Here is a 62619-nt window from a genome sequence, read left to right on the forward strand (position 1 = left end):
TGTGACCCCCAGCAGCTGGGACAGGGGGGAACCCCGAACACCAGAGGGACCAGGGACAGGGAACTCTTTGGAGGCTTTTTCAGGGCTAAATTTTGGTGTTTGGGAGGTTTTTATGGAGCCCAGGTGGCCTGTGACTTATAGAGATGGACTTGGGCAGAGGGACCTTCAAAATCCACGTGGTCATCCATTGTTTTACCCAAACCAGGATTTCCCATTGCCAGCCCCTGGGAGGCAGTGAGGAAGAGGAAGGTGCCCCAGGACACTGAGGCAGGTGAGGAGGAAGTCAGTGCCCCTTTCCCCCTCTGTCCTGCTCCATCTCCCAGCCCAGCACGGCCCCCGGCTGCAGGACAGCCCTGGGGGGATCTCCTTCCCCTTGCCTGTGCCACGGAGGCAAATCCCATCCTGTTTTTATCCCTCTTCCTCCAGAGCAGGAGCTGAGCATGGAGAGCAGGGAGGACAAATCCCAGGGGCAGAACCAGGCAGCAGAGGCCGTTTTGAGCGGCTCCACGGCGCAGGAACCCAACGGGGAGGAAAAGCCCCGGAGATCCTGCACGAGGAGGGGCTGCAAACGCAGATGGCGGGGATCTGAGGGGGAAAGAGCCAGCCTGGGCCGGGAAGGCGGCCGGAGATGGAGCCAGAGCTCGGAGCTGGTGCTGCATGAGCAGCTCCATGATGGGGAGAAGCCCCACACGTGTGGGGAGTGTGGGAAGAGCTTCAGGTGGAGCTCCCACCTGATCATGCACCAGAGGACCCACACTGGGGAACGGCCCTACGAGTGTGATCAGTGCAGGAAGAGGTTTCAGACCAGCTCCTATCTCCACCAGCACCAGCACACTCACACAGAGGAGAGGCCCTTCCGCTGCCCCGACTGCGGGCAGGGCTTCAGGCGAAATGCCCATCTTGTCACGCACCGACGCATCCACACTGGGGAGAGGCCCCACGAGTGTGGGGAATGTGGGAAGAGCTTCAGCCGGAGCTCCAACCTGATCAGTCACCGGAGAACCCACACTGGGGAGAGGCCCCACGAGTGTGGGGAGTGTGGGAAGAGCTTCAGCCAGCATTCCAACCTGCTTGTCCACCAAAAGATCCACACTGGGGAGAGGCCCTACGAGTGTTCTAAGTGTGGGAAGAGGTTTCAGAGCAACTCCCATCTCCTCCAGCACTATCAGATTCACAGAGAGGAGAGGCCCTTCCAGTGCCCTGACTGCGGGAAGGGATTCAAGCGCAACTCCACCCTCATCACCCACCGGCGCATCCACACTGGGGAGAGGCCCTACGAGTGTCCCCAGTGTGGGAAGAGCTTCTCACACAGCTCTAACCTGACCCGACACCAACGGAGGCACCGGTAAGGGAAGCCCTGCGAGTGCCCCGAGTGCAGGAAGAGCTTCATGTGCTGCTCCAGCTCCATCCCCCACTGGAGGAGCCACATTGGGCAGAGCCCTGGTCACCCACATTCCTGTGATCCATGTTGGGAACACACCTGGCTGCTTCTCCTTTTGGTCTGGCAATGATTTTCTTGTGCCTCATCTTCATCCCTTAAAAACACCATAAACATGGTTAAATAAATGAAATTGATCAAAGATATCTAAAGTCCCACCATTTCTCAGATGTTTGAGGAGGAATTTAGGATTTGGGGACACATTCTGTGTGGAGTGCACCTGTTGCTAAAAGGCAGGAATTTGATCTAACCCTTCTTGTGTTGCTAACAACTCCTCCCCTGGCCCAAACCCAAACTCCACCCCTGGCGTACCCTATAAAAACCCCAGGCCCTGCCTTTGCCCTGTTTTTTGGGGTCAGAAATGGATTCTGGAGATCTCTGAAACCAAGACCTGTCTCGTTTGTTCCCGGCACCGGCAGCTGCAGCCTCCCTGGGCACCATGAACTCTGGAGAATGGGGGCAGCCAGTGAGGACATGTCCTGGATTGCAAGATAAGTGTGTGTTGTGTTTGCCATCTGTCAGAGGTGGGGCAGTTATCTTCTGTGCATTGGGCAGTTTATCTCTTCCACAAGCATTCCTCCCTCCAGGAGAGATCTGCTGTTAATGGGCCATTAATTTACAGGAGAGTGAACGTGTTTTTCACAGGCAGCTTCACAGAAACTGGAAAACGTGGGGGTTCCCAGGAGGGGGCACCGCTGATCCAGAGCATCGAGGTGCTGCCTGCAATCGTCCATAACCACCCCTAAGGAGCCTTCAGGGCTTCACCCTCCATGAGCTGCAGCAGTCCTGTTGGGAAAGGTGACAAGAGCCCGTGGAATGGTCCTTGTTGCAGGCAGATTAGCCACTTGCAGCTCTTCAAAACTCCCTCCTTTAAAAAAACAAAAAAACTGAAATCGTTCCTAAATGTGAAAACCACATTCACTCTCCTGTGAAAATGTAAAAAGTTTAATAAAGGACAGTGGGAGACCAGGACCATGGAGCAAAGGTTATTATGGCTGGGTGCATCTTGGCACTCAGCCAGGAGCACCCTGTTCCCTTTGGGGATCCCCCTGAAATACCTTTTCCCTTACACCAGCCTGTTGAATATTCATAGACCCTCATGCATATCCATAAACTACTTCACATATTCCAGGAACTGTTCTACCTGGCCCCTCCTTGGGTCTGCCTTTTCAGAGCATGTGTGTTTCTTGGCTGTGGTTTTGGCTCCTTCTCTTTATCACCTCCAGGTTTTTGGGCCTTGGTCCACTCTGCCTTCAGACAGGGAGTGCTGATAGTTGGCAGATCTGTGCAGGTGTCCTCATCCTGTGTGCACTGGATGTTATCCCATCCCAGCAGGAATTTTAACACAAGCAGCTATTTCATGAAGCTTAATTAACAACAGGAATAAAACCTATATATTTATATCAAAGTTGCTTTAACATCACACATATAAAATCCATTTTAATATCTGTGAAAAACCAATATTATAATATGTTTTTATAACATTGCCCATATCTTTCCTTACCCTTTTGTTCCCAAGTGTGCAGCAAGGAGTGAAAACTGCCAGCATGGCACAGGGTTGCTGCCATCTCTCCGTCACCCCGTGTCCCTCTCCCTTAAGAGCCTGAATGAGAGATGAGGGACTCCAGGCAGCTCTCCAAAATGCAGTTTATTGTATCCAGGATGTTACAGCAGTCCAGGGTCTGGTGACAGAGTCTGTGCCTCCAGCTGCAGGCAGGCCTGGAGATCCTTTAGCTTTGGTTACAGTGCATTATATACTCTGCTTTGCTGAGCATCTTAACACAGAAGAAACAATCTATACCTTTACTTTTACCTATAGCCTATCATAACTCCTGTAATTACCATATTCATATCACTATTCTCCAATCACTAAAAGTTAGTACGTTAGTTTAAGCTAGAAGTTGTTTTTCAGTTTTCTTGCAGTGAAAAATTCTGAGACCTTTTTTCTACTTGCAACTTTGCTGACTTGTTTACCTGTGGAATCTTTTTGGTTGGTGAAAACATCTTGTTTGAGGTGGGTTTATCCTTTGCTCTAAGCCATAAAAACCTCATGTAAGTAGCACAGCCTTTGCCTTAGTTACCCAGTAAGACTGGCTCAACAATTCTTCTATGTCAAAACTTGGTTCCATCTCTATTCCTTTTTCAGATTCTACATTCAAAAATCTTTCTGTCATGCACACATATCTGTTAAAGTTTCTTGTCAAACTTTCATCCTTCCCAACACTCTGTTCCACCCTGTCCCTCTTTTCCTGAGGGCAGAACAAGGGACAGAATCCATCCAGAGGTGACACGGGAGCGCTGCTGCCCTCTCTCCGTCCTGTGTCCTCCTTTCCCCCCCATCTTTCCATGTCCCCCCTTCCCTGCCTGTCACTGCTGAGTCAGAAATGACACGGATAAATGAGTGACACACTCCATGCATCTTCAGAAGGCCAATAATCATCTTTATTAGGAGACGCATTTTTTTGTACTTGGTCCTGATACAGGTGGACCTGATTGGTTATTTTACATTTCACATGATTGGCTAGTTAAGAAAACTCCTTGGGGTAAACAATCCATGAGGAAAACAATTGTCACAAACACCACCTGCGAGGTTGTTCAGGATTCTTCATCTCCAGCTCCCTAATGCTTCCCAGACGGATCCATGGGAAATCTGACCTGGATTGTGTATCCACACCTACCCGGGAAGGTGACGGCCGCGCCGTCCCGGGCCCTCCCTCTAGAAATGGCGCTTACCACGCTGTTTAAGGTTCCCCTTTTTCCTGCCCAAGTCTTTCTTTTCCCATCCCCAACCTCCCCTTCCCCCCTGCTGTTGGAACCCAGGGCACAGGGAATGTCTCCCTGCCTGTCCTGAGAAGTCCTGATCCCCAGGAGAACACTGCTTTTAACTTTTGTCCATGGAGAAAGCTTCCAGGACTTTGGGAAGAATTGGGATCAGTGAGTGTGTGAAAGAGAGAGTAGTGTAGTTTATCACAGGGTGAAAAACTGAGAGCTTTGGGTGTTTAGTCTGAGGGTGGATAGAAGACAAGATGGAGGATTTTGGGCGTTGCCTGATCTCCTTCTTGTTCTTCATCTCCTCCATTTTCTGCTGTGTTGGAAGCACAGGGTGATTGGTTGGAAAGAGCTGCAATGCAGATGCTGAGTGGCAGACAAAGAATTAGTTACTGGTAGAAAGGTAGAAATAAAATGTGTTCTAAGAGTTAATTGGACAAAATTATTTTAAAAGACCTTGAACCTGTGTGTCCTGTGGCTTTTGGTGCCTTCTCTTTGTACACTAAGTCTGGTGTGCAGACAGCGTGCTGAAATTTTGGTAAGAGAAAAATAAACAACAGCCTGAAGACTGAAAAAAGCAAAGGTCCCGTTTGTTTCTCAATCCTGGCACAGAACTTTTTAGGGGTGTCCCCATCAGGGGATCCTCGGGGATGGTTCACACCTCCATCCCTCCCTTCCTCCCTCCCTCCCTCCCTCCCTCCCTTCCTGCCCCGCTGCTCAGCCCTGCTCAAAGCCCTGCACCCTCGCTACTTCACAAAAGGACCCAAAATTAACCAAAATCCACCCAAAATTACCTCAGACCCCATCCTGAGGGGCTCTGGGGGAAATTTGAGGGGCGTTTTGAGGGATTTGAGCAAACTTTGGCTGGGTTTGAATCCTTCACCCGCTTGGGCATCCACAAGGTACTAAAACCACCCAAAATTTCCTCCAAATTAACCCAAAATCCACCAAAAATCGATCCAACAACCAGGCAGCTGGGGGGAAATTTTTGGGATTTTGAGATTTGGGGGGGATTTTGGCTGGGTTTGGATCCTACGCAAAATTTTGTGTCCAGGAGGTACCAAAACCACCCCAAATCAACCTAGAATCGACCCAAAATTACCTGAAATTAACCCCAAATTACCTCCAAATCCGTCCTGAGAAGGTTTGGGGGTATTTGGAGGGATTTTAAGGGAGCATTTTGAGTGGGTTTGAATCCTATGCCTACTTCTGTATCCATAAGGTACCAAAACCCTCCACAATCCACCCAAAATTACCTGAAATGAATGAAAAATTCATCCTGAGGGGGTTGGGGGGAGGTTTGGGTGGGGTTTGAGGGGATTTGGGGGTTTTGGGGGGGATTTAAGGGGGCTTTTGGGCAGTCATCATCATCCAAAAAACAACACCCCCTGCCAAGCTGAGACCAAACCCTAAGGACTGTGCCCCTCGTGAAGAGGAGATCAAAGAACTGCTCCCTTTCTGGGGAGGTGATCAAAAGCCAGAGGAGACTGAGCTATTAACTCATTAAGTTAAAATGTATTCATTTAATCAAGTATCATCATTTCTGTAACTTGATCCTTTGTGATTAAGTCTCAAATGCTTTTCTATTCCTTGTTAATGTAGCTGAATAATAAATTTGGTTTTATAAACTATTAAGTCATATTTCTGATGTTATATATGAGGTCCCATACATCTAATTTATAAAACCAGAAACTGAAAATTTAGCAGCAGTTTTAACTGCGATAAAATAATACAATCAAATAGAATTCACTAATTACAAAAGGAAATTTGGCAGTGGTTCAGATAAAGCTGAAGCAAAACCGATCGATCGGGGTATGGGGAGGGCTTCCCACCCTGCCTGACGTTCAAAAGGCAAAAGGATCCAAACACAACTTATGTACTGTGGGCTAATACATATTCATCAATATTTTCCTGTAAATCTCCTCCTGTTTCTGATTCTTGAAATCAACATCACCACACTCACAGCGCATGCTCCCACTGTGGCTAAGGGGGCTTCTGGCTCTCTGGGGCTCTCCTTTGAGGAAGGCTGACAGTCTTCCTCACTGTCCTCTGAATAACCTGGCAGGCTGTGCCTGTGCCTCAAGTCCTGTGTTATGTAAGTAGGCACTATGCTCCAGTTAAGCCTTTTTATTTTATAGAAAAGAACACTCTTTTATGCTCCCTGTCTGGAATTATCCCAATGTTATTCATGTCATGGCCGATCCTGTCCTGGGAGTTGTCTTAACTTTGTCTTGATGCCAATTCTGACTTGGGAGTCTTCCTAACTTTTGTTCATCAAGGCCAATTCCAATCTCCTGTATCCTGTTTCCCACATGTATCATCTAGAAAGAAACCCATCTGCTTCATACTATGAATCACATATACCTTTCCAATTTTCTTCCCAAAATATTGATATAATTACAATTTTGTTAGCACAAACCACATCCATTTATCACAATTTCCCCCATCTTCTCTTTGAATAATATTAATTCATGCTTTTTATTAAAGACTGAATTTTGGTATCTTCTACATCCCACATATCCAGGTTTTCACACTCCCTCATTTCTCTTTTTGATCAAATTTGATACATGGTATTTTACCTATGCAGGAAATAAAACATGGTATAGAACACAATAGAGTCCAGCTGGTATAAACCACCAGATTTTGTTAGCACAAATCATATCTATTTATCACAACAGGCCAAAAGCTTGGAAAAGGATGAAAGAAATGCTCCGATGACGACGATAACAAACAAAAACCAAAATAATTTATCTTTGACAGCAAATGAACATGGGCTGCCCTCCAGCCCCCTGAGCCTGGCAGGCCGAGCGGTGCCGTTCCCATGGCATGAGGTGCTGGCAGCCTGAGGAGAGAAACCAGAGAGCCACGGTCAGTGGCAGCAGGCTCCTGTCCCCCTGTCCTGCCATGGCCTGTGCCCGGGCCAGGCTGCTGGCTGTGCTCAGAGCCCAAACCTCCAGTCCTAGTCTCTGTTTTTAGAGAAGGGCAGCATGGCAGGCCACGTTCCACCTCCTCCGCTTAATCACGGCACAGCAACTCCTCAGCAGCTGCAAGAGCGGGATGCCCGTGTGCCCGCTGCCGCCTGCCCAGAGCCCTTCTGCCAGCTGAGCTATGGAGCTGGGTGCCCACCTCTGGAGAGCTGCTGCCAGGAGAGGAGCCGATCACGCACCAGGTCCTCGTCCTTCTGGAAGGGGCTGTCCCTGCAGACCGTGACCCCTGGGGTAGTGCTGGCACTGGACGTGCTCCACAGACGCTGCAGGCACTTCCCCATCCGGTCTGGGCACCAGTTGAAATCCTCTTGGGAAAAACAAAGAACAATTGCATGAAAGTCAATTCAAAACAAGACCTGGAAACAAGAAAAAGCACAAAGCCTGTCACCGTTTCACAGGCCTGAGGAGGGTCTGACCACTCCATGCGAGAATTAAACCTGCCCAAGGGTGGAGAAAATCCCCACCTTTCCCACGCGTAAACGCACCCCCCATCCACACAGATGGATGCTTTTGTCAGGCTGGCTGCCCCTGCCTCAGCCCGTGCCAGTCTGGCTGGCAGAAGCTGTCAGCAAGGCCAGCAGCCGGCTCCCCTTCCACAACTCTGCAAGCAAGGGATGTTGTTTTATGCATAAGTTTGTGTAGGTGATTGTAACCTAATCATTGCAGTACACATCACTAGTCTCCCTAAAAAAGTATATAAGTGCTTGTATCCCACAATAAAATCGGATTCTGATCCCCGAGTCAGTCTCCCCGTCTCTCTCCATCGCTGACACTTCCCTGATAAAGAACTGTTATTCCTGCTCCCATATTTTTACCTGAGAGCCCCCCTTAATTTCAAATTTATAACAATTCAGAAGGAAGGGGTTTCCATTTTTCCATTTCAAGAAAGGCTGCTGCCTTCCTTAGCAAACACCTGTCTTTCCAAACCAAGACACAGGAGCCACCTGTATTATACATGGAAATACTTCACACGAAAAAAACAAGAGCCTCAAAAAGGCAAAACAGCTTGGTAATTTGTAGAAAGTAACTCTGATCAAAAATAAAATGTGTGAATAGATCGGTCTAAAGATGACATTCACAATTTTCCTGGTGACATTGTGCACTGTACTGTAGCAGTGGATAGGCACTGGACATAGCCAGCAGGATAACTGGATATGCTTTTCAAACTTATTCTTAGTATTCATTGAATTATTCATTGAATTCTCATCCTTCTGTACACTTCAGCTCTGCTGTAAACTTCAGAGACATTTTTTCACAAGCTTCTAACAAGTTACTCTGGATCCATAATTCCTGAGCTCCAATGGAGTCCAAATGCCAAGTGGGATTACTCTTTTCAAAGCCTGCAGTCACACAGAATGGAGCAGTACTTAAATCATCGTGTGTATCCCATACACATAACAGTCCAGTCACTGACCATCTGCAATGATTTTTTGACTTTTGCTGCAAATTACCTTCAAGAATAAGCTACAAATAATATCTTGAACCGGTTTAAATTCAGGGATTGCACTGCAATTGCCCAAAAAACTTCTAAGGGTACCTAGTGCTGTTGCAGTAATACAAGAGAACTGTAAGTGTGTATTACTAGTTGTTATTCATATTAGGTAAAAATGGCTCAGCTCAGCTTTGCAAAGTAAGAAACAAAACATGGAGAGTTGAAATGATGGAGTTGGGACAGTGTAGCCAGTCTGCTTTTTGTGAGAGATGCTCTTAAGCAGTGGCAGTAGTAATGTACTCATCTCCTGTAACTTTGCTCCTTGTGATCTACTGTCCACCTCAGCAACTTTTTCTGCTCTTTTTTTTCCTTTATTTCTTCAGCTGAGTACCAAAAGGAAAAGACAGAACTGCAATGTTACTACCAAAATAATACATTTTTTTTTCAACCTAAAAAATACTCACAGCTTTTAGAAAACACAACAGAAGTGTTGGAAAGTATAAACATCACAAGGTATTGAACAGTATTTTTACATTATACTAAATCAGCCAAACAAATGGATAGTAGGGCTTGAGGAACAAGGATGTAATTGAAGTTTTGTTAAAAGGGCTTCTTTTGTTCTGTGTGTGGTAACTGTCATCACCCTGATGTAAATACTTCACAATCTATTCAAATTTTCCTAAATTGTATTATCTTGAGATCAGCTATGATTTTTTAGATTTCTCTTGTACCCATCACTGAATTATCTGAGCACAATCTCCAAACAAGACAAATGGTAAAGTAGCAAAGGGCTGCAATAACTGAGCAGCCAACAGGATAAGCCACATTGGCACCTATTGGCTTTGCCAAATCCTCTGTGAGTGCTTTCGTTTCTTTTCCTCTTTGGTTTAAAATGCAACACATGTTCATTACTTCTCATGACTCGCCTCTGAAAGAAAAAGGCAGTAGCTGTTTTTGGCAGGGTAAGTTACATTTGCAAATTGGCTCACCTCGTTGGCAGCAGAACTGCATTTTTTCTTATCAAAGCTGCTCCTCAGTTTGAGTGGGGAGAAGGTGCAAAAGGATGAGAGAGGCTGGTGGAGCTCTGATGGTCTGAGGATCCAATGGTGCAAAGAGCTGGAAGGTGAAATACCTTCTCTTGAGTTCAGGGTCATTAGGGAAAGGGAGTGTGTGCCCGAAAGCTCAGCTCTGTCAGCCATATTCACCGAGTAAAAGGGTTTTTTTCCTGCACCTGTGTGTGTGGCCAATGCCAAGGGATGGCAGCTCTTTCTGTTGTGGGGGCATTGCAGCCTCCAACTGCAGAGTATGCAAACTGAGCTGCACTGAAATGTGTTCTCCAGGGTTCAGTTTTGGGGCTGGTCCTTGTAAACTTCTTTATTGATGATCTGGAGATGGAGATTGAGAGCACCCTCAGTAAATTTGCAGATGCCCAGTTGGGTGGGAGTGTGGATCTGCTGGAGGACGGGAAGGCTCTGCAGTGAGACTTGGACAGACTGGATCAATGGGCCAAGGACAAGGGTGTGAAATTCCGCAAGGCCAAGTGCCACATCCTGCAGGTCACCAGCCGCCTCAGTGTGAGCCAGAGTGTGCCCAAGGGGGCAAGAGGCCCATGGCACCTGGCCTGGATCAGCAGCAGTGTCGGCAGCGGGACCAGGGCAGTGCCTGCCCCTCTGTGCTGGGCACTGCTGAGGCCACAGCTCGAGGGCTGTGTCAGCTCTGGGCCCCTTGGGAAAAAGGACATTGAGGGGCTGAGTGTGTCCAGAGAAGGGCAGCAAGGCTCACAAAGGCTCTAGAAAACATGTCCCATGAGGAGTAGCTGAGGGAGCTGGGTTTGTTCAGTCTGGAGAAGAGGCTCAGGAGGGACCTCACCGCTCTCTCCAACTCCCTGACAGGAGCGTGCACTGAGGGGGGGCTGCTCTCTTCTGCTGGGACTGCACTGAGAGCCAGAAGAAGTGGCCTCACGTTGAGAGGAAATTCAGGTTAGACTTTAGAAAAAAAATTTCACTGCTCAGGTGTTCAGACCTGGGAATAGGTTGGCCAGAGGGGTGGTGCAGTTGCCATCCCTGGAGGTGTTAAAGAGACCTCTGGATCTGACACTGGCAAATGGTTTAGTGGTCTGTGTTTGAAGTGTCAGAGCTGGGCTGACGTTGAACTGATGCTCTTCAAGATCTCTTTCACCTCTGACGGTTCTACAATTCCAAGCGCTTCCCGCCTGGCTGAGGGGAAGGCTCAGGGCTGTCCCGAGTCCGAGGGCGGCCGTGCCCTGACGCGCTGGGGCGGCGTCTCCTGAGGGGCCGGGCCGGGCTCTGCCCTCAGCTCCGCGAGATCCCAGATCAGCCCGGCGGGGCCTCCGCTGTCCTTCAGCCCGCAGATCCCACCCCTCAGCCCGCAGATCCCACCCCTCAGCCCGCAGATCCCACCCCTCAGCCCGCAGATCCCACCCCTCAGCCCGGCGATCCCACCCCTCAGCCCGGCGATCCCACCCCTCAGCCCGGCAATCCCACCCCTCAGCCCGCAGATCCCACCCCTCAGCCCGCAGTTCCCACCCCTCAGCCGGACAGCGCTCGGCAGCGGGCACCCGCCTCGCCTCGGGGTCTGCCCGGAGCCACCCGCGCCACTGGATCACAGGTACCCGAGCCGTGCCCCATTTCCCCCCTCGGGACTCCCCAGCCTTCCCACAGAAGGCTGCTGTTTCATCTTTAGACTGTTGCCTTCCAACCCCCACCCCCCCACCCCGCTCTTATTTTAAATATGTATATGTTCTTTCCCTTTTATATTTGGGCTGATCTGGAGTGCTTGCTAAGGCTTCAGAGTGGAGCTCTGATAACGAGCTGTAAATCACACACGGCCCATCTGAGGGAGGAGGGTGTGAGGGAGCTGAAATAGGCCAGGACAGCCCCAAGTCCTGTTCCACAGCGCAGCGTCCTCACAGCCTCAGCTGCTGCTGTGGGGTTTGGTTTCCACAGGACGCCAACAACCCGCACTTCTCCCCTCTGGCCTTTGCTCCCTGGGTTTTGAAGGATAAATCCTGCCCAGGCTGGCTGGTCTACTGACCGTGCCAGCCATGTGCTCTGGTGCTGCTGAGCGCACACATTGACAGATCTGCAGTTCTCCAGGAGTGGTTTCTGAGATTTAAAGCAATGTTACTGGATTGTTTTCCATAACTGATGGAGAAGAATTTTAGATGCAACATTTGCCAGCTGTTTGTTGAAGCAAATCTAGTTGTTTGTCTTTCCACCTTGCTCTGTGATGCAACAACCGAGGTGAGCTATTTGAATCTAATTAATGTAGGCTGGTTTATAAATACTATTTTGCGTACCTCCTGTAGGTTGCAAAAGTCAAAAAGATGCAGGTAAAGGTCAAGATGTGTCCTTGTATACATCCAGTTTTAAACCCCTTGTGCTTCTTATATTGCAGAATTGTATAAACATGTATTAAATGAAACTCTTCTGAAAAGCAATTAGCTCCAGAGCGAACTCATTTTTACAGGCTTCCTTTTGTTTGGGTGGGTTGTGTTTTTTCTTAGGCTGGCAGGGTGATGGCAGTAGGACAAAAAGAGGTGAGGAAGGCTGGCAAGCTTTTCCTTGTTGTGGCAGGGTTGGATTTGCAGGAAAATGAAATGCATGTCTGTTATCACTTCTGAAAGGCTGCAGGGAGATGACCTCTCTCAATTCTCCTCTCTAAGAGAAGCAGCAAAGGAATGGGGCAATCAGTAACTCCCAAGAGAAAGCAGGGCTGGCTGCTTTCAATGGATGGATGCACAGTGATGACAAGGATTCTGCTTTGAGCCTTTGCTCCACTTGGAGAAGGAAAATGAATCCATTCTTAAGCTGCATTTGCCACTGATTTAAAGTTTCTGCCTGGAGCGAAGTAATTTTTGGAGAAATTGTAAGAGGTTACTGTGATGCTTGCATCAACCTTCTCTGTTTGGGACTTGGGGCGTGTTTGAGGGAGCATCTTTGTGCCTCCAAAGCTGAATGTCACTCTGCTGCTCTGCTCTCAGAAGCTGCCCTGTGGGGTTTGTGAAGAAGCAATGCTGTGGGGTTTGGTGGGTTGCATGGTTCATGAAATGTGGCAATGTCTTTGGAGAATTTCAGTGGGTTCTCACTGTAAGGAACATGTCTCTGTGCTCACTGCCCTTGGTTTGATCAGTGCTGCCAGAACAATGCTGATGGTTTAGTGGCTCCTTGAGCAGCAGGAGGCCGAATGTTTTAGAGTGTTCACCCCCTAAGTAACATGACTTGGTCTTAGTGCCAGTTGTTGGCTGATGGCAAAGGTGGCCACTCTTGTAAGGAAAGTTGGATCAGCTTTGTTGTGATCAGTGACACAGAGCAGGGGATGTTCTTTACTGACAGTGCCCCTCAGGGGTAACATGGAATGACCTGATTTCTGCAGAATGTCCACTCTCAAAAGATGATCACCTGTTAGTTACAAATGCAGGGCTGTCATAAAAGACTGTATTTCCAAAGGAAAACTCTGCCATACAACAATACATTCAACTGTGTGTGTGTGAGATGACAAAGTAAAAGCAGAAAACTAGGAAAAGTGCATTTTAGAAAAATGATGTTGTTTCTACTGCATATATTATAAACACTGCTAATCTGAACAGAACTGAAAAAACTTTTTCCTTGCTGTTGTAGAACAAGAACAGAGATTTAAAAAAAAGGAACACTCAAAAGGTGCAGATAAGTCAGTGTGGTAAGATATCTAATATAATTTGTCATTATAATCTGCATCAATTTTACAAAGTTTTAGTAGACTCTGATAGGCCTGTTGTGGGGTGGTGAGCAGTTGGGAGAACATGTTTTTTCCTAATTTCCACATTTTGGATACTGTATTGGCTATGCAAAGGGTAAATCCAATGTCAAACCTGCACACATAGTAAAACACACCATTACGAAGTCACATTTTTTGGTTTTAATTTGCTAATATTTATCCACATTTTTATTGTATTTTAACTTCTTTAAGAACCCTCAGACCTTGTAATGGTTTACTGTTAACAATACCTTCTGTCACTGTTAGAAATAATTATCATCTAAGTCTTTTAATGATACCCCAAAGACTAAGAAGCAGATTTTCCAAGTCTGTTTGCCCACCCAGGGTTGTGTGTAGGTGCCCAGAGAATATTTTGTGTTCTGTTTCCAACCACGTGACTGAGGGCTCTGCTGCTGTGCTGCATGGTTTATGTCTCCTGTACCTCAGTACCACGGAGCAGCCTTGTGCTCTTGGACTCTTTCCTTACTACTCCACAGATTTTCAACTGCACCCTGAATTTTATTTGCACTCTGAATACTTTAATGGCTCTGTATTATTTACACTTATTGCACCTTGCAATTGTGAATGTAATATTTAGTAGTTTACATCAGACTTACTAAGAGTTACTAGTAATGAAAGGCCAGAAATATTAAAAGGAAGCTGTTACTCTGCAAAGGAACTCATGCTCAAATAACAAAGGATGGACAGAAATATTTCTAGGTTTGTTATTGGTGGCTGAATAGAAGTGATGTAGCTCCATTTTGGCTCACTTCCCCCCCTTTTTTAAAATACACCTACATACTGCATTTTGACAGGTTTATTCTAATACTGACTAGATTAATAGAGAGAAAAGATAACAATTTAATGAAGCTTTTTGTGTTTGCTCCTAGATATGAAAACAGATCTGACCTTACTGCTGGAATGCCTTAAATCTCAGTTGGACTGCCCTCTGTCTCAGCAGGAGGCTGTGGTCACTGTCTATTCCATTTGCCAACAAAACAGTAAGAAAGGCTTTTCCTTAGAAACAATGCAGGCATTTATGTTCATCATATATGCCAAGGAACTGGTGGGCACTGTAAAAATGTCTAAAGGACATAAGGCTTGAGATGTTGGAAAATCATAGAAGCCTTTCATTTTGCAGAGAAACAGAAGCAAAAGTTTTTCCTCTTGTAGGTGAAGCGAGCGAATACTTTGGAGAAATTGGTGGTTTGATGTTTAGAAATGACCTTGCCAAGTCGAGTGCTCATTGCATCGTAAAGGAAGCAGCTTTATTTACATTGGGGATTATTCTAGAGAGTAATGGCAATAAAAATAACACTGTTTGTATTTCTGAGTGTGCTCTGGCCCCCTGTCATTACTTGTGCTCCTGCTTTGTCTCCATTTTCTTTTGGTCTCACAAAATGAGACTACAAGATTGTCAGTTGGAGCAAGGGCAGGGAAGGTGCCCCAGTTGCCCTGTCCATCCCCAGATTTGATCTGTGCCTTGCTGACTTGTGCACACAGGGTGTCTTTAAGTTACCAGACAGCTGCACTCCCCCTCTCCCTCAGCAGCAAGTGTTCAGTGACTCCTGGATTGTTCCAAAGCTTGCCAGGGTCCTGCTTGGTGTAGAACTCACTGCAGGGGGAAGCCCTCAGGCACTTCATAGTCCTGCCCTGTCTCTGCTCCCCACATACTGGCCACAACTGAAACTTAATAATTTAGGATGATGAGTAGCTTACTTGAGGTTTTCACTTTTTGTTTTCAGTGTCTTGTCAACAGACTTTGTGTACTTCTGCATTGCTTGAAGAACTCATTTTATTTTGAATTTAAAAGGATTCTGATGTGAACTTGAAAAGAATGTCTGTTTCTGTCATCTTAGTACTGGTGTCAAATAATGGTAAGTTGGGTTTTTTTCTGTGTTACAAGAACACTCCTTTTCTATTTGCCAATCTGCAGTCCAAACTTTGGAACATGCAATAAGCAATGTTTTGGTGAAGTGCATTTATATAGATGAATGTTTGCATGTAACCGAACCTGAATTGTCGAAGTAGGTCATTGCTCACTGGGATTTCCTTAAACAGCAGAACGTGGTTTAGTTCTAAGAAGAGAGTTTGCAAATGCAAACCCATAGTTTCTGAGAGTGTCTAGGAAGAGAGAGACATGGAAAGGTTATTTACCAATATGTTGATATGATTTTACATTTCCTTGTGGGGAGGATATGTGCTCAGGAAAGGGAATGTATGTATCTTGCTGTTAAGATTTTGTCTGCAGTTGCATTTGTCTCTGGAGTCTTGTGTGTGTTCTCTTTTAGAAAATGGGCAAACCCATGTCAGAGACACAGGCTGCATCAGCCTGCTGCTGCAGTTGTTCAGGTGAACAGGGTTGCAATTCAAACAGGCAAATAGTAGGCTGTTTAGCAGCTATGTTTCCTTGACTGTCTGGGACTTGTTTGCATTTCCTTAACAGAACATCTCTCTCCACATCTGAGAAGAATCTGTCAGCTGAAAACACTGATCCCTGCTATCAGCTCTGGTCCTCAGTGTGCAGCACTCTCTGTGCCTGTGTCAACAACCCCCAGCACGGGACAGGTTGCTCTGAAAATTGTGGAAGAAGTTCAGAGATATTCTCCAAATTGGTAACACTTTGGTTTCATTTTTACTGTTCAGCTGAAGTTGATTTCATTGCGTTTTGATTTGGGGTAATTTGTTTTTACTTTTCTAGAAGATAATCAGAACATTTGCTGTGGGGTTTTTCCCTATGCCAAAGGGTGGCTAGAGAGTTGCACAGAGCCTGAGATAGTTCGTCCCATCTGTTCATTTCTTGGTCTCACAGTTGCAAACAACTGGAAGTGCAGCTCAAGCTTTACACAGCTTTGCATTTGATAAAAGGAAGTTTAATTCAAGAGGTAAATGGGTTTTTCTTTCTTGTCAATCTCTACAAAGTCATTTGCTGCTCTTCCCACTTTGACCACTGTATTCCACCATCTTTACTTACACTGTGCTGTGCTCAAGTCCACAAATAGCCAAAGTCTGCTTACATTTGATAGGGTCAGTAAAACTGCTGGGAGCTGTTCTGATTAAAAGTGTGTCTAAATTAAAGTCCTTGTGACATGGCTGAAAACAATGACTTAGGTAGAACTCAGGCATGATGTTTGCCATTTGTGTGCACATATCAAGGTCATGTTTTCCTGGAACTATTTTATCTGCGGTTACTGCATTTCTTGAGATTAATGTATCTCCAGCTTCTGTTATATAAGAAATGTAATGACTGACACATGCACAGAAAAACTCTGATGGACTTACTTGGTGAAATGGTAAAAGAATTTGCAGACTCTGTTGCTTAAATCACATTTTTTCTTTTTTCCACTGAGCAGATGTGCAGAAATCTTTTGTTTCTATTGGAGGATTGGATACATTAGCCAAAGCTCTCCTTGAGCTTATGCCTGATTCCTGTTTGTGTCACTCCAGCATGAAACTTGCAGTGGTAGTAACAAAGATTCTGGATGCCTGTATTGCTACTAACTGTGAGTGGAAAGACATTTTTGATCTATGGCAACTTTAAAATGCTATTTTTAAAGTTTTGTGCTGCTGGAAAAGTTGCAGAAATGAATGCTTAAAGGCAGTTAAGTTCTACACATCCCAGTGGATGTTGCAATGCTTTTTAAAACTCAGAGGTGTAAGTGGGGAGTGATTCAGCTCATCTGAGGTGGATTACTGTCCCATCGTTGCTCAAATAAATGCAGTGAAATTTAAACCCAACTGAAAATTAAAACTGAGATGCTCCTGCCCATGCTTGGTAAGTAAAGCTGAGCTCTGGGCCTGGATTTGACCAGTCAGTTTGGATCCTGGAGTTATGCCTATGGCTGAATAATAAATTGTGTAGCTTTAGGAAGCTTTAGTCATTTAGAGGTGGAGCTGAACAGACATGGTGTTTGTGCACAGCACACTCTGCTCTGGTTTGCTGGCCGGGTACTGCTCTCCTGATGAGGTTTTGTGTTTTCCACAGAAGGTTTGCAGAAACCTGTGATCCTGACGAGCCTGTGCTGTGGCCATGGTTGCTGTATCTCACACTTCTGCCATAAGAGCTTCAAATGGAAATTCCCAGAAGTTGAAAAGCATCAGCCTGCACTAGTTGTGAGGGTAGTTTCAGCTCAGTTGGGTGTGACAGGACTGGGCCTCAGCGTGGATGCTCTAGCAGTGGTGTTGCCAGTGCCAGGAAGGGCTTGCCCCCTGCTCTTTTTATGGCAGATACTCTGCTTGTCAAAGCTTATTCAACTCTCTCTGGCTCCATGCTGGAGCTGATCAAGGACATGGAGAAACTCAGCAGGGATCTGCAGAAGTTGCACAGTGCAAAGCCCTCCTCATTCATCAGATCTTCTGCCTCCTCTCCGTGGAGCACAGGCTGGGAGGATGGGCAGGACTGGATTTGGGAGCAGCACAGGAGGGGTGGGGTAATCTGAGCTGTTCAAGGTGGAGCAGGGCAGGGCTGAGCAGGCCCAAGGCTTTGAGGGCTCTGTACAGTTCCCTCCAAACCCAGCATTTGATCCTTGGATAATTCCTGTACACTCACAATCGACTTTCTTTTCCTTTCAATCATTTTAACCAACAGCTGCCATGAGTGTTGTCTTGGCAAAGTATCCCACTGTGTCAGAGCTGCTGAAGCTGCTGTCCAATGAGACACTGAGCACAGGAGAAAAAAATCAGTATTATTCTAACAATTGGACACTGTACTGAAGTTTGTGGTAAGATTTGCTTTTTCTTTTTCCTGTCTGTCAGCTTCTCCTAAATTCTCATCCACTGACTCCTCCTGTGGTGTCACTTCATCAAGACTGGAACACGAGAGAGTGTTCAGTTAAATAATACAATGTCAGTATTTGGACAAAAAGTTTTCTAGAATGTTCCATCTTTAAATTTTAAAGCTTGTTAGCAGGAAGTGTCTTTAGTAGCTTTGAAAAGTAGACTAAATATGCAAGAATGCAGAGCTGGGCTTAGGTGTCACAGGGAATAATTAATCCAGACCTGAAAGCTACTACCATCCAGACCTAGCAAATGGGTTGTCTTGAGCACCCTTTTCATGGTCCTTGGCACATAGAGCTTCTCTCCACTGCTTACAAGGCCAGGAATATTTGTAAGAGCCATGTAAGAGCATTGGTTTCAAGACACAGAAGCAGTTGGTGGCTCTGAAATGGTTTTGTCATGTTCCTCAGGGCTTGCCTAAGCATATCTGGTACAAATACAGCACCTCAGTTGGTATTTTGTGGTAGTGCAAGCAAAGAAAAAGGGAAATTCATTTGTACTTCTGGTTTTTCTCATGTATGTTTAGAGAAACAAGAAAAAGGCCTTTTGTTCAAAAAGGTCGATTTTTATCCTCTGAGTGCCAATAACATGTTCAATAATTAGCTCAAGAGGTCATAAATTTATTTGAACAGACATTTTTTCATGAAGGATTAGTGAAACAAGACTTAATGGAAAATGTCTTTTGAATAGAAAAATTGTTAAAGCTGCTGGGCTGTGCTGGAGTGTAGCTGCCATTGCTAACAGGGGGAAGGCTGGGGACACAAAGGCACAACATTGCCATTTGCCATTCTCCTGCTGAGAGAGCCTCCTCTAGCTTTGGTGTGGTCACCATCAAATGCTTGGGGTCACAGGATTCCCTCCAGAGTGGCAGTGTTGGCCTTTGAAGGCCAAGGATGTGCAGGAATTACTTCAGATTTAGCAAAACAAATTGCATTCCTGCTTCGGGCTGGAAGAATGTGTTGGACCCTGACAGGGTGTTAGATTTTGCAGGCTGCCAGATGTGCAGGGGACTGGCCCTGGGCAGAGGGGAATGGATGTGCTTTATCTGGATCAGTGCCTACTTAGAGGTGTGTTTAAAGCTGCTTTTCTGGCAGGACTGTCTCAGTAGAAAGCACAGTCCAAAGGGGCAGGTGACCGAGGTGGGCTGTTGAGCAGGAAATTGGCAGCAGGAGACATGGAACAAAGTGTTTAAGGATTGTCCTGGAGAGGGGCATTGGGAACACCTCAGGGAAGGGCCCACCTAAGGGCCAGTGTGCTGCAGCCACTCCCTTGAGCAGAATGTTTCTGCTGTGAAGTCCCACAGGTGACCTGCTGGTGTCCCTGCAGTGACAGCAGTGTGGCTGGAGCAGGCAGACAAAGCAGGGGAGAGTTTTCTCAAAGCAATGTCTCTGCTCCTGAAGCATTTGCTGTTGTTGTGTCATTCCAGACGTGCCTCTACAGTGGCATTAAATAAGATAGCAGTAATGACAAGAAAGCACCCATTTAAAACTCCTGGGAAAAGGAGATACCAACTCTACTTTTACCCAAGTTGCTGAGAAAATAACTGAACCTTATCCTCATTCATCATTCACCTCCCTTGTGTTTTGATTTTCACCTCATCTGTCTTTTTATTTTTGCCTTTCCCTCTGTTTGAAACACACTGACTTTTAATTACAATGAAAGGGGACAAAATCATCAAAGCAAAAGAAAACTGTTTATTAGTAAGGATTCAGCTGAGCCGGGTGTGTCTCCCTCCCCGAGAGCCACGCACACTCACACCCTCCGAGAAAATGGCAATCTTTCTGTGCCCTTTACACCCGGCTGGGACGGTCCCTATCCCCTTTCCCATTGGATGGGTACTCAGGAGCTTCCATTCCCTACTGACCACCAACTTTTCTCTCCCCTCCCCTCTTGTCCTACTTTCTTTTGGTCAGGTCTTCAACCCCGTCCCTCTCACTGCAACACTCAACACCCAACCTGAACAAATCCAAACCACAAACAACACATAGAACCAACAAATTCCATTCTTTTCTTTAATAACCTTTTGGCTTCAGCCAAATATCACCTCATCTCTCACACCTCCTCTGGTCCTGTGCTCTTCTTACTGATAGGTCTAAGTTCTAGAGCAAAAAAGATATTTGCAGTTGTGTGGGCCTGCGTTTCCCTGTCTCAGAGTAAAGGACATCCCAGAATTGTTTCCCATTGAGTCTCCTGTAAATCCATGGGTTTGACTTACTCCATGAATGCTCAGTCAATGCCCCAGAGCTCTGTGACCACATGGGCACAGGGCTGTGCTTAAGGGAAGTGCTGCCTGGCATTGTGGAGAAAGAAACCTGGAGAAATAGATGCCAAAAGAGCAGCTTGGCCTGAGCCTGCTCTGTGTGGCCCAGCAGCTCTGGATCACTCAGAGCAGAGGTGGGTGAGCCACTGTTTGCCCAGTGTGGGCTGGGCAGACGTGCTCGCCCAGAGTCTGTACTTCCCTGGGGATCAGTGGAAGATTCTCCTTCATGAACCTTCCTCCCAGCAGCTGAAGCTCTCCCTGCTCTCTCTCTCCCCTCCAGCTGCCGTCAGCTGCCCCGAAGCAGAGCTGGTTTGGGGTTTCCCCACCAGAGTTGGTATTTCAGAACTTCGTCGCGTGGGAGGTCTCTGAGATGGAGCTGTCTCTCATTAATAAGGACAAGGTAAGTGCTGGCAGCTGGAGCTTTAACACTGTGCTGGAAGAGGAGAGTGCTGTCATTCCCTGAGTGTACAGCAAAGCAAGTTCTCTGCTGCAGCACATGCAGAAGAAAATGTCTCAGCACCTTGTTCTGCAAGATGGTGGAAATCTTCCAGTATTGGGAATTGCCCCCTGATTTTGGCCCTGCATTGATGGTATCTACCCCAAATAGTTTCCTTCTCTTGCAAGCTCTGGATTGATAGGAATGTTGAGGGCTCTAGAGTTTTTACCTGCTCTCATGCTGTGCCTTGAGTCTATCCCACACCCTGTGTCTCCTTGGTTAATCTTGGCTCCTGGTAGGAATCTCTGCCTCTCTCAGCCAGTTTGGCTCCCTTTGTGCAGTTCACAGTCACAGCTCAGGGGCTGAGTCTTCTCTACTTTGTGCTGGAATCACTTCTCATCAATGGCATTGGCACTGCAGGAAACATGTTCTGAAAGAGCCCTGCAATCAGGCTGATGGAGCAGAAGCAGTGAGAGGCCTTTAGGTGCCACTTCAGGCTCCTGCTCAGCTTCATCCAGCTCTGCTCAGCTTTTCCAAAAGCAACACGGTGCTCTGCTTTCCCTTTGGAGAACCAGAGCGCATCCAAAGCCATGTGCTCCTGGAGGTTTCCACCCTCACTTGATTCAGAGCTGCCTATGTGACCTAATGTCATGTGATGGCCCAGACTGAGCTTGCTTTGTCACGGTGGTTTGGGACCTGGGTTTTCTGCCCGCCCCATAGACCTGTAGGTCTGACTTTAATCTCACAGCTGGCTTGGGGCCAGACTGGAGTAGTACTGCCCATGAGGTTGTACCACCCCCATCTCTGCTTGTCTGGGCAGTTGCTGAGCATGAGGAACTCTGATGGAGGCTTTGCCACTTACAAAACCAAGCAAGGAGGCCACTTACTGGAGCTGCTGAACCCCTCGCAGGTGTTTGGTAAGGGCAGCTCTGGGGGTTGGTTGTCCTGCCCACTGAGAAGGGACAAAGTGGCCTGGGCTCACCATGCCCAGTGGGTGCCTGACAGGGGATCAATGTGCCCTGGGTCTGGGGCAGGCTTGCAGCAGCTGGCCTGGAGGCTTGCCCACACAGGGGCTGTGGCACTGATACCCATTGCCTGCTGGCAGGTGACATCATGATTGACTACACATACGTGGAATGCACATCAGCTGTCATGCAGGCACTGAGACACTTCCAGAGCTAGTTCCCTGAGCACCGAGCCATGGAGATCAGGTGAGGCACTGAGATGAGAGCTGGCCTGGGGAGAAGGCAGGCTCAGTGTCCCAAGCTGCCTGCCATGGCCTCCTGAACAATGTAGCTGCCTGTCGGCATGCTCTTGTCTCTTGTGCCCTCCAATAATGGGACCCATCCAAGCGTCAGAGGGGCTGATGGAGCCCCCAGTGAAGCAAACACTGAGGTTGAGTTGTTTCTGAAATGGATGACTTCTTTCCTGTCCAGGGAGACTCTGCAGAAGGGCCTGGATTTCTGTCGCAAGAAGCAGCGAGCGGATGGGTCCTGGGAAGGGTAGGTGGTGTTCCCAGCACCCCGTTTTCTTCTGGCTGCCCCAGTGGGAGAGGGATCATCATGGCAAGCATTCCTGGCTGGCAGGATCCGTGGGAGGGAAAAGAAGGGCTGATCCTCCTCTAGCTGCTGTGCTTTGCTCTCAGTTAACCTCCCTCCAGCCCAGGCAGAACAGGTACAAGACGCAGAGAAGTTTGGGGTGGCTCCAGCTCCTGTGGTCCCAGTTCTGCTGACACCTGAGTTAGCTGGGAGCAGGTGCTGGTGGGACTGGGCATGGTTGGGTCATAGGGGAAGGCAGGCTGTAGCTCTGTGCCTGGCTCTGCTCTGCTGTGAACACAGCTGTGTTGCAGCCTGCCTCTCCCTGTGGCCTTCACCCCTGACAGTGCTGCTCTCCCCTTCTTCTAGGAGCTGGGGGGTTTGTTTCACCTACGGCACCTGGTTTGGTCTGGAGGTGTTTGCCAGCATGCAGCACACATACCACAGCGGGTGAGAAGGGAATGTCTGGGTGCCCTAGCCCTGCCTACCTCCTGGGCCAGGGCAGGACTCCGTGGTGGAGCTGGATGGATCCCTGGCTGTGCATGGGCTCTCCTGCCTCAGGGACTGCTCCTCCCAAATCCAGTGCCTGCAGTATGGCCAGGGCATACTTGCTGCCTCACTTTCAAACTCAGGGCAGTCCCAGCCATGGGCACTTCTTCTCTTTGCAGCTGAGAACTGTGAGCATCCAAATACTCTCTGTCCCCAGTCCTGTCTTGATTCTGGCTCCCATCCCTGCAGGACTGTCTGCCAAGAAGTGGCCCAGGCCTGCCAGTTCCTGATCTCCAAGCAGATGGCAGATGGCGGGTGGGGAGAGGATTTCGAGTCCTGTGAGCTGCACACATACGTGCAGAGTGCCGAGTCACAGATCCACAACACCTGTTGGGCCCTGCTGGGGCTCATGGCTGTCAGGTAAGAGTAGCCCCAGTGCTCAGGGAAAAGAGATCAAGCTGGGTTGGGTGGCCCTGGGCCTGGCTGGTGTGACCCAGTGCAAAGCAAAGCTTTTGATCATGACTGCAGGCCTCCAGCCTGGGAAAATGGTGCCGTATTCATATTATTTAGTGTCTTGGGGTTGTGGGGAAAGTCCCAAAGCACTCAGCATGCCTGGGGCAAGCTTGGGGCAGCCTGGAGGTGGTTGAGCTCCCCAGACATGTGGATGAGGGTTTGCAGATGTTTGGATAAAGATGCTTACATTTCCCTTGTGCTTTGTAGGTACCCTGACATCAGTGTGCTGGAAAGGGGCATTAAAGTGTTGATGGATAAGCAGCTTCCCAACGGGGACTGGCCTCAGGTACATCTTTAGTCTTTCCAAGAAGTTCCTGAACACGCAGCAGTCCCCTGTCACTCATACCATTCTGCTCTCTGCTTGTCTCCCAGGAGAACATTGCTGGGGTGTTCAACAAGTCGTGTGCCATCAGTTACACCGTGTACCGCAACATCTTCCCCATCTGGATGCTGGGGCGGTTCTGCCGGCTGCATCCCAACAGCCCCCTGGCTGGGCAGCTGCCAGCCAGAGCCAGAGCCAGCCCCTCGGCTGGGGCAGGGCAGGAGGAGCAGGGAGCCCTGTCTACTTGAACCTGCAGCCCTGGACTTGTCTTGGATCCCGGTGTCTGTGTGGGGCCGTGGCGGTGTGTGTTGCATGGGATATCTCCATGCTGACCTTAGCATGTGGACTGCTGCCTCTGCCAGGGAAGGGTGCTGTGCTGGTGCTGCAGAGCCTCTGCTTGCTGTTGAACCTCTTCTAAACATTCCCTTTCTAAGGTTTTTTCCAGGTATGTTCCCCATCCCCAGATGGGGAGTGAAGTGCCTTTTCAGACCATTTTGAAGATCAGATGAAGCTGCCGAGCTGTGTTGTATTTCACATTTGGACAGACTCTCATCCTGGGTCGCAAGGCTGCCTTTATTGTCACAGTCTGTCTGTCTATACCAAGAGTGTGGGATTTGAGGTCTCCCCTGTGCCCACCACTGGGGCTTGGGGGGCACCGCACAATCCCTGCTGAGCTGACCTCTGTACTGTGGGTGCCAGTGATGGCCTTTGAGTTACTCGCTCTACTCTGGAGCCCATGCTGGGAGGGGAAGGACACCTGTCCTCCCCCAGGTGTGTAAGAAAAGGAGTGCTTTGCTTAATTTTCTTATTGTTCTGTCCCCCAGCTGGTGGCACCTACCTTCCGCAGGTGAAGTCACCACCAGCCCTTGGAGAAGGGGCAGCTGAAGCAGAAAGCTGTGAGGTGGTTGGCATCATGGCACAGCCTGAGCCCAGGGCTCCAGGCTTCCCCCAACTCAGACCGTGGTGCCCTGGGGCATTCACAGGTCATTGTCAGAGCTGGAAGTCAGATGGGATAATAAATTGCTAAGGGTGATGCAAGAGGAACTTCACTGTATTCTCCTTTCTGTCTGCTAGTGTGTGTCCCAGGCAGAGGGGAGCTGGCACAGCAGCCTCATGTCATGTGGCTTGGCTTGCCTGTCCCCAGACGTGTGAGCACCATATCCACCAAACCATGCTGGGAGCCTGTGCCTCCTCTAAAGCATTTAGCCACAGAATAATGTAATCAAGGAAGCAGCTCACTAAAGGGGAATGATCACTTCCCTCATCCTGCTGCTTACGCTCATGCAGATAAGCAAGACAGAAAAACTTATTTATTTAAGAAGATTCAACTCAGGCTGTCTCAACTCAGCCCTGTTTGCCTTTTCCAAATTATGGACCTCTTTATACCTGTCTGTGATATTACTCTGCATTTGAATTTCTTCTTGCTGAAACTGAATTATTCAAGTGTCATGTGGTGATGTGTCTTGAGAGGACATGGCTGTGTGGATTTCACCTATTGTTAAAATCTGCTCCAAGCTGCAATTTTGGATTGAGCACATGCAGAAGAGATCAAGTAGATACAGGATATATTCAGTACAATTCTTGTTTGATAGAAACTGCTTCTTCCAGGAGTCCTCTGGCACTCTTCCTAGGGATCTTCTAGAGTATTTTGATCTCTGATTTCAGAGATGCCAGGTGTCAGTCCTAGACTACTCCCAGGATGTTAGCTGAGGTGATTTTTTTTCCTTTGGAGAAACTCTCAGGTTTGGAATCTATTCAAGATTCATCCCAGGCATCTGGAGTCTTTTGATGTATGGTTTTGGGACCTGACATCTTGGGTGGCAGCCCCAGACTCTTCCAAGAAAACTTTCTGAGATTATTTTTCTGTTTTGGAGGAAATCTGTTTCTGTTTTTCAGGAGTTGGAGCACATGAAAAGAGAGATACAAATGCAGACTGGTTTATTACATGCAATAAAAAGAGATCCAAGATTTAGCCACAACCATGGTGATCCTAAGCACTGTCTCTTGACATGATGCCACCCACTTTGTCCCACAAGGTCTTCCAGTGTCCTGGTACACTTAGGAGAAAGCAAGTGATCCTCAGGGTCTGTACAGGGATCAGTACTGTGTAATATTTTTATGAATGACGTGGATGAAGGGATTGAGTGCACCTCAGCAAGTTTGCAGATAGCACCAAGCTGAGGGTGCAGTGCCTCACCTGAAGGACTGAATGATGCAGAGGGACCTGGACAAACTGAGGAAGTGGCCCATGGAAGCCTCATGAGGTTCAACAAGGCCAAGTGCTGATGCTGCACCTGGGTGAGGGCAACCCCCAGCATCAGTCCAGCTTGGGGGATGAAGGGATTGAGAGCAGCCCTGCCAAGGAGGAGCTGTGGATACCGGTGGGTGGGAGCTGGACATGCCTTGGCCATGTGCACTCACCCCCAGAAACCAACCATGTGCTGGGCTGATCACACAGCGTGGGCAGAAGGACAGGGAGTTCAGGGTGAGACCTGAACATCTGCAAAGCTGTAGGCACACAGTTTGTGGTGACTGGGAGTGGGGCTGGGCCCAGCCTCATCCCACTGGGAACAGCTGTGAGCAGCACTGACAGCAATGAGCTCTGGAGTGCCCAGGGGCACTGACCAACCACCAAAGGGAGCAGAGGGCACACAGGTGCAGTGCATCAACAGGAGGACTATGAAAGGTTGGGCTGAAGGAGAAGAAGGGCAGATGCTTGCAGCCTTCTAAAGAGGTGAGGTGTTACAGTGTGTGGGTTGGAGCTTTCTGATATTGTGTGGTGATTCTCTGTGTATGGTGGCCATCTCAACTGCGACATGTGCTGTGACACAGAGCTGCCTCCAGCCCTGGGGTCTCAGCACAGGAAGGACATGGAGCTGTTTGACCAAATCCAGAGGAGACCATGAAGATATTCCCAGGGCTGGAGCCCTCTCCTGTGAGGAAAGGGTGAGAGCTGAGGGTGGTCAGCTTGGAGAAGGAAAGGCTCCAGGGAGACCTTAGAGCCTCTTCTAGTGCCTAAAGGGCTTCCAAGAGAGACTGAGAGGGGCTTTGGACAAGTGTCTGGAGGGCCAGGACAAACAGGAGAATGGCTTCACACTGCCAGAGGGCCGCAGGTCTTTGCCATTCAGAGGGGATTCCATGATCCAGCACAGAGCCTGGATCCATCCCTGCTGACCTGGCTGTGTGATGGGCTCCAAATGGAAGGATAAGGGGTCCTAGGCCATGGGTTTGTGTCAGGGTCTCCATGAGGAGGTGAGCAAGATGAACACAGAACAGTCCAGCATGGAGCAGGACATAAAGATGATGTGGCAAGCACTTGGCAAGCTGAGCTGCCACCAATTCCTCCGAGAGGGAGTTGAATGCCCACCCCCTCCTCAGGGACTCCTGATGGCAGCATGCCCCAGGGGACTGAGCAGCATGCCTGCCCGTGTCTGTGTCACGCCCCTGTGAGTGGGCCGGGCCCCCCAGCACCGGGACTGGTCCCAAAGGGGCCGTGGCATGGCCAGTGGAAGGCCCCGGTGCCCTTCCTGCCCTGCTCCGTTGGCAGCCATGGGGGCTCATTCTGCTGCCCTGAGCAGGCAGAGCAGAGGAGCAGCTGCTTCTTGTTTGGCTGTTCCTAAAGTTCCTGCTAGCTGCGTATTCAACACTTGGGGCAAGGTCTTCCATGCAAGCTGGGGCAGTTTGGGTGGGGTGGGGGTGTGTCCTGGGGCTCTCTGTGACACAGTGCACCGTGGTCACCATGGGATGGTAAGGGAGAGAGTGTTCCATGGTGACCCTTTGTGACACGTCGTGATATATGTGCTGACAGTGACACAGCCGTGCCACAGTGCTCGGTGCACGCAACGGGACAGGTCGGGAAAGAGCAGTGCAGTGAGGAGCCCCCACACAGCCAACTCATTCCTTGCTGACCCGGAGCTTTTCCGAGGGGTTCTCTGTGCAGGTGACCTCGAGGCCAGGCTGCGGGACTCGGTGACGTGGAGCATTTCCGAAGCATCTGCCATCCCTGCGGCCAGTGCCCTCGAGGATAGACTGCGGGACTCTCAGTCCTATTTCTTTCTAGAGACTTCTCTCTTGCTGGTGCCCTTGAGGACAGACTGCAGGACTTACTGTCCTGTAGCATTCCCAAGGCCCCTCTGTTGCAGGTGCCTTCTAGGTACGACTGCAGCACTTGCTCATCTTCAGCTCTTCCGAGGCCTCTCTGCTTCAGCAGGCACTCATAACTGCAAAGAGTGACATGGAGCAGAGACCACCCAGCATGACCAAGCTGGCCTGGGTGGAGGAGGAAGAGGCTGGAGCTCCCTCAGCACAGCAGCCTGAAGAACTGGAGCAGTTCCAGCTGCTGCAGGAGGGTGAGTGTCAGAGCTGGGCTGCAGGGCTGGAGCCTGCAGCCAGCTTGGCCCCATCCCATCCCTGTGGACATGCCCATGGATAAGACAGAAGCTGGGCTGGATCATCTGGCAGCTGTGCTCCATCCCCCGGGGCATGCCGAGGCTCTCCCTGCCTGGGGAGCGCAGGGCTGGGCTCTGTTCTCCGGCCTCTCCCGCAGCCCCTCAGCCCTGTCTGTGCTCGCTCTCTGCCAGATGCAGCTGAGGAGTGGACACAAGAGCAGGAAGCCGCCCCTGGCCGCTTTTGCGGAACAGCACAGGTACCTGCGGCCATCCCTGCCTGGGCTGGGCCTGCTGTCACTGCTCAGCCAAGCACCAGGCTTGGAGTGCTCCATGGATGCTCCCTCCCTTCCTGCCCTTCTCCTGCAGACCCTCTGTGACTCCATCATGTGCCTTTGGCAGGAAGAGACCGCTGGTGTGGGCACCGGCCTCTTGGCGGACCTTCTGTTCCTCAATGCTGAGACCGGTGCTGCCATGCTGGATTTGCTTGTGGAGGAGGGTGTCTCCGATCCAACGCAAGTAAGCAGCCTGGGGCAAGGGCTCGATCGCCCCAGCACTGCTGTGGCACCTCGAGCCAGCTCTGCCGGGCTCCCTCGGCTCTTGAGGCCCAGCCCAATGTGGTTGGAAGGGAAGCACTTCTTAGGGGAAGCTGGGCAAGTTGCTGCTCTGGCAGGTCTCCGAGTCTTCCCGTGCCTTCTGCAGGTGCCCGCCATGGTGAGGTACATCCACCAGTGGCTCACGGCCAATGAGTCTGCTGGGCACAGGCTGGACGAGGCCCTTCTGGAGCTGACCGAGGAATACCCCTCGGACGTGATGATCACCCTATTGCGCTGGGCCCCATCGTGTGACAGGTAGGGCAGCCCCACGTGCCTTGAGGGCTTAGGGTTCACCAGCCCGTCACCCAGTAGAGCCTGTCCCTGCTGACTGCCAGATGGGGCGGGGAGTTCCAGGATCCTCTGGCTCCTCTGTTTTACAGTGCTGGGACATCAGCTCCTGAGCCTGGGGCCATGCTCCTTCCCTGCCCCTCAGGGCCTGTACCCACGTGGGCTGGCTGGCCGCTGCCAGCCCAGGGCAGTGGGCAGAGCCAGGGCTGAGGACCGGCGTGGGCCCTTGCAGCTGCCCAGGCCACGGGGCTGTGGCCTAGACTGCCCTGACACAGAGTTCTGACCCCACAGAGCTGCCGCGACCATGTGGGGAACCATCATGTCCTCGAGCAGGACTGCGGAGCTGGCGCTGCAGTTACTCCTCGACGCGCTCAGCGCCTGGCCAGTGTACAGCGTGTACACCTCTGATGGGGACAATGCAGGAGTCTTTGCCCTGGCTGTGAGTTTCTGGAACCGGCCTTTGCCAGCCCCCAGGCCGCCTCTCAAGCAGCCAGCTCTCTGTCCTCCCCCAGCTGCATCTCCCTGCCTCGGGCACTGGGCTGAAACCTGGCTTAGGGGCAGGGTTCAGGGGCACCAGGCCGGCTGCTCGGCCCGTGTCTCCCCTGGCCTCTCCCTCGCACGCTGGAGCCCTGCCACATGGATGTCTCAGCACTGAGCGTTGTCTCTGGGTGTTTTATTTCTTGCAGGCAACCGTGGCACTGTGGAGAGTCTTCAATCTGACCTGGCGCTCCCCTGTCGTGCTGGAGTATTTCCCCAATCTCTTTCTGCGTCTGCTCTTCCAAGCTTACATCAGCACGCAGGAGATGCCAGAAGAGGTTGAGACTTTCTGGAAGGGATGCCAGGAGGAACACGGCCTCGCCACCAACCCCAACAGGTGCTCCATGCCAGTCCTCGCAGTCTCCCCATCCCTCCCATGCCCCCAGGGCAGGAGCCAGGGCTCCTGACCGTGACCTGGGCTTTGCTGTGCACACAGCTTTGCACTGCAGACCCTGAAGGCCCTGCTCTGCCAAATGCGCTATGAGCACGTGGTGGTGTCAATGGAACGCAAGCGTGCCTGGGACACGCTGCTCTGTGCTGACACCCACCACTATGCATTGGGTCTTCTGGCCAGGTGAGACCTCGTTCTCCCCCCCAGCCCTCTCCTTTGTGCCCAGAACTCCCCACAAAGTCCCTGTGGTCATGGGCGGCAGGGCCTTGTCACCAAGGGAGGGATGAGCAGACTGGAAAAGGCTGGCAGAGGAGGGTGCCCGGGAATAGCCGCCTCCCAAAGCACCCCCTGGGTGCTTGGGAGAAGACCAGGCCTCTGTGAGTCAGCCCTGGGAGAGGTTTGCCCACCTGGCTCAGGGGCAATGGTGCCTTTCTCTCCCCGCCAGGGAGATGCGCCGCGTCTCCATCATCTGGTGTTGCGGCATGGCATCCTGCCTCTTTGACCTGCTCAGCGAAGGCATTTCAGACTGGGAACTGCCCGCCCTGGCGTTCCTGGTGGAGGTGAGTCCCATGGCCATCGCTGCCTCGCTGAGCTGCCTCCCACCCCTCTGCCCTCTGGTAGCCGCAGCTGCCCGGGACAGTGCCCGTGCCCTGTGCTGCTGTCTTGGCTCGGCCCTGTGTGCTTCTGAGCTCCTGGGCACCTCTGCACCTGCTCTCTGTGCCTTTCAGGTCCTGGACTGCCTGGACTTGAGCGAATGTGGCGAAAAAGTCCTGGAGATCTTCACAAGTCAGCTGCAGAGCGAGTCCACGGAGATGCGTCGCGTGGTGCTCCGCGGCCTCGTGGTGCTCACCTCGATGGTGAGAAGGAGGCAGCAGCTGAAGCTGTGCTGGCAGCATGGGGCTGGGGCAAGCAGCCCCTAGGGCTCAGCTGGGCTTTGGCAGCTGTGCTCTCCCAGCTCTCCAAGGTCACTGTTCAGCTGCCCGAGTGCTTTGGGACAGGCCTTCGGCCTCTGAGCCCTGCAGCAGCAGCGTGGGGTGGCCCAGCCTTGTTTTGCACACAGGATCCAAGCATGTTCAACCTCACTGAAAGCCTTGGGAAACTACTGTGGGATGCGGATGAAGACATCGTGGAGATGACCCTCATTGTGCTCAGCTTACTGCTGCTGCACAAAGACCTCACAATAGCCAGCCCCATCGCCCTGCAGCTGGCTGAGGCGCTCTGGCACCTCTTTGACAATGTGAGGCTCTGTGCCCCCAGCCATGGGCACTTGGATGCTGCCTTGGGCCAGGGTATAGCGGGACCTGGAGCAGCTGATGCGGAGGGCTTTTACTTCCTTTCCCACAGGAAAACAGCCATGTGCAGCTGCTCTCCATTCGCCTCTTCCAAGACGTGATCACGCTGGTAGTGGCAAAGGACAAAAAGGCCCTGAAGAAGCATGTGAGCGAGAGCCTGCTCCCGCTCTTCTTCCACTGCCACGATGAGAACGGGCGTGTGGCACAGGTGAGGCCTCCTGGCCTCTGGTGTCTCCGTGGGAGGGGGCTCAGCTGTCTGCCCACCCCCTGGCACCTGATGGGCTCCAGCCTCTTGCTGGCCTCGGCACAGAGATGCGGGTCCTGTGCCCTGGGCTGCGGTACCATCTCTGGGTCTCTGCTGCTCTGCAGGCCTCTCGGGAAACGCTGCTTTCTGCAGTAAGGTTCCTGAAGAGGAAGGATCTCAAGCAGCTGCTGAAGACGGATCAGATGTGGAGGTTGGCCGAGTGCTTGGTAAGGACGGCCTGGAATCCCCAGCCAAATCCCTGGAGAAGCCGCCTGCCCATGGCACCCAGTCTGTGGGGCTGGCAGCTGTGGCCCCTGCCCAGTGCCCCATGCAGGGGCAGCGGCCTGCACCCCACACACCACTCCCTTTCCTGGGCCGTGCGGGCTTTTCTCCAGGCTCCTCTGACCGAGCCTCATGCCAATGGAGCCCCAAGCCAGCTGGGCTCTGCTGCGGGGCGGCACCATGGCTCACTGGGTCCTCTGCCCCATCCCGAGCCTGGCGCCTGCGGCTGTTGGCCAGGCCTCAGGGCTGTGTGGGCAGGGGGAGCAGTGCAGGGTGTAGGGAGCGCCCGGCCCTGGGGCAGGGCTCTCATCAACCCTTTCTCTCCATGCCCTGCCACTCTCTGCAGCTGGGAGAGGATAGGAGCCGTGCGGCCGAGCGCCTGCGCCAGGCCCTGCCATACCTGCGGAGCCCACAGGAGCCCCTGCGAGAGGCGGCCGTCAGGTTCATTGGTGAGCCCCAAGCTCTGCTCCCTCCCCTCCCCGCCCCAGCCCGCCGCAGCTCGGCCCCAGCACCGCCTTCTGCACCGGCAACAGGAGCCTGGGCGCAGGCATCTGCAGCCCTGGCTGGCCTCGGCACCGCTGCCACCCTCTGGCAGCCATGACCTGGGGCGGCAGCCTGTGCCAGGGGCCCGGGCTGAGCCCTGCCGGGCCAGCAGGCCCTGTGGCCTCAGGGCTGGCAGCACCCGTGTGCGGCAGCTGTGGCTCTGAAGGCAGGACTCACTCTGTGTTCCCAAGGGATCGCCGGGCGCTACCTGACAGGGCAGCAGCCAGAGTTCCGGATCATCTGCATGGGTGAGTGAGGCCTGCAGGCTCTCAGCGGGGGCTGCCATCGGCAGCTGCATTCCCTGGCCTGCCCGTGGGCGGCTCCGCTACCTGCGCGCACCAAGGGCAGCATGTCCACAACACAGACACTCTTCAGGGGCCTGGGGGACATTCCTGGCCAGCAGCTGCCAGCTCGTCCTTCTTCTGTCCTGCTTCTTCCAGGCCCTGGCAGGAGCTGTGTGGGATGGACGTGGCAGGAGGCTCTGCCCAGGTCCCCGCAGATCCACCCTCTGACTGTGGCTCTGTTTCTCTCTCTTGCAGCCCTTCAGGACATGACGGATGACACCAGCCCTACCGTCTCATGCCTGGCACTTCAAACTCTGTACATCAATTTAGCTGTACAGAGCATTCCCTCCTCCCGACTCCAGAAGATGCGAGACCAACTCCGCCAGCTCTGGAAGTCGCGGCCTTTCCTGTTTCACCGTGGCTGAGTGTCCTGCTGCGGCGCCGTGGAGAAGTGATCCGGGAGGCTGCGTCTGCTGGGGCCACCTGAACCTGCGGGGAACACCTCTCCTCTGCAAGCACTTCCTTTCCCACCCTCTATAGGAACATTAAATTGCTGTTGTCATACGCCAATGTCCGGGAGCTTTCTCTTGGTGCAGAGTGTCTTCAGGCCAATAGGGAAGAGGGGAAGAAAGAGTTCTTCCTCTGAGCAAGTTGCCCAGAAGTGGTGTGGAAGGGAAAGTGGCCAAAAGCCCCTTGGCCTTTGGTGGTCCTGCAGGAACGTTTTTGTTTCTGCATCAAGTCTTCTGGAGCTGGGGGAACAAGTGAGTTCCGTGTCCGTCGAAGAGCAGAAAGCGGCAGGATGTGTCTGCTCCCAGCGCTTGCCTTGGCTGTTCCTTCTCAGTGCTGGCAGCATCATCAGGGACACACCTCAAGTTCTCTCATGCCGGAGTTATCCCAATCTTCTGCACTTGCCCAGCTTCCTCCCAGGTTCACCAGGGAAAATCGCTGCCCATGCCAGTCCATTCCCTTGCCCAGAAGGCACCTGCTTGTGTTTGGACCCGAGCTGCTGGCCACAGCCAGACGGGCAGCGCTTGCAGCATTGGCCATCAGACGCTGGGCTGACTGGTGATTTCTGGTTTCTCTCCCCAGAGTGCCAGGACATCATTAAGGGGTGTTTGTCCATGCAACCCTTGGACAGGCCATCCTTAGAAGAGCTTTTCTGTCATCCTTGGGTGCAGGGTGTTCCTCTGCCCTAGAAGATGGGAGAGATCCATGTGCACAGTTGGATCCAGGGGCCTGGCAGGTAACAGCTCCACACATCTCTTGGCAATCAGTGGCAAAGCATACCAGACTGGTTTTGTCCTGCCTGTAGCTCTGAGCAGGGGTCAGCAGAAGGGAATACGCAGCTCTTGGGCTGGAGCTGAGCTGGAGACCTGGTGTGGCAAGCACTGGTGGCCACCATCCCCGCTGGTTGTGTTTGTCTGGTTCATGGATGGCTGGGGCCCTGGGCAGAGCCCTGACAGCCTGGTCTGGCCCCAGGGAAAGAGAAGGAGCCCCTGGAGAAGCTGTACCTGGTGGGGCTGCTGCTGGAGACACCAAGGAAAACCTCAAGGATGACAATCTCTTCCTCAGCCTGGCCAGCTGAAGATGATGGACTTTGATTCTGGCACCTTCTTCAAAGCCAGGCTCCATGCCCAAATTGCAGGTGAGTCCACAGCCATGGGGATGCTCCCAGATCTGAGCATGGCATGGCCTGGCCAGGCACAAAGGGTTCCCCCTTTGCTGGGGCAGATGCAATGAATTCTTCAGTTGGCTGCCCAGCTGCTTTTTGGCTCTGGGCAGCTGCTGAAGGCTGGATGTGCCGTGGCTGGCTGCAGGCTGGGCACATGTCCTGTCCTCCTGCTCTGCTCCCAAAGGCAGCAGGGATGGGCAGCTCTGGGCACAGCCAGCATGGCCTGGGCACCGCAGGCCTTGGCACAAGGGGACAGGAGCCCTCAGGTGACAGGCAGTTTCTGGTGTCTCTCCTTGCAGCTGGGCTCTGTGGGTGCTGAGGCTGCTCTGGGCTCTGCCAGGGCTCTGCTGGAGCTCAGCACTGGGCTGGAATCAGCCAAAGAAGAAATGGTGTGACCTGTAGCACAGACTTGCTTGAGCATTTCGGCAACACAGCTCAAGTTTGCAGAGTGTACACCTCCAAGGGAAAACATGACACCCCCCCAAAAAAAAAAAACTTGTTCAATAACTTCTGAAATGAAATCAATCTGGGGTGACCCCAAATTACATTTCGCAGCCTGCTCTAGCTGAAGCTCAGTCCTTCTCTGAACAGTTCTCTCCACTGCCTGCCTTTTACTTCCCAACTGCTCTCTTCCCGCAGTGAGCTCCCAGCCCATCGCAGTCTCTATCACACTGTTGCCTTCCTTGGTGCCCCCTCACCACAAGGAAGAGGGAGCCCCAGACTTAGGAATTCATCCTGGGACTGGCTGAGGAGCAGCAATGTCTCAGAGGTCCAGTGGGATTTTAGTGTCATTCAGAGCCACTCTCCAGCCCTCAGCTCTGCTCACTGCTGAGTTCCTATTCCCTTTTCCTCATCCTTTCAGCAGGATGAGCTCTGTGAATCCCCTTGAGCCTCCCCAGCCCACTCTTCCCAGCCCACGCACCCCCCTCAGTTTGGCTGAAGCTGAAGCTTCTCTGTCTCCTCTGGCACACCAGTCCAGTGCCCTGTGCGGGGAGCCCCAGCCCAGAGCACAGCACCAACAGTGCAGTCCAGGCTGGAGCAGCTGCCCTGCAGGCCTGGCTTGGCTCTTTGTGGCAAGGGAATGCTCCCTGTTTCCAGCTGTCCCTGCAGGATGGCCCCAGGGCAGAGCCCAGCCTGGCTCCCATTGCAGCCCCTGGAGCTTGGGGCAGACAGTGCTCCCAGAGCTGAGGTTCCTGGGGAGCACCCGGAGCGGTGCCTTGCACTCTGTTGCCGTGTGTCACAGTGCAGGCTGGCTGGTACTGTGTGAATGCACCAGCCCCTGGTTTGACTGAGAGGGGCCTCACCCAGTCACATCTCTGCCAAGGCTGCAGCATTTCACTGGTCAGAATCTGACAGGGCATAGAGATCAGAGTAATGAAATTATCCAGACTGGGTTTTTCAAAGGCCCTTTAGAAGGAAGGGCTTGAGAATAAACATTCTCTGTTTGCCACATGGACATTGGGGTGAGTGGTCTCTTTGTCTCCAACCCATTCCCTCCCCCTGCCAATGTTACAGCCACCCACTCCCTCACACATCCCCCCTCGTGCCTTCCCACTGCCGTGTCCTGTCAGGGCTTCTCCAGCCCCTCATCCCTTCGTGGCTCTGTCCCCTCAGGGTCTCCCCCATCCCAGCCAACCTGCCCGGCAGCAGCACCACAGCCCCACAGCAGCTCCAGAGGAGCCCCAGCCAGAGGCACCTCGGAGCCCTCAGCAATCCAGCCAGCAGCACACGGGCAGGAGGACACAGATGGCCCTCCCTGGCTGGCACAGGGCTTGTGGCCATCTCCAGGCACCGCTCTCGCAGGGATCCCTGCAGCTCCGGCCCCTGCCCAGCCGCTCTGTCACCTGCACAAAGGCTTCAGAAGAACCAGAAAAAGGGCAAGGGCCTTCTGACCATTTTCCCTGCTACACTGCACGTCTGGGCAGTTGGCTGAGCCCAGGCACCCTTTTCCCCCTCTTCCCCTATGCCCTGCTAACCCTTGCCAGCAAAAGAAAACTCCTGGGAGTCTGTGTATTATAACACATTCTATATTCATAGACTAAAGAAAAAAAACAAAAAGAATAAAAGAACAATTTTAAAGAAACAGAAAATTCCCGCTGGCTCAGGTTGCTCCAGCAGACACAGCCTGTGGGCTCAGCTCTCTGCAGAGCTCCAGCAGCGCAGCCAGTCGAGCCCCGACAGACGAGGCCGTGTCCTCCATGCCCTGCAGAATTGATCTTGCAGCCTCTGGAAGAGGGTATATCGCTCACTCTGCAGTGCCCGGAGGACATACAATGTTTGAAGTGCCATGTCTGACACAGCACTGCTGATGTCCTCTGTCAGGTGTTCAAGGGCTGAAAGAGAGAGGAACAGAGCCATGGTCAGATCCCAAATCTTTGGGGACGCGAGGAGAGCCCCCTGCCAGGGCCGTCCCAGCCGGCTCTAGGCATAGCCAGGAGGAAGCAGGGAACAACGGGACCAGCCCAAAGCTGCTGGCCACGAATCCTCCACGTGGTCCTGAAATCTCTGTGTGCTCTGCCCACACTGCCCCTCGTCCGCACAGGGAGCAGAGCCCTCTGCAGCCGGGGCAGGGCTTGCAGCTGCCCCCACCAGCCCCCACTGCCAGCCCCCTGCCCTCACTCACCAGTGCAGATGAGCTGGAGCTCTTCCTTCTTCCCCCTCAGGTACTGCCCAGCCATCCCTGTGAACACAGAGCCTGTCACGGCCCCAGTGGCACAGCTCCCTGCCAGCGGCGCTGCCGGCGCTGTGGCCACACGGCCTGCTGGCCCGGCAGGGCTCAGCCCGGGCCCTGGCCGCACGCTGCCGCCCAAGGGCACGGCTGCCAGAGGGCGGCAGCAGCGCCGAGGCCAGCCGGGGCTCCACGGCGCCGGGCCCGGCCGGCACTGCTGGGGCAGCAGGCGGGGCTGGGGCCGAGCTGCGGCGGGCCGGGGAGGGAGCCCGGGCTCGTGGCTCACCCATGAACCTGATGGCCGCCTCTCGCAGGGGCTCCTGTGGGCTCTGCAGGTAGCGCAGGGCCCGGCGCAGGTGCTCGGCCGCTCCGCTCCTGTCCTCTGCCAGCTGGAGAGAGCGGCGGGAGGGAAGGAAGGGTTGGCGCGGGCTCAGCCCCTCGGCCGGGCGCTGCCTGCGCCCAGCCCCAGCCTCCCCTGCCCGCACAGCCCTGAGGCGCGGCCAGCAGCCGCTGGCGCTGGGCTCCCGAGGGGAGGGGCCAGAGGGCCGGCTGCTGCCCGGGGAGCCGCGGTGCCGGCCCGCCCCGCAGCTCCGCCGGGCCGGGGCTCCACGGGCACCTGGCTTGGGCCCACGGGAGCCTTGAGAGGAGCCCGCGCGGCCTCAGCGTGCAGCAGCGGGCAGGGGCACAGCTGCCCGCCCCGCACTCTCAGCACCGCCCTCGGGGGCCTTCTCCAGGCTGATGCTGGGACTTCCAGGCCATCCTTACCAGGCACTCGGTGAATTTCCACAGCTTCTTGTTCTTCAGCAGTCTTTCAAGATCCCTCCTCTTCAGAAACTTGGCCACACAAAGCAGCGTTTCCTGTGAAGCCTGGAGAGCAGCAGAGACGAGGAGATGACCCCACAGCCCAGGGCGCAGGACCCGTGTCCCTTTGCCAAGGCCTGGAGGAGGCTGCAGCCTGGCAGGCACCAGGGCAGGAGGCAGCCGAGCCCCCTGCCAGGGCGACAGCAGCAGCCCACAAGTCCTCACCTGTGCCACAAGACGATTCTCATCATGGCAGTGGAAGAAGAGTGGCAGCAGGCTCTGGCGCAGGGGTGTCTTCAGGGCCTTTTTTGCCTTTTCTGCTGGATGAGTCACCAGTGTTCGGAAGAGCAGTATGGAGATTACCTGCACCTGGCTATTGTCCTGTTTGAAAGGAAGGAAAAAAGACCTCAGAATCGGCTGCATGGGGCTCAGCTTGACGCAGGCCTGCAAATCCTCAGGGCACGAATTGTCCGGGTAGCACCCAGTGGCTGTGGCTGGGGGCAGCGAGCCTTACGTGGTCAAAGAGTGGCAGGAGCGCCTCAACCAGCTGCAGTGTGATGGGGCTGGGCATCAGCATGTCATTGTCCAAGATGATAAAGCTGAGTAGCATGACTGTCATGATAACTATCTCTCCATCTGTGTCCCACAGGAACTCCACAAGACTTTCAGTCAGGCTCCACATTTTTTTGGTCTGTGCAGAACACAAATTTGTGAAATGCCATCCTCCTGCCGCAGGGCCTGAAGGCCAAAGGCCTGTCCCGAAGCACTTGGGCAGCTGAAGCAGGAGGCAGGAGAGCTGGGAGCAGCTGCCCCAGCTCCCAAAGGCCAGCCAAGCCCAAGCAACTGCATTCCCTAGCTCAGCCTCAGCCACTGCCCCCTTCTCACCATTGAGGGCTTGTCAGTGAGATCAAGAAGGGCCCTGAGCGCCAGGCTACGCCTCTCTCTGCACTCCCTCTGCAGCTGCCTTGACAAGATTTGCAGGACTCTGTTAGCACTGCGTTCACTCAAGTCCAGGCACTCGAGGACCTGAAAGGCACAGGGCAGTGACAGCGGACCCGGCCGGCAGGAGCTCAGAACCGCACAGGGCCGGGCCCAGGCCGCAGCGCAGGGCACGGGCTCCATCCCAGGCAGCTGTGGCTCTGAAAGGGCAGAGAACTGGGAGGCAGCTGAGCAAGGCAGCGCTGGCCATCAGGCTCACCTCCACAAGGAACGCCAGGGCAGGCAGCTCCCAGCGTGGCTCCTGTGTGCTGAGCAGCCGGAGCAGGTAGCGAGCGATCCGGGAACACAAGGGGATGGAGACACAGGACATCTCCCTGGCAGGAGAAAAAGTAACCAAGACTGTGGGCCAGGGCCACAAACCTCCGCCAGGACTGACACACACAGGTCTGGTCTTTCCCCAGCATTGTGCAAGTGGCCCTGGACTACTTGGGAGGCGGCTCCTTGTGGGCACCCTCCTCTCCCAGCCTTTTCCAGTCTGCTTGGCCGTCCCTCGGTGACAAGACCCTCTGGCCCACAACCACAGGATCTGTGTGGAGCTCCCTGGGCACAGAGCACAAATGTCAGAGGCAGTGGGGAGAAGGGGGTCTCACCTGGCCAGCAGACTCACGGCACAGTGGTGGGTGTCAGCACACAGCAGCATGTCCCAGCCACAATTGTGTTCCATTGCCACCACCACATCCTCGTGCTGCGTTCGGCAGAGCAGGGACTTCAGGGTCTGCACTGCAAACCTGCGTGCAGACCAAAGCCCAGGTCACGCTGGGAGCACTGGCTCCTTCCCAGGTCACGTGGCAGGGACAGGAGGAGTAGGATGGAGCACCTCCTGGGGCTGGTGGCAAGGCCATGTTGCTCCTGGCATCCCTTCCAGAAGGTAATGACCTCCTCTGGCATATCCAGAGTGCTGAAGAGCACTTGGAGGAGCAGATGCACAAAGAGGCGGGGGAAATACACCGTCACCATATGTGGGACACAGGGCACCTGGAGGATCTTCCACATCACCACAGCTGCCTGCAAAGGACAAAGCCACCCGAGACAGTGCTCAGTGCTGAGGTGTCCGTGTGGCAGGGCCCGAGCTTGGCAGGAAGAGGCCCAGAGAGACACAGGGGGAGCATGGGGCCTGGCAGGCCTGAAGCTGCCCCTGGGCCAGGTTTGAGGCCAGCGCCTGAGGCAGGGAGATGCAGTGGGGGAAGGAGGATGGAGAGCTGCTGGAGAGGTGGCCTTGGGGCCAGCAAAGGCCAGTTACACAAACTCACAGCCAGGGCAAAGACACCCGTTTCGTCCCCATCAGAGGTGCACGTGCTGTGCTCTGGCCAGCTCCCCAGCACATCCAGGAGGATCAGCAGCACTGGTTCCGCAGTCCTGGGCGAGCACATGATGGTCTTCCACATGGCCATGGCAGCTCTGTGGGGTTAGAGCTCCGTCTCAGGGAGGTCTCAGACACAGCACGGTGGCCTGGGCAGCAGTGGGGATCTGAGCCAGCTGCCAGCTCTGCCTCTGCCCATTGTCCCTCACTGGCAGCACCCAGGCAGCCCAGCCCTGTGGGGACAGACCCCTGAGGGGCAGGGAGGGAGCATGGCAGCAGGCATGGGAGGTGACATGCCAGGGCTGGGAAAGGGAGCAGCCAGAGGGCCCTGGAACTCTCTGTTGGTCAGACACCTGGGACAGGCTGTACAGGCTGATGGGCTGGGGAGCCCTGAGCTCTCTGGGCAGGTGGGCCCCATACCTGTCACAGGATGGGGCCACACGCAGCAGCGTCATTAGTACGTCAGCAGGCTGTGCTTCTGTGAGATCCAGCAGGGTCCTGTTCAGCCTGTGCTCAGCAAACTGATTGGCCAGGAGCCACTGGTGGATGTACCTGACCAGGGCGGGCACCTGGAGAAGGCACAGGAAGACTTGGAAAGCTGCCAGAAGGAGGAATGTCCCCAGTGTCCCCAGAGAAGTTCTTCCCTTCCCACCACACTGCCATGGCCTCAAAGCCTTTCAGTGACCAGTGGGTGTGGCTTGAGAAGCCAAGCAGTTCCTGGGAGGATCAAACCCTGGCCACAGGCTGCTTACTTGCTTTGGGTTGGAAAAGCCCTCCTCTACAAGCATATCCAGCAGGGCAGCACTGGTCTTGGTTTTGAAGATATGCGTGTATGCTCTGAGCCCAGTTCCCATGGTGCTGGTCTCTTCCTCCCGAATTCTCTTGATGAATTTGCAAACCAGCTGTAGGAGAAGGGCAAGAAGCCAGGGATGTTGCATGGAATTCTCCAAGTGCGGTGACAGCAGGCCCAGCCCAGGTAGGGGTGGCTGCAGGTACCTGCGCTGTTCGGCGGAAGAGGCCACGGGCGGGGTCCTGCTCTTGTGTGCGCTCCAGGGCTGCACCTGGCAAAGAACGAGCGCAGCCAGAGCTGAGGGGCTGCAGGAGAGGCCGGAGAACACAGCCCAGCCCTGGGCTCCCCAGGTGGGGACAGCCCTGGGATGCCTGAGGGGATGGAGCACGGCCACTGCGGGGTGTCTGCCTGGCCCCTGTCCATGGGCATGGCCCAGGGGATGGGATGTGATGGGATGGGATGGGATGGGATGGGATGGGATGGGATGGGATGGGATGGGATGTTTCCAGGCTGGCTGCAGGCACCATCCCTGTGGCCCAGCTCTGCCACTCACCCTCCTGCAGCAGCTCAAACAGCACCACCTCTTTGGTCTCCTGTGCTGGAGCAGCTCCAGCGCCTTTTTCCTCCTCCTCCTCCTCCTCCACCCACGCCAGCTTGGGCACTCTTAGGGGTCTCTGCTCCATGTCTCTGAGTGGATTTGTGGCTACTTGCTGGAGAGATGCCTCAGAAAAGCTCAGAGTCAGCAAGTCCTGCAGTGGTGCCTGGAAGGCACCTTCAAGTAAGAAGCCTCAGGAAGGCAACAGGACAGCAAGTCCTGCACTCTGGTCTCGAGGGCTCCTGCCACAAGGACAGGAGACTCCTGTCAAGGATTGTGGTCTGGCCTCAAGGGCACTGGCAGCAGGGATGGGAGATGCCTCTGGGGCACCAAGTCCCACACTCTGCCCTCAAGGGCACCTGCAGAAGAGAAGGGAGACCACGGGTTGGCAAGTCCTGTGGTCAGGCCTCGAGCTCAGCTGCAGGAATAACACCTTGGAAAGGCTCCGGTTTGGACAGGAACGAGCGCGCTGTGTGGGGGCTCCTCACGGCACCGCTCTGTCCCGTCCTGTCCCGTTGTGTGCTCTGAGACCTGAGGTGTGCTCTTGTCACTGCCAGCTCCTATGTCACCACGTGTCACAAAGGGCCCTTGGACACCTGTTCTATGCCACGGTGCCCATGCTGCACTGTGTCACAAAGGGCCCCTGCACACACTGCCCCTTGCCCTGGGGCCACCCCCAGCCCACCCAAAGTGGCCCAGGTTGAAGGAATCTCTCACCCCAAGTGTCTAAGACAGCCCGACAGGGTTTTTAGGAACAGCTCAAACCATCAGCAAATGCTGCCCTGCTCTGTGGGCTCAGGGCAGCAGAAGGAGCCTCCAGGGCTGCCAACACAGCTGCACTGGGAAGGGCACGGGGCCTTCCAGGGAAGCTGGCTCGGCCTCCTTGGGACACGTCCTGGCTGGTGGCCATCCTAAACCCACGGGTGTGGCATGGACATGGAACGTGTGGGCCAGGGCATGAATGCTGCTCTGAGCCCTGGGGCCTGGGGAGCGCTGACATCAGCAGGTGTGGCAGAGTCCCTGCCCAAGCAGACCTACCACCCTCCGAGCCCTGGCAGCGCTGGTGCCCATCTCCTGCCCCAGAGACCTCTGCCCCCGGGGGGCTTCTGTGCCAGAGGGAGCCAAAGCCCACGTGCACTAGGGACTGTGCTCCTTCCTGTAGGGGCTGTTGGCAGGAGCACCTGGAGCAACTGCTGGCAACACTTGGTCTGGGTCAGAAGTTCTCACTCCATGCTGAAATTATTTTCTCATTGAAGTAATTTCCTTCAGCACAAAAACACCTTAGTGGCAAAGGCACAGAAGAATCTGGCATTTAAGAATCCTCACTTCAGGAAAGCTTTACTTCCCGTTGCTCAACTCAAGTAGTTCCAAAAATTTGCAGCTTCCCAACTTCATTGGGATGGCCTGAGAAGGTGAAGAGTTGGAATTCTGCTTTCTGTCTCAAAGCAGCAACTCATTTGCCTTAACATCATCCACTGAGAGTCACTTAAAATAACACTGTACAGAGGTAAAAAAACAGCCATTCTTTGGTTTGCAAATGGTTTTCTGTGAAGAGATGATATTATCCTAATTCTCTTAAAGAATAAAAGCTCTCAAAAAATTAAAGTCCACTCAGTGTTACAAAAGTAGCCCAAACAAATGAGTAGATGGCAAAAGGGCTAATCCTCCCCCTGGTACAGATATCTAAGTGGCCAGTAAAGAACAGCTCTCCCCTTTTGTTCCCTGCAGGAGAATCAGGACCATGAACAAGAATAGTCACAGATATTCTTTCTGTCCTCAGTAACCAAAGTCGTGCCTAACCACAGATGCTGCCTTCAAACTGACTCAGATTCCAGCCTAGACCTCTCACCTTGCAGATAACTCCTTCCCGACACCCCACCAACACCAACACCCCCAAACTCCAACACAGAAGCCCTCAACACCTCAGCAGGACCCCCAGCTGTCCCTGTCCCTCTGCAGAGCTTTCCCACCCTCCAGCAGACCCCCTGGTTCCCTGCACATGCCAGGGGATGGCACTCAGAAGGATCTGCCCCAATACCTTCTTCTGTGGCAAGCTCAGGCTGCCAGGCCTATGGTTCCTGGATCACCCTTCCCACCTCACTGGGAGCTCCCTGGGAAGCACTTTCCTTGAGAAGCAAGCCCCTTTCCTCCAAAGGCATTTCCCCAAATGTGTAGCTTTCCTGGGGAACACCAATACACTCTTAAGAAAAGCTGGCAAGGCTGAATAACTTCAGGTCCTTTCAGGACAGGCACTCCAGCTCTAGCTTGTATTCCCCCAAGTGTGTTTCCAGGTGGAGGTTCAGAGGTGCAGCCCCAGGCCCTCTACAAACACAAGCTGCCTGCTGCCTCTTCACCTGCCTCAACTCCTGCCTGCGGTCACAGCAGCAAAACCAGGCTGTTCCCAGCCAGAGCCCAGAGCCCTGTTCCTGCAGGATGCTCTTGCCAGCACCTTCCAGGACTCTTGGCTGTGCACGCAGAGCTTTTCATGCTGGCTCCCAACAGGCTCTGGAAGGCAGAGCACAACCTGGCTGGCTCTGCCACCAGCACACCCCAAACACAGGTGGAGGATGAAGCAGCAGGGGCTGTTTTGCAGCCATGCCCAAGAGAAACAGGAAGGGTGCCCTCCCTCTGGTCTCACTTGGTTGGCTTTCTGACTGGCTCTGAGCCTGGGGCTGCCATTCCTCGGTTGTGGGGACCAGAACCACACCTGGGATCCCAGCACTGCCTGACAGCGCTCTGGGCACTGGCACGGTCGCGCCTCCGAGTCTCAGGCACCGTGCTGCTGCTTCATTTGCCCTTAGGCACACCCAAAGCTCTCTGTTAAGCCCAGATGGTCTCTGGTTCTGCCCTCTTCCTGATCCTGTGCAGGGATGGAGCACTGCTGTGCTTTCAGGAAGCTGTTCTTGAAACCTTCCAGCATTCCAAGCTCCTTTGCCCTCCATGGATGCTTGCCATGGAATCCCTCACAGCTGGGTTCAGAGCATTCTCAGGTTTGCTCTTCCAAAGTCCAGGGGCTCCAGGGTGCTCAGCAAGATCTGTAACTCCACAGCGTTGTGGAACTGGACTTTTAGCACAGGGACCTTTCCAGCCTGATCTGCCCTCGTTCCTCTGTGTCTGTGCACAAAACACGGTGTGGAAGAGAATGGCAGGAGGGGCCTGTGTGTCCCAGGGCTCTGGATTTGCATCGTTCCAGCTCCACAGAGATGCAGGTAAAGCAAAGAAGCCAAACTGTTTATTAATGGAAGGCAAAGCAAAGGGATGAGCTGGGAGGGAAGAAAGGGGATGGGCAGGTTCTGAGGGCTGTCAACAGCAAGAGAGAAGGCAGGAGCTATGGGAGCTTCCCACAGGCTCAGCTATGCCAGTCATCATCTGTGCCTGGAGCTCCAGCTGATCTCCTCAGGTCTCCAGGTGGTCTCACCTTCCAAGAGATCTGGAGGTCTTAAAGAGATACTGGTTCTTCTGAGCCAGCAGATGAAAGTAGTTCAGCTCTTCCCTCAAACATCACCTGAACAAATATGCTTATGCAGGAGGGGCTGTTGTCTTCACTCAGGCCTTGAAGGGCTGAAAGAGACAGGAACAGAGCCACAGTCAGAACCTGGATGTGCAGGAATCCAAGGAGACCTTTCTGCCAGAGCCATCCCACCCAGCTCTTGCCATGGCCACAAGAGAGGAGGGGCCAAGGGGATCAGCTGCAAGGTGCTGGCCATGAATCCCCCTGCCCACATCCCTGAAATCTCTGTGTGCTCTGCCCACAGCACCCCTCGTCCACACAAGGAGCAAAGCCCACCACAGCCAGGGCAGGGATTGCAGCTCCCTGCCCAGGGATTGCAGCTCACCCAGCCAGCCCCTGCTGACAGCCCACTGCCCTCAGTCACCCTCACAGAGGGCCTGGAGCTCTTCCTTCTGCCCCATCAGGAGCAGCCTGGCCATCCCTGGGAACACAGGGTAATCATAACTAAGGCTGCTGTGGCTATTATCCAGTTTGATTTATGGCTTAATAAGGTGAGGAATTAATGGATTTTTAACTTCCTCTGGAAGGCAGGCACATGGATTCAGAGCTATCAGACACTAAGTGTATGTTTTTGGGTTACTTTAATAATGGTACTTACTGTGAGGAAATGACACTGGGGGAAATTTTCTCCCAGCCATTCACCCAGCTCTTTGGGTCTGCCCCACCAGTTTTCAAAGGGTTCAGATCCACTCTAAATGCTAAAGATATCATACAGTGGTTGGTGTTGCTGATAGGCCTCTTCTATTTAGCATTCAGAGATAAAAGAAGATTAACCTGGATAACCACACTGACACCTACCCCAGAGACAAGGGATGCTGCTGCCCCAGAGCCTGACCCTGCCCCAGAGCCCATCTCAGAAATGAACCACCCAGGTTGGGTGGGGATTCTAGTGAAAGAGATGGGCCAGATGCTGAAGGAGTACATTTCCACAGCTGGTGAAAAACCCTTCCCCTGCCTCAAAGAGGGAGAGTCTGATAGTGCAGCAGTGGAACCCACAGATGTTACAACTGTCCAGGTTCCAGCTGAACTGCAAAGGCAATCACAGCCAGCAGCAGTTGCCCCAGTGGAAACAAGGAGGTCTGAGATGAAGCCAGAGCACCCAGATGAAGATAAGAAAGGAGGACCCTCACAACCCGCAGGACAGACAACAGTGGAGATCATCACTGAATCCCTGATGTATGAAAATCTCTGTAATCTGCACAAAGACTATGTACAGCGGGGATATGAGGCTTGTACAATCTGGTTACTCTGGGTCTGGGACCTTATGGGTCCAGCTCTGCAACTGGATGGCGGTGAGGCAAGGAAATTGGGACCCCCTACCCAGGACTCAGGTATGAATCAGATTTTTGTAAGGGAGTTAGGCTCCCTTTCCCTCTGGGAGTAGATTTCATGAGTGCCAGAGGGAGGTTTGTCCACAGGGAGAGAATGCAGGATCACCGCCATAGAATGTGCTGGAAGACCCTCTGACAGGGGAGGAAGGCATCCAACAGCTGAGAGAAGTGGCAGTATTGGAGGTACTCTTTGGGAGGGATGGACAGCATGATAATGACCCCAACAGGGTTAGGTGCCCAGGGCAAATATGGTAGAGTCTGGCAAATCTGGGGCCATCTCAATACATCACCTTCATTGCAACAATTAATGCCGATACCAGCCGAGAGACAGTGGGCTCTGTTGCCAACAAGCTTAGAAATTATGCAAGTATGATCAATGGCCCGATGCAGGCTCATGTCTCTGCTGTGCTCCAAGAACTCAGAGAGGAGATGAAGGAGGAGGTGAGGAGGAACAGTTCCCACATTGCAGCAGTGTGAGTCACAGGCCCCAAAGTCAGAGCCCAACATTCCCCAGCTAGAGAGAGAGGGTACACCCCACGGGCTGACCTGTGGTTCTTTCTGCAGGACGATGGGGCAGAGACATGGGAAGGTGGAATGAGAAACCCACTTCTGTCCTGGCAGCACGAGTGTGTCAACTCAAGGAGGGAAACACTAATCAAGGGAACTCCAGTAGAGTGAAGGTAGCCTCAACCTCCCATGACCGAGCTGCTGAGTATGATCTGTCTGATCCCCTTGAAGGAACCTCTGCCATGTATGCCCAGGAAAGAAATAATACCCAGGGTTAGAGGGGCTCTGCCTCTAGCCAGGGAGAGGCACGGGAGAAGTGGATCTTCTGATGGTGTGGATCCAATGGCCTGGCACATCAGAACCGCAAAAATACGATGCCTTAGTTCATACTGGTGTGCAGTGTACCCTGATACCATTGGGATATGTGGGGGCAGAACCTGTTTCCATTGCCGGGATGGCAGGGGGATCACAGCAATTGACCCTGTTGGAAGCCGAGGTGAGCCTGACTGGGAAAGAGTGAAAGAAACATCCTATTGTGACTGGCCCAGTGGCCCTGTGTGTTCTGGGCATAGACTTTCTCTGGAATGGGTATTACAAAGACCTAAAGGGACTCAGATGGGATTTTGGAATAGCTGCTGTAGAGGCAGAGAACATTAAGCAGTTAAACACCTTGCCTGGACTATCAGAAAACCCATCTGCAGAAGAAATCCTGAAGGTGGAAGAGCAATGAGTGCCAATCGCCAGCTCGACGGTGCACCGCTGGCAGTATCGGACAAATCGAGCTGCTGTGATCCCCATCCACAAAATGATCCGTGAGCTAGAGAGCCAAGGGGTGGTCAGCAAAACCCACTCACCCTTTAACAGCCCCATCAGGCCTGTGCACAAGTCTGACAGAGAATGGAAATTGACTGTGGACTACCAGGTCTTAAATGAAGTGACTCCACTGCTGAGTGCTGCTGTGCCAGACGTGCTGGAACTCCAGTACGAGCTGGAGTCCAAGGCAGCAAAGTGGTACGCCACTGTTGATATTGCCAGTGTGTTTTTCTCGATTCCTCTGGCAGCAGAATGCAGGGCTCAGTTTGCTTTCACCTGGAGGGGCGTGCAGTACACCTGGAACCGACTGCCCCAGGGGTGGGAGCATAGCCCCACCATCTGCCATGGACTGATCCAGACTGCACTGGAAAAGGGTGAGGCTCCAGAACACCTGCAGTATATCAATGACATCATTGTGTGGGGGAACACGGCAGTGGAAGTATTTGAGAAAGCAGAGAGGATCATCCAGATTCTGCTAGAAGCCAGTTTCACCATCAAGAAGAGCAAAGTCAAAGAACCTGCCCAAGAGATCCAGTTCCTGGGAGTAAAGTGGCAAGACAGACGGCATCAGATTCCCACTGAGGTAATCAACAAGATCACCGCAATGTCTCCACCAACTAGCAAGAAGGAAACACAAACTTTCTTCAGTGCCATGGGTTTTTGGAGAATGCATACTCCTGAGTACAGCCAGATTGTGCAGATCGTGAGCCCTCTTTTCCTGGTCACCCGCAAGAAGAACGAGTTCCACTGGGGCCCTGAATAGCAACAAGCTTTTGTTCAGATCAAGCAGGAGATCGCTCATGCAGTTGCCCTTGGCCCAGTCAGGACGGGACCAGAGGTGAAGCGCGTGCTCTACTCTGCAGCCAGGAACAATGGCTTGTCCTGGAGCCTTTGGCAGAAGATGCCTGGGGAGACTCAAGGCTGACCACTGGGATTCTGGAGTTGAAGCTTCAGAGGGTCCGAAGCCAACTACACTCCCACAGAGAAGGAAATCTTGGCTGCCTATGAAGGAGTTCAAGCTGCCTCAGAGGTGATTGGCAGGGAAGCACAACTCCTCCAGGCACCCCGACTACCGGTGCTGGGGTGGATGTTTAAGAGAAAGGGTCCCACCACCCACCACGCCACTGATGCTACATGGAGTAAATGGATTGCTCTGATCACACAGCGCACCCATATTGGAAACCTGAATCGCCCTGGGATTTTGGAGATAATTACAAAGTGGCCGGAAGGTGAAAACTTTGATCTCACTGATTAAGAGGAACAAGAGCAAGTGACACATGCTGAAGAAGCTCCACCATACAACCATCTGCCAGCAGAGGAAACACGCTATGCTCTTTTCACGGACGGTTCCTGTAGCATTGTAGAGATGAACCGTAAGTGGAAAGCAGCTGTATGGAGCCCCACACGACAGGTCGTGGATCGAGCCAACTCACTGAACTCAAGACTTTTCAGCTCGTCCTGGGCATTGCTAAGAGAGAGAAGTGGCTAAAGCTCTACCTTTATACTGACTTGTGGATGGTAGCCAATGCTCTGTGGGGATGGCTGGAAAGGTGAAAAAGGCCAACTGGCAGCGTAGGGGAAAACCAATCTGGGCTGCTGATGAGTGGAAAGACATTGCAACTCCGTTGGAGAAGCTACCTGTGAAAGTCCGCCATGTAGATGCCCATGTCCCCAAGAGTCAGGCTAATGAGCAACATTGAAACAATGAACAGGTAAATCAGGCAGCAAAAAAAGAGGTGTCCAAGATAGACCAAGATTGGCAACACAAGGGGGAGCTGTTCCTAGCTCGATGGGCCCACGATGCCTCAGGTCATCAGGGTAGAGATGCCACGAGGGCACGAGACTGAGGGGTGGATCTAACCATGGACAGTATTTCTCAGGTTATTCATGACTGTGAGACGTGTGCTGACATCAAACAGGCCCAGCGGGTGAAGCCCCTGTGGTATGGTGGGCGGTGGTCCAAGTACAAGTATGGGGAGGCCTGGCAGATTGACTACATCACACTGCCCCAGACATGCCAAGGCAAGTGCTACATGCTGACCATGGTGGAAGCCACCACTGGGTGGTTGGAAACCTGCCCTGTGCCTCATGCCACTGCCTGTAACACGATCCGGGGCCTTGAAAAGCAAGTCCTGTGGAGACATGGAACCCCTGAGAAAACTGAATCAAACAACGGGACCCATTTCAAGAACAGCCTTATCAACACCTGGGCCAGGGAACATGGTATTAAATGGATATATCATATCCCCTATCATGCACCAGCTGCCGGGAAAGTTGAACGGTGCAATGGACTGCTTAGGACTACCCTGAAGGCACCTGGGGGGGGAACATTTAGAACTCGGGAAATGAACTTAGCAAAAGTCGCCTGGATGGTCAACACCTGAGGGTCCATCAATCGAGCTGGTCCTGCCCAGTCTGAACCCTTGCACACAGTGGATGGAGATAAAGTCCCTGTTGTACACATGAAAGGTATTTCAGGAAAGACTGTTTGGATTAATCCCACCTCAGGCAAAGACAAACCCATCTGTGGAATTGTTTTTGCTCGAGGACCTGGTTACACTTGGTGGGTAATGCAGAAAGATGGAGAAAGCCGCTGTGTACCACAGGGAAACCTAGTCTTAAATGAGAACAGTGTGTAAGGTTTATTGTGATGCAGATGGAAATAGAATAAGGGATGGATAATGTCCTAGATTGCAAGGCAATGTGTGTGTTCTATTTGCCATCTGTTAGAGGTGTGGCAGTTATCTTCTGTGAATTGGGCAGTTTTTCTTTATCTCTTCCACACCAGTCCTCCCTCTGGGAGACATCTGCTGTTAATGGGCTAATGAATGTCACTGCATGACGGATAACAGTTACATCATCCCATTGTGAGATGCTCCGCCCAGAGGGAGGGGCCAAGCATTCCTACCTGGATAGAATCTGAGATTTTGGGACAACCGAATAGCCTTTCCACTGGATTCCCAAAGGAGGAGCAGCCTTTTCCACTGGATTCCCAGAGGAAGACCAGGCCCATCTATACCACCACTGGATCTTCAGAGGAAGACTACACCCTTCTACAGGATCACTGCTCCAACAGAACTACATCTGTCTGCAGGAAGACTGCAGGAGGACTGCAGCCACCATTTCAATTGCACTGCTACCAACACCCGGACCCACAGGGTGTCAGGTCATATTCTGATTCTGTCAGTGCTGTTTTGTATTACTGCATCGTTTCTTTTATTTTCTTCCCTAATTTTTATTTTCTTCCCTTATTCCTGCTCCCATATCTGTGCCTGAGAGCCCCCTCAATTTCAAAATTATAACAATTCGGAGGGAGGGGATTTACATTTTCCATTTCAGGGGCGGCTCCTGCCTTCATTAGCAGACACCTGTCTTTTCCAACCAAGACAAGGGGAAAGGTTCAAAGCCTCAGTTATAATGCCAATAAAGTTTGAAGGAACAAATAAAATAGGAATTGGGGATGTTCTGTTAGTTCCAAATGCAGGGTGAAATTTATTAGGATGGAGTGCTCCCAGAGAAAGGGAAGATGGTAGTTAAGCTTCTCCAGTTAAGGGAAGGAAATGAGGAGAAAATTCATGAGATGATGTGGGCAAAACTAAAAAATGGACGTAAATTAAACATCAAACCTATAGTAATAAAAATAGTTAATGAAAACCATCCAGTTTGGGTATGGCAACATCCACTCTCCCTGGAGGGGAGACAAGGACTACGGCCGGTGATCCAGGACCTACTTGAGGACAGGCCCTTAAAGCCATGTATGTCCCCCCATAATACACCCATATTACCAGGAAAGAAGTCAGAAGGGACTTACAGGCTTGTCCAAGAGTTGAGAGAAGTGAACAAAAGAACAGTGAATCGGTACCCAGTGGTGCCCAATCCCTATAGACTACTGAGTAACATCCCAGTGGTCCAGTGTGATAGACCTAAAAGATGCTTTTTGGGTGTGCTCTCTGGCAGAGGAAAGTGGGTTATATTTGCCTTTGAATGGGAGAACCCTGATTCTGGGGGAAGCAACAGCTTCAGTTGACTGGGTAATCCCAAAGGGTTTTCTGAATCCCCAAACCTGTTTGGTCAAACCCTAGGAGGAGAAGTACTAAAAACACTTCTCCATTAAACCTGGGATAAAGCTCATCCAATATGTAAATTATTTGCTTCTCTCAGGACTGGAAGAAAAAGAAGTTTGGGAATCCACCATAGTGTTGTTAAATTTTCTGGGGAACTAAGTTTTTGGATCTCAAAATGGATTCTACAATTTGTAAAAATGGAAGTAAAGTACCTAGGACATGTGATTTGTCAAGGGAGCTGGCAGCTGACCCTGAGAGAATTATGGGGATAGTCTCACTCCCAGGGCCAAAAACTAAGAGGGAAGTCAGCAGGTTTTAGGCTTGTGGGGATATTGTAGGCTATGGATTGAAGGATACATGCAGGCCATCCAGATCTTGTATGAAAAGTTGGTTGAAGAAGAGATTAGGTGGGAAAAAGATGATGAACAAAAGTTTGAAGCTTTAAAGCAAAAATTAGTCAGTGTACCGGCACTGAGTCTTCCTGCCTTAGACAAACCCTTCTATCTGCTTGTGGATATAGAAAAAGGGGAAATGAGATTGACTCTCAAGCAGAGACTGAAAGAAAACCAGAAAAACACCAAGATGCCCAAAAAGTAGAGTCAAGCTTCCACCAACCAACTCGAGAACTGTCTTCCTGTTTTAATGGGTGAGAATTACCAGCATCTGTTGAGGAGAAGTACACAAGGGACTGTAAAAGGTAATGGGACAGCTTCATCAAGAAAATAAGATAAAGGGAGGAGAGCAAGACCAGGTTGGCCGCTTTGCTCACTACCAAGAAGGCTCCATAGCCCTGCTGCGGGCAGCAACCCCGTAGGCATGGTAAGGTAGGGACAAAAGGCCAGACCAGACCTCTGTCATTCCTCTCCTCAGTTGTCTTTTAATACAACAGGGACTGGAGGGCAGGGCCGAGCTGGCCTCTGTACTCACCCCTAAGATACACTGACTATGGGTAGCAACCACATAGGCATGGTAGATGGGAGTCAAAGCCATACTGGACCTCTGTGATGCCCTTTTGTCCATTCCAAATAAGTGTGTCCAAGGAAAACCTGAGACTTTTTCTCCTCTTCCCGCTGTCCTTGCCCACATCAACAGATGCTGGTATGACTCATTCAAGAGAGAGAGGAAATTTTTTACTTAACTGTTTGAGCCAAATGACTAATAGAAAAAGAAAAGGGGGGTTTGTTATAGATGAGTAATGCTATGGTTGACTCTCACAATCAAGGGGTGAATATTAAATATATGTTAAGAGAAGTTTTGTGGATGTATAATTATCTTTCCCCTCCCCCTTGCCTTGTTATCATGGGATGGCCTCAGTAGTTGGGGCATTTGGGAGGGTCAGCTTGTTACTATGGCAGCACCTGACCTCCAATCAAGGTGTAATAAAGTGATCTGCACCACTGGACAGGAGTCGATTGACAAAGCTTTGGGAGGGGCTGGAAGTATAAAAGACAGAACATCCATTTAGTAAATAAGGACACGGTGACTGAATCCTTTGCTCCCAGTGCTGTGTCCTTCTCTTTATTCAGTCTTCTGTTGTGTTTTGATAAGATCTTAATAATTTAAATTTTTGAAAGTGATAATGGTTTCTCACATGAAGTTGGGGAATGTGAGGGAAGGTTGTCCATGCTGAGTCAGCTCTCAAGGTACAACTTCTCTGACCTGGCCCGACCTCCTTGGGAGTGGTCCAACATCAATATCAAACACAGAGTGCTGCAATCACCTCTTCCCTAAAGAGAACAGTAATAAAATACATTCTTTAAAATAGAATTTAATAAAATACATTCTTTAAAATAGAATTAAATATTTCTTAGAAGCTCATTGAAATAGGAATCCATAACTGTAAAAGGAAAACTTCCTGCTGACATGAACTAGACCAGAGGGAAATCAAGGCAGAGCCATGGTTTGTCAGGACTTGCTTGATCCTAATGAGCCTCACTGTGCATTTGGAGCTGAGCCCTGCAACATCAGGGCCTGAGAGGAGATTGCACAAACCTTTCCAGGAGCCAAAGGCAGAAGAAAACCCCAAAGCATCTCAAGGCATGAATGGGTCCCACTGAGGTCCATCCCAAAAGTGGCTCCTCATGGACTCCTTGGAGGAGAAAATTGGAGGCCAGGATGACACAAAAACTTCTCAGAGATTCAGTGTGGGAAGGAAATTCCAAAGTACCTTAAACACCTTGAGTATCTCAAAGCATTAATGAGCCCCACTGAGTGTCAGTACAAAGCTCTCAAGGGACTCCTTAAAGCAGATAATTGGGGCCATGATTGCACAAACCTCTCACACAGTCTGTATCCAAAGGGAAACACCAAGTACCTTAAAAGAACTGAAGTACCTTGAAGCATTAATGAGCCCCACTGAGTGTTGTTACTGACAAAGCCTCTCCAGGGACTAATTACAGCAGGTAATTGGAGGCCATGATTGCTCACACCTCTCAGAGACTCCCAGGCAAAAGCCAAACCCAAAGTCCTTTGAAAACCCTGCGGTCCCTGGGAGCATTCAGGAGCCCCCAGGGCCATTGCTGAGCAAGGCTCCCCAGGGACTCCTTCCAGCAGATCCTTGAGGCCACTGGGATGTGGGCTAGGGGGGGATGCTGAGGGCAGGACAAGGGGCTGACAGTGCCCAGCCTGGCTGGGGCTGTGCCAGGAGGCCTGAGTGCCTCAGGACAAGGTGTCTCCTCCCAGCCCTTGGTGGCACAGACCCTGCTCTACCCCAGGGCACCAAGATTGGCTTCTCTTTGTCCCCAGCTGTCATCAGTGCCTCCAGTTCTCTGCTCTGCCTGGGGCCTGGGGACACTTTCTCTGTTGTGTCCCTCAGTGGGACCCATTAAAAGTGAAAGAAACATTGGAGTTGGATTCTGACTTGGAGTTCTGGAGAGGTTTCTTCAGCTCCCTCTAAAGGACTGATGTTCAGGTCCTCAGCATAAAGCCCCAGAGGGTCATTAAAGTCCTTGTGCTGTGTCTGTGCTGCTGAGCTGGGCTGGGCTCCTGGCACAGAGGCAGCTCCTGGTAACCAAGAAGAGCTTCAAAAGCACATTTCTCTTGATGAGCAGCTTTTCTCCCAGCCCAGCAGAGCTGGGGCACTGCCTGCAGCCACCCCGGGCACAGCACAGAGACACAGAGAGCTTCAATCAGTCAGGGCTGGGAAGGTGCTGAGAAGTGCCTGGGGCACAATCACTGCCAGCCCTTGGCACAGGAACCTCTGGCTGCAGGACAATGCAGCTGCAGCTCCTGGAGCCATCTCCTAAAGCTGGAACCTCCCAATGCCTGCAGACTCTGTGAGTACATTCTCTGATTCTCTCTTGTGCAGAGCAGCCAGGGGTGCCCAGGGCTGTCCTGCAGAGCAGGGTCCTGCAGCCCAGGGCGCTGTGCTGGGGCAGGGACTCTGCTGCCTGCCAGGGACAGCTCTCAGCCAGCCCGGGAGCTGCCCCCAGCGCTGGGGAGAAGCTCTGGGGGGAAGGAGCCCCCCTGAGCAGGGCAGGTGCTGCTGCTGAGAGGGGCTGGGTGGGGCAGGGCTGCTCCCAGCTCCAGACCAGCCTGGGCACAGCTCCGGAGGGCGCTTCTCAAAGAAGGTAAACTGGGATTGCTGTAAGGATCAGGAGGTTTCCTGAGAGTGTTTTCAATTTCCTTCTTGGAGAAGGATGGGAATGTTGGGGTGGTGCCAAAACATTTTTGCTTTTTCTATATTTTTCATATATTCATGCCTCTGTAAAATACAATTATATAGTCGTAAATCTATAATCATTATTTTTTTCTATTAAACTCTTTTTTTTTACTCTTATTAAGCTGCTATTATATACTTCTATAACTAGAATCCTTAATTAACTCTGGTACATTTCCTAACCTTTCTCTTAGATTTTAGAACAACGGGCTGACTGTCTAAATACATTCCTGAAATACTGTCTTATTATCTGTGTTATTATCAAATAGCCTTATTATTAGGAAGAGAGCCTACAAGAAAATTTTGTTTTTTGACCAGAATGTGAGCAGTCACAACAAAAAGTAGAGGCAAAGAAGCCCTTGGACCTACTCCAATGAGTTGAGCCAGGGGTGCGTAACTGGGGCAACTGAATCTCCTATTGGATGTTCCTGTTAAATATCCTGATTTATCAACCCTAATAAATTGGTAAAACCAGGCCCCAGGTGTGCCCCATCCCCACTGGGACACCTGGAAGCTTCCAATAAATGTCTGGTTTTTACTTTATTGTTCTAACACGGTTGCAAGGGGTTTTTTCTCTTTTGATTATAGACCACAAGGGGATGAGAGAAGAAGAACAGGAATTGTAATCCCAGAATCACAGAACATTCTGAGTTAAAAGGGACAGAGATGATCATCCAAGGAATGTTTGAACATTTACAGAGACTCCAGAACTGTAACTTTGGGTGGTCAGTCTCTCTGTTGGGAGCCTCCCAAAGGGCCCTCAGCCACTCCTCAGCCCTGGACAGCAGCAGCATCACCTCTGCAGGGCCCAGCAGGGCTCTCCTGAGCTGCCCTTGCCCACCTGCACACAGAGCCTGCCCCAGCCAGGGCCCTGCACACAGGCAGGTTTCTGTAGGGCCAGGGCCAGGGCACACAGGGTGGGACAAGGCTCCTCTCAGGAGGGAATGTCCAGGCCCATGGAGATGCTCAGGGAGGGAGAGGGGGCTGAGGAGAGCAGTGCTGGGGGCAGGAGGGCACTGCTGGTGTGTGGGAGGTGCCGGGCACAGCTGGGCACAGGAACACTGTCCTGAGTGCCCGGCTGTCTCTGCCCTGCCCTCTCAGGCACAGCACCACAACACCTTCCCTTGTTTCTGCACTGCCCTGATATTGTCATTGATATCTGCTGCTCTCAGGGAGGCTCTGGCATTTGCAGCAGCTGAGTCAGGCACTGCCCTTGGCATTCCTGCCAGGCAGGGGTGTCCATGGGAATGGGGTGTCCAAGCTTCCCTGGCACCTGTGGGGCTGAGGGCAAAGCAGTCCATGGGAAAGGGGAATGAGCTGAGCCCACTCCCTGAGATCCCATCATGGGCACAGCCAGGGATCTCCTTGCTGTTCCCTTCCATGCTCTGAGCTGCCCTCCTGGGTGCAAATCTGTGCCAGAGCCTCTGGGACTTCCCTGAATGTCCCACAGGGAAGGGCAGAGCTGCCACAGCTGAGGAAATGCTGCTGGGTTTGCCAAGGGAGCCATGAGTGTCCTTGGCACAAGGGGGTGCTGAGATCTTGCCCAGAGACCTTGAGAGAGAGTGAGATATTCAGGGATCCCTCTGCTCTGGGCAGGGTCTGGTTTATCCCAGGATGACCGCAGAGTGTGATTGTGCTCTGACTGCAGGCAAAGGTGCAAAGCCAGGGCAGCTGGGAACAAGCCCATCCAGCCCCTCACCTTCCCTGAGCCACAGGGAATTCTTTGGCTCTCACATCTCTCAGTGGCAAACTTGGAGTACAGCAGAAATGCTGGGGATTTCTGACCTCAAAAAGCCCCAGGAAAGATATATTGGTAGGAAAACAATTCCTAAAACCAACTCCTCCCTTTAGAAATGGGAGTGCAGATGCCACCAAGCCTGTCTGCATTAGGAGTGATTCCCCTGACAAATCCTGAATACCAGCCTTGTCCCTTTTCCACATGGCCACAAACCCAGGGCAGTGGGGCAGGGATGGCTCCTCAAGAGCCCCCACACACATACCTGGCTGCTCCTGGCACACTCAGCCAGAACAACTGGAGCTCAGGCAGGGACCTGGGTGAAGGTTTTCCCAGAGCAGGAACAAGGATGGGTGAGTCCCAGCAGGACAGTCTGCAGGGAATGGCCCAGGTTTGGCTCAAAGCAGCCTCTCCTGACTTGTCACTGTCCTTTCTCCATGATCAGGACCCCAAGTGCAGCCACAGCAAATGTCCAACAGCAGCTCCATCAGCCACTTCCTCCTGCTGGCCTTGGCAGACACGCGGCAGCTGCAGCTCCTGCACTTCTGCCTCTTGCTGGGCATCTCCCTGGCTGCCCTCCTGGGCAACGGCCTCATCATCAGCGCCGTAGCCTGCGGCCACCACCTGCACACGCCCATGTTCTTCTTCCTGCTCAACCTGGCCCTCAGCGACCTGGGCTCCATCTGCACCACTGTGCCCAAAGCCATGCACAATTCCCTCTGGGACACCAGGACCATCTCCTACACAGGATGTGCTGCTCAGCTCTTTTTCTTTATGTTCTTCATCTCAGCAGAGTTTTCCCTCCTGACCATCATGTGCTACGACCGCTACGTGTCCATCTGCAAACCCCTGCACCACAGGACCCTCCTGGGCAGCAGAGCTTGTGCCCACATGGCAGCAGCTGCCTGGGCCAGTGCCTTTCTCTATTCACTGCTGCACACAGCCAATACATTTTCCCTGCCCCTGTGCCATGGCAATGCCCTGGGCCAGTTCTTCTGTGAAGTGCCTGCAATCCTCAAGCTCTCCTGCTCCCAATCCAGCCTCAGGGAACTTGGGCTCATTGCAGTCAGTGCCTGTTTAGGACTTGGCTGTTTTGCGTTCATTGTTTTCTCCTATGTGCAGATCTTCAGGGCTGTGCTGAGGATCCCCTCTGAGCAGGGACAGCACAAAGCCTTTTCCACCTGCCTCCCTCACCTGGCCGTGGTCTCTCTGTTCCTCAGCACTGGCACATTTACCTACCTGAAGCCCTCCTCCATGTCCTCTCCATCCCTGGATCTGGCCCTGTCAGTTCTGTACTCAGTGGTGCCTCCAGCCCTGAACCCCCTCATGTACAGCCTGAGGAACCAGGAGCTCAAGGCTTCACTGTGGAAAATGATGACTGGATGGTTTCAGAAACATTAAACTGCTGGCCAATTTCTGCAAATCACTTGTAATAAAAGTAATCTTTCAAGCTTCTTGTAATTAGGTTGTGGTGGTATTTTTTCTTTGGTTTAGCTATTCATATGGTCCAAAAAAAAATGTTACTCTTTGTGCCATTTCTCATTTTGTGTTACTCCACCTTCCCTGTGGCCACAGACTGTGTCAATGAGGGGCTGTGCTCTCGGTGGCTTTAATGGAACTAAAGGATCTCCCAGCAAAGTTTTCTGCAGAGATGCCCTTTTGTTCCCTTCTCTGGAGCTGCAGTAGCAATGTCTGTGTGCAGAGCTGGGGGCAGATCAGTGCTGGCACAGCAGCTGTGCCCAGCAGCAGCAGCACTTGGTGTTGCCAGTGCTGCTCCCGTGGCCCTGCCCCGCTGCCCTGGTGGCCCTGGTGTTGAAGTAGGGCCTGAATGCTCTCGGGGCCGGGCACAGCCCTGGGGGTGGCAGTGCCAGGGCTGCAGCAGGGACAGGCCATGGGCACTGCTGGGGCAGCGCTGACACCTCAGGCCAGGCCCTGGGGGCTCCAGGCTCCTTGCCCAGGCTCTCTCAAGAACACGGCCAGGCCAATGCTGAGCACAGAAAACCCCCGTGAGCAGCCCCAGGGTGGCCATGGGCAGGCTGGGGGCAAACAGCATGGCTGGTGCTCTGCAAGGGCCCTGGGGGAGATGGGAAGGAGCAGCAGAGCAGGGGCTGATCCATCCCCAGTGCACTGGACAGCCCAGGGCAGCGTCCCAGAGCGTCCTCATGGAGCTGCCAACAACATCCCCCCTCTGCAGCCCTGGCCTCTCCCCCAGCTCACACAGGTGCCCCATCCTTGCAGGCACAGACACGGCAGCACTGGCTCAGGAGCCCCTGTTTGCATTGCACAGAGCAGGGGGAGCACCCCCATGCTGTTGCTGTGGGGACATGAACCTGAGGGAGCACAAATGCCATCAGCCCCTGGGGCCAGCAAGGGCTGGGAATGGCAGGGAAACCCCTCAGCTTTGTCCTGGCCTCTGCAGTCAGCCAGAAAGTTTGTTCCCATCAGCTGGGAGTGTCCTGTCCCACTGCAGATGCTGTTACTCAGAGCCAGGGCTGCCTGGCAGGCAACCCCAAACTGCCCTGAGCATTTCCTTGGCTTCACCTTTGCTTTCCTTACTCTTCCTGCTACAAATTTCTTCCGTTTGCCCACTCCTCTTCCCTCCCCTGCAAACAGCCCATCCCTGTTTGCCTCTTCCTCTCTGGCCCCACTCCCCATTGCAGTTCCTGACTTGGCACCATGGGAACGTCCCTTGGGGAGCAGGATCATCCCACAAGTGCTGCAGGAATTGTCTGCAGGCTCCAGCAGTGCCTCCTGCTGCTCCCCTGCCAGAGGCACCACAGGCCAGGGGGGCACATCTGGGCTGCTGTGTCTGGCTCTGGGGCTCCCTGTTCTGGGCAATGAGGAGGAGCTGCAGAGGCTCTTCAGGACTGACAGGATGGGCTTTGGGGCTGGCAGGAGAAGCTGAGGGACCTGGGCTGCTGGAGCTTCTGAAGAGGAGGCCCAGGGCTCATCCTGCAACTGCTCCAAGGGTGGTTTCAGAGAATCACAGAATCAGCAGTGTTGGAAAAGACCTTGGAGATCATCCAATCCAACCTGTGCCCTGACACTGCCTTGTCTCCCTTGAGCCTCCTCTTCTCCAGGATAAACAACCCCAGCTCCCTCAGCCACTCCTCACAGGACTTGTGCTCCAGACCCCTCCCCAGCCTTGTTGCCCTCCTCTGGATCCGCTCCAGCCCCTCCCCATGTCCTTCCTGAACTGGGGGCCAGAACTGGACACAGCACTCGAGGCACTGCCCAAGCAGTGCTGAGCACAGGGGAAGAATCACTGCCCTGCTCCTGCTGGCCACACCATTCCTGAGCCAGGCCAGGAGCCATTGGCCTTTTTGGCCACCTGGGCACACTGCTGGCTCATGTCCAGCCTGCTGTCCATCAGTCCCTGCAGGTCTCTCTCTGCCTGGCTGCTGTCCAGCCACTCTGTCCCCAGCCTGTAGTGCTGCAGGGGTTGTTGTGGCCAAAGTGCAGGACCCAGCACTTGGACTTGTTAAACCTCACCTTGTTGGATTTGGGCCCCGGATCCAGCCTGTCCAGGGCCCTGTGCAGAGCCCTCCTACCCTCCAGCAGATCCACACTCTCACCCAGCTTGGTGTCATCTGCAAATCTGGTGATTTTCCTCTTCTATTTCACACATGTGATAATCATTTCCCCAAAATCATTAACATATTTCCCCTCCCCTTTACCCATGCCCTTTAGTCCTGGGGGTGTCTCTGGTGGTCCCTGGTGGTCGTGGACCCCAATGTTCCAGTGGGCCTGGCTGAGCTGGCAGGACACTGAGGCTGGTTAACTTCCAGATCCCCTTCTCACACAATGGGCATTGTGTGGTTTCCATAGGCCTGGGGTTTTGGAGAACAAGCTCCAGGTGTCAGCTCACCTGGTGGAGACAATTTATCATCTGGTAACATGAGGTCATAGAGTGGGCTATGACATCACAGAGTGGGTTATGTGAGGTCATTGAGCAGCTATGACATCATAGACTGCCTCTGTGACATCACAGGGCAGAGGTCTGACATCACAGTGCAGGCTATGACATCACAGACTCTGGTGTGACATCAGAGACCAGCTCTGTGACATTAGAGAATGGTCTGTGACATCACAGAGAAGACTGTGACATCACAGGGCAGAGGTCTGACATCACAGAGCAGACTATGACATCACAGACTCTGCTGTGACATCAGAGACCAACTGTGTGACATCAGAGAATGGGCTGTGACATCACAGGGCAGGCTGTGACATCACAGAGGGGCTGTGTGACATCCCAGCAGGGCTGTGTGAGGTCACTGGGTTGGTCACTCTGCCCCAGATCCCCCTCACAGTTTCTCCCAACAAGTCCAAGGCTGTCCATGCCCAGCAGGGTCCCTGTCCCACGGGATCCCCCCAGCCCACCTGGAGCCACAGCCTCCACCCAAGGATGTTCCACAGGATCCACTCCAGAGCCTGACATGGGGACAAGGGGCCAGGGCTGTGTGACCAGGACACAAAGTTCATGGATTATCCAGGTCACTGTGGCCTGGGTTGGGTTCCCCAGGGCAGGAAAGATGTCTGGCAGCTGGAGCAGGGTCTGGGAAGGGCCTCCAAGGTGGGGCTGGAGCCCTTGGGCTGTGAGCAGAGGCAGAGGGAGCTGGGCTTGTCCAGCCCGGAGCAGGGAAGGCTGAGGGGCTCCTCATCCCAGCCTGGCAGTGCCACCAAGGAGGTGATGGAGAACACAGAGCCAGGCTCTTCACCGGGGGGCCTGGTGGGAGAGAAAAACCAATGGGTGGGAGGGGAAAAAGGGGAGAGCAGCCAGGACAGGAGGAGATGAAATGAGTCAGGCTGGTTTCAGCATTTCCTCAACACCAAGAGCAGCCTGACCTCTCTTCTCCATCCACCACTGACAGCTTTGCAAATCAGGATTGTTTGAGCTGTTTTGCCCTCACTCCAGGATGAGCATCCTGATACAAGAACTTAATTGTGTTTATATCTATCTCAGAACCATGTTTGTCTAAAATTAATTTTGGTATGGAAATCACCTGTGGATGGTGCACTCATCAGACACTGCTGGGACATTGCACATGGCTCAGGGAAGAGCATGACTGTTATTAAATTCTGTCCTGTCCAACCATGGTCTGTTGGCCATGAAGAGAAACTTTCTGTGCCTCCGAGTCTCACCAGTTCCTGACCCCCAAAGGACACAAACCTGATGAGTTGTGGTTCCCACTCCAGTGGTGGCACTTGCACCTCCCTCCATAGCCAGAGCAGAGCTCCCCTGTCCCAGAAAGTCCCTGGCAATGCAGGGATGAAGGAAACAGAACAGGCTGTGGGGATCAGGGGCAGGGCAGTCAGGGATTTGGGGTGGTTGTGAGCCCAGGGCAGGACCCGGCCCTTGGCCCTGGTGAACCTCATCCCATTGTCCTGGGCCCATGGCTCCAGCCTGTCCAGATCCCTCTGCAGAGCTTCCTGCCCTCCAGCAAAGCCACACTCCCACCCAGCTTGGGCTCACCTGGGAACTGACTGAGGGTGCCCTCAATGGCCTCATCCAGATCAGCAATAAAAAGATTTCACTGACCTGGCCCCGGTCCTGAGCCCTGGGGACAGCCCTGGATGTGACTCCATTCCTCAGCTGCTCTGAGTGCCAGGGCCTGGATGAG

The 62619-nt window shown here is 52.7% G+C and overlaps 4 protein-coding genes, 1 long non-coding RNA gene and 1 pseudogene across 5 annotated transcripts; all 6 read left to right on the forward strand.

Moving 5' to 3' along the window:
* The first annotated feature begins 440 nt into the window (after nt 1-440).
* Nucleotides 441-1584, forward strand: LOC132334628 (zinc finger protein 239-like). The gene has a single exon (XM_059860729.1). It carries the CDS (start codon nt 441-443, stop codon nt 1347-1349), a length of 909 nt encoding a protein of 302 aa, XP_059716712.1. The 3' UTR covers nt 1350-1584.
* A 19698-nt stretch (nt 1585-21282) lies between these two features.
* LOC132334850 (lanosterol synthase-like) lies at nt 21283-24756 on the forward strand (annotated as a pseudogene).
* Nucleotides 24757-28433: 3677 nt separating this feature from the next.
* On the forward strand, nt 28434-30196 carry LOC132334629 (uncharacterized). The gene is made up of 5 exons (XM_059860730.1): nt 28434-28616; nt 28800-28948; nt 29273-29420; nt 29668-29855; nt 30136-30196. Exons 1-5 carry the CDS (start codon nt 28485-28487, stop codon nt 30194-30196), a joined length of 678 nt encoding a protein of 225 aa, XP_059716713.1. The 5' UTR covers nt 28434-28484.
* Nucleotides 30197-30348: 152 nt separating this feature from the next.
* On the forward strand, nt 30349-32328 carry LOC132334630 (uncharacterized). Its single transcript, XM_059860731.1, has 7 exons — nt 30349-30469; nt 30638-30766; nt 30970-31146; nt 31254-31409; nt 31571-31672; nt 32074-32176; nt 32261-32328. The coding sequence occupies exons 1-7, from the start codon at nt 30359-30361 to the stop codon at nt 32326-32328; spliced, it is 846 nt and encodes a 281-aa protein (XP_059716714.1). The 5' UTR covers nt 30349-30358.
* Nucleotides 32329-32460: 132 nt separating this feature from the next.
* LOC132334914 (uncharacterized) lies at nt 32461-33118 on the forward strand. The gene is made up of 2 exons (XR_009488559.1): nt 32461-32518; nt 32810-33118. It is a non-coding gene; the product is annotated as an uncharacterized LOC132334914 (long non-coding RNA).
* A 24348-nt stretch (nt 33119-57466) lies between these two features.
* On the forward strand, nt 57467-58459 carry LOC132334763 (olfactory receptor 14A16-like). Its single transcript, XM_059860877.1, has one exon. The coding sequence runs from the start codon at nt 57467-57469 to the stop codon at nt 58397-58399; it is 933 nt and encodes a 310-aa protein (XP_059716860.1). The 3' UTR covers nt 58400-58459.
* The last annotated feature ends 4160 nt before the right edge of the window (nt 58460-62619 follow it).

Source organism: Haemorhous mexicanus, chromosome 16 (assembly GCF_027477595.1).
Source record: "Haemorhous mexicanus isolate bHaeMex1 chromosome 16, bHaeMex1.pri, whole genome shotgun sequence".
NCBI classification, from domain to species: domain Eukaryota; kingdom Metazoa; phylum Chordata; class Aves; order Passeriformes; family Fringillidae; genus Haemorhous; species Haemorhous mexicanus.

What these genes read in the sequence shown, in the direction of transcription:
- LOC132334628 (XM_059860729.1), top strand. Translation starts at nt 441, where the DNA reads ATGGAGAGCAGGGAGGACAAATCCCAGGGGCAGAACCAGGCAGCAGAG.
- LOC132334763 (XM_059860877.1), top strand. Translation starts at nt 57,467, where the DNA reads ATGTCCAACAGCAGCTCCATCAGCCACTTCCTCCTGCTGGCCTTGGCA.
- LOC132334629 (XM_059860730.1), top strand. Translation starts at nt 28,485, where the DNA reads ATGTGCCTTTGGCAGGAAGAGACCGCTGGTGTGGGCACCGGCCTCTTG. An exon ending in TGGGCCCCATCGTGTGACAG is followed by an intron (nt 28,949 to 29,272) that starts GTAGGGCAGCCC and finishes CTGACCCCACAG; the next exon opens with AGCTGCCGCGACCATGTGGG. An exon ending in CAGGAGTCTTTGCCCTGGCT is followed by an intron (nt 29,421 to 29,667) that starts GTGAGTTTCTGG and finishes TATTTCTTGCAG; the next exon opens with GCAACCGTGGCACTGTGGAG.
- LOC132334630 (XM_059860731.1), top strand. Translation starts at nt 30,359, where the DNA reads ATGCGCCGCGTCTCCATCATCTGGTGTTGCGGCATGGCATCCTGCCTC. An exon ending in CCCTGGCGTTCCTGGTGGAG is followed by an intron (nt 30,470 to 30,637) that starts GTGAGTCCCATG and finishes TGTGCCTTTCAG; the next exon opens with GTCCTGGACTGCCTGGACTT. An exon ending in GGCGGCCGTCAGGTTCATTG is followed by an intron (nt 32,177 to 32,260) that starts GTGAGCCCCAAG and finishes CACCGGCAACAG; the next exon opens with GAGCCTGGGCGCAGGCATCT.